A 59,579-nucleotide genomic window follows, 5' to 3' on the forward strand; every position below is an offset into this window, starting at 1 on the left:
CACCTGAGTGCCTGAATAGAAGAAAAAGAGAGGAAGGTTGAATTTTCTCTCTCTGCTTGACTGTTTGAGTTGGAACATCAATCATCTCCTGCCCTCAGCATTTGGGACAAGTATTTGGGAATGCTGTCATGAATCATAATGGGCTGCAAGAGATTCTCCAGGCCATAAAATCCAAACACCTCATTTATGAAAAAAAAAAATTCATTTCATGTATTAATATTTTTTACTTCCTTATTTTGGAGATGAGAGCGAGAGAAGGGAGACAACTTCCCAACACCATGTAGCAAGTCAGTAACAGAGTCAGGACTGGAACCCAGGGCCCTTACACTTTTGAGTCAATCATTCCTGAGGGGGTCTCTTGTTCCTGGCTGCATGCTAAACTCTAGTACAAAATTGTTGAGAATCACAACTAAACTACAGAACAACCATCATTCAGAACTGCCTGACATCGAGCTGAATGGAAGTCCTACAACTACAAAATTAAAGAAGCCACATCGAGACTGTATTTGAAATGATATGTGCTATGATGAGCCTTCAGGAATAGACAGGAACTACTACACTAAAAAATAGAAAAGATTTGCTTATGAGTGGAGTCTATTTTGTGCCAGTTTTCCTCACTAGAGAGGCAAACAAAGACATGCTGACCAAGTATTGAGTGCTGAAGAAGATTAAAAAACTGTGGAGATCAATGTCTACATGCCACACGAAGGGAAGTCTTCAGACACTAGCACCAGTGAGCTGCTCCACGCTGGTCCTGAGGGGACAGTTTTCTCCTCAGCATGTTCACCCTTCAGCTGTTGTCAATTGGGAGAATTTTCTCCCAATTAAAGCTACAACCTCACAACTGTGCTGCCTTTTTGGTTTTTATGTAAAGCAAAGTTCTTTTTTCTGGGTCCTAATTGGTGTCAAACCCACTATTACTTCATTTGAGTCACCTTACAAGTCATCCCATTCCAGGACTTCTCAAACCGGGTCCGATAGGGGAACATCTAGAAATCTTTCTTTTCTTTGCTGACCTTGATATCCTGCGATTTAAAAATATAAGTGTAATAATAACATAAAGAATCTGCGACCAAATAATAAATTATCGTAGAGACAAACAGCAGTGGTTGCAGAATTTTCAATAAAAGTTTTAGATTGAAAAAAGAAAGTGTTGAGGATTATTTGAATAAACTTTAAAGGAGGTGCTGGAGTTGAACCTCTACTAGAAGATGAGTAGTCGTTTGCCAGACATCCGCTGGGAGAGGAGACAGTGGGCAAAGTAGGGAGGCCTGAAAACAGCACCGGGTTTCAAAAACTACCAGTAGAACCACCTGAGGGGGGAGGTGAGGCTGGGGGATGATGCACTGAGACGGCAGGGGTTCGCTGCTGGCTTTTGGATAGCCAATGACAATAGTAAGAGCCACATGCTATCTCCCAGGGGCTGCTAGCTCGCGGGGGCAGGTACAGCTGCAACTAGGTGAGAAATGACGAGGGACAGTGGCAAAGGGAGTGTAACAGGACAGGGGAGAGCACTACACTGGAGTAGCGCAGAGAGGGCCCCCCCTACGTTTTACCCCTGCTGATTGCTAAGAAGTGAAGAGCCTTGCAAAAAACAAAAACAAAAACAAATGCAGGCGCCCGCCGGAGCAGATGCTCAGCAAGCGTGCATTGTAGGGAAGGAAAGTGAGCGCAGGCGGCCTGAGGGAGCTCCGACTAAGGTCGCGCCCTAGCCGGCAGGGCCAGGCCCGGTCCCCACCGCCGGCTCATTCAGGTGCCGCGGTAACCGGCTCCGCCCAGTCCTCCACCACCCTGAGCCCTCGGCTCACCCCAGCGCCTCTGCCTTCAGCCAGTAGTAAACGTGGTCGCAGGCTCTTCCGCCGGGACGTCGGGTCAAGGGTCGGGCAAGATGGCGGCGCCCAGGAGCGCGGAGGCGTGAAACAGGATGGCGCTGGCGGCGCTGGCGGCGCGGGCTCGGCTGGAGCGCCAGCTGAGCGGGCCGGGGCCCGGGCGAGGGCACTGGACGGCGGCTGGGCGATCGCGGAGCCGGCGCGAGGCGGCAGAGACCGAGGCGGACGCGTCCGTGTTCCAGTATGTGGGCGAGCGCGCGACTCGCGTCGACCGCATCTTCGTGTGGGGCTTCAGCTTCTCCGGGGCGCTGGGCGTGCCCACCTTCGTGCTGCCCGCCTCGGGGCCCCAGTCCCGCGCCGGCTCGCGGCCGCGCCGCAGGATCCAGCCTGTGCCCTACCGCCTGGAGTTGGATCAAAAGGTGCGGGCCGCAGCGCCCCCACCCCGCACTTGGCCCCCTCCGAGAAGTTAGCGACACTGAGTGCTCACACTTCCGGGAGGGCGACCCCCGCGCGGCAGCCGACCCAGGAGGGGGAGGCGTTAGGTGCGAGTGGCCGGGATGTGCAGGTGTTGTGGCCCGCGTGTGTCATTTGCACCTCACCCCGGGAGTCGGGGTTATCACCGCAGTTACACGGAAGGAAAGGGAGGCTCAGAGAGGTTACGGGACAGGTTTCAGGTCCCACAGCTGGTAGGTGTACGCACAGTGGGATTCGCACTCGGGCCAGTGAGACTCCAGAAGTTAGGTGTGAGGAAGGACGACTTGAAAAGGTCCGAGAAGCCTGCAGGTGTGGGTCAGTGGTTGAGCATGGACCCATGCACCAAGAGGACGCCAGTTCGATTCCGGTCAGGGCACATGCCCGATGTGGGCCTGATCCCCAGTCCCGGGCATGCAGGAGGCGGCTAGACAATGTTCTTTCTCATCTATGTTTCTGCCTCTCCCTCTCCCTTCCTCTCTCTCTCTCTCTCTCTCTCTCTCTCTCTCTCTCTCTCTCGTCAATAAAGGAAAAAAACAGATAAATCAAAGGTCAGAGAAAATGTGGGCCTGCTGGAGTGGGTGAACAGTTCCGAAAGGAAATGTTAGCTGGAGCAGTAAAAGGAATGAGAGAGGAAAGGTGAGCGGTCTAAACACTAAATGGTTTGCACAGGAGGCCTTGACTTGAGTCCAGTTGAAAAGATCACAGCAAAGGACAACTTCAGCTGGGCGGTTATCTTGGAAGCCAGCACTCACAGAGCAAAAATGGATGCTTAGGGATGAATGGTTGGGGAAGTCTTGGTGAAGGATGAAAAAGATGCAGATTTGACCAGTTTGGTTCCTGACTTCTGTCAAGGATAACAAACGATCTTTTTTTTTATCCTCACCCGAGGACATTTTTTACCATTTTTTGTTCAGATAGAGTGGGAGGGAGAGAGAGAAGAGAGAGAAACATTGATGTGAAAGGGACACATCAAGTGGCTGCCGCTTGAACGACCAACCAGGGCCGGGGACAAACTGTAACCGAGGTACATGCCCTTAGCGCGAACCGAACCTGGGTCTCTCCGGACCGCAGGCCAATGCTCTAACCGCTGAGCCAAACGGGCCAGGGCACAAACGATCTTTTTATTTATTTATTTTTTAAATTTTTTGTTACAGATGTTTCTCCTTTTTTACCCCATTGACATCCTCCTCCCCATTCCCCCCTGCCCCGTCCCTGGCTTTGTTGTCCATGTCCATTGGTTATGTATACATGCATATAAGTTCTGTGGTTTATCTCTTTCCACGCCCCCCACCCCCTCTTCTGAGGGATGTCAGTCTGTACCCTACTTCCGTGTTTCTGGGTCTACCCTATTCCTCAGACTGTTATATTCATTATATTCCGTATATAAGTGAGATCATGTGGTATTTGTCTTTTTCTGCTTGGCTTGTTTCACTTAGGATAATACTTTCTAGGTCCCTCCATGTCGTCTCAAAGGATAAGAGATCTTTCTTTCCTACAGCTGCATAGTACTCCATTGTGTATATGTACCACAGCTTTTTTATCCATTCGTCTACGGATGGACACTTGGGCTGTTTCCAGATCTTAGCTATTGTAAATAGTGCTGCTATGAACATAGGGGTACATATATTCTTTCTGATTGGTGTTTCAGGCTTCTTAGGGTGTATTCCTAGAAGTGGGATCACTGGGTCAAATGGCAGTTCAATTTTTAATTTTTTGAGGTAACACCATATTGTTTTCCATAGTGGCTGCACCAGTCTGCATTCCCTCCAGCAGGGCGCTAGAGTCCCCTTTTCTCCACACCCTCGCCAACACTTGTTGTTTGATGATTTGTTGATGGTGGCCATTCTGACAGGTGTGAGGTGATACCTCATTGTTGTTTTTATTTGCATCTCTCTGATAATTAGTGATGTTGAGCATTTCTTCATATGTCTCTTGGCCATTTGTCCTGACAAACGATCTTTTTAAAAAAATTTTTTTAATTGTTAAGAAATACTTTTATTGAGTTTTACAGAGGGGGGGGAGGGGGAGCGGGAGAAACATCATCCATCAGCTGCCTCCTGCGCGCCCCCTGTTGGGTATTGAGCCCGCAACCCTGGCAGGTGCCCTGACCAGAGTCAAACCAGCATCTTTTGGTGCATAGGACAGTCAGTGCTCAATCCACTGAGCCACATAGGCTGGGCATAACAAACGACTTTTTAACTGAAAAAGGTAGATGAAGAGAAAGAGGAAATTTAAGCTCAAGGTGAATGTAAAGTTGGGTTGTTTACTTCTTAACATTGAGTTGTAAGAGTTATTAATGTATTCTGGCTGTAGGTCCTTAATCACATAAATGATGTGTGCAGATATTTTCTGCCAGTTTGTGGCTTTTCTTTTTTTTATTAATAGTGATCTTTGAAGAGCTAAAGTTTTTAATTTTGATGAAATTGAGTTGATTAGTTTTTCCCCTGTGAGTCATGTGTTTTTGGTATCTTATCTAAGAAATCTTTGTCTAATCCAAGCTCACAAAGGTAATTTTCCTGTTTTCTTCTAGGAGCTTTTTAGTTTTAGTTTTTATATTTAATCTGTGAGTCAGCCATTTGAGTTGAGTTTTTGTGTATGGTGTGGGATAAGGTTTTTTTGCATGTGGATGCCCAATTGTTTTAGCATTGTTAGTTGGACAGATTAACCCCTTCCTTATTGAATTGTCTTGGCACCTTTGTTAAAAATCAGTTGACTGTAAATGTAAGGGTTTATTTCTGGACTCTCAATTGTTTTTCATTGATCTGTGTGTCTGTCTTTATGCCAAAATTACACTCTTTTTATTACTGTAGCTTTTAAATAAGTTTTGAAATTGGGAAATGTAAGTGCTCCAACTTTGTTGTTGTTTTTATAAAATTGTTTTGGCTATTCTGGGTCTTTTGCTTTTCCATATGAATTTTAGGATTAACTCACCAATTTCTGAAAAAATACTTGTAGGATATTGATAGGAATTATGTTGAATCTATAAATTGATTTGGATCAAAATGCCATATAATAATTTTGTGTCTTCCAGTCTATGAACATGGAATGGCTTCCCATTTATTTAGATCTGTAATTTCTTCCAACTCTGTTTTGTAGTTTCCAGTGTACAGCTCTTGCCCACAAATGCATAGCCTCCCCTATTATCAAAACTCCCCTCCCCTACTGGTGCATTGTTACAATTGTGAACCTGCAGTGACACATCACAATCACCCAAAGTCCATAGTTTACACTGGGATTCATTTGGTGTATATTCTGTGGGTTTGGACAAATGTGTAATGACATTTATCCATCATTACAGTACTATACAGATTCTGTTCACTGCCCTAAAAATCCTCTGTGCTCCTATTCATTTTTTTATGTATGTTTTATATATGTTTACTGGTTTTAGAGAGCAAGGAAGAGAGAGAGAGAAAGAGAAACATCGATTGGTTGCCTCCCATACATATCCCGACCAGGGATCGAACCCGAAACCTAAGTATGTGCCCTGACTGGGAATCGAACCCGAAACCTTTTGGTGTATGATGACGCTTCAACCACCTGACCAGGGTGCTCCTATTCATTTTATCCTCCATACCTTATTATTTCTTCAAATACTTGTGCCCCTTTCTCTCCTTTTCTTCTGGGACTTCCATTATGTGTATGATTATATACTTGATGTGTCCCATGGTAGCTGAAGCTCTGTTTATTTTTCTTTATTCTTTTTCTGTTTCTCAGACTGGATAATCTCAATTGACCTAGCTTCAAATTTGGCTGCTCAGATCTTGTGAGAGCTCATCCAGTGAATTTTAAATTTAAGTTACTATACTTTTCATCCTCAGAATTTCTATTTAGTTCTTTTTTATAATTTCTATCTCTTTGTTGATATTCTCTGTTTGGTGGGACATTGCTCTCATACTTTCCTTTAGTTTTTGTGTTTTTTTAAAAAATAATTTTATTTATTTATTTTTTATCCGCACCCAAGAACATTTTTCTGTTTTTTGTTCAGATAGAGCGGGAGGGAGAGAGAGAGAGAAATGACGTGAAAGGGACACATCGAGTGGTTGCCACCCACATGACCCAACCAGGGCCAGGGACAAACTGCAACCGAGGTACGTGCCCTTAGCGGGAACTGAACCTGAGTCTCTCTGGACCGCAGGCCAACGCTCTAACCGCTGAGCCAAACCGGCCAGGGCACTTTCCTTTAGTTTTCACATGTGATTTCTTTTAGTTCTTTGAATGTATTTAAAATAGTTGACTTTAAAGCCTTTGTCTTAAGTCTAACATCTGGGCTTCCTCAGGAACTGTTTTTGTTGACTGCTTTTTTCCCCCCTCCTGTGTATGGGCTATAATTTATTGTTTCTTTCCATTGCTTGTGTTTTTTGTTGTTGAAAACTGGACATTAAAAATGATACAGGGTGGCAACTCTGAAAATAAAATATTCCCACCTCCCAAGGGTTTGTTGTTGTTGCTGTTTGTTGTTGTTTAGTGACTTCTTTGAACTAATTTGGTAACGTTTATATTCTTTGTCATATGTTACCACTGATGTTTCTATTCATTTAGCTTAGTGGACAGACGGTATTTGGACAGAGATTTCCTTAACAGCCTGTAAACAATACACCTCTCCATCTTTGGTAAAGAGTCAGGCCAAATTAAAGACAGCCTTGCAAGTGGGGCCTTCCAGGGAACCACCAGACAGTTCAAATGAGAATTCTCTGGGACTGGGGCTTTGATGTTTCAATACTATTCTGTATTCTGCCATTTTCAGTGGCTGCCAGATTGCTGATTTTCACCGTGATTATAAAATGTTGGTTTTCAAGGCTACTGCAGAGCTGCAGAGAGGTGAATGAGAGTAGAGCAAGTTAAAACACCTCAAATCATGCTGTTCTTGCTGAGATTAGGTAGCTTTTCTTGAGTAAACACTCTCCAGATTGCTGTAGGCCTTTGGTAAATTTCCAGAGTTCTGAAAAGTTGATTCTGACAGTATTTACCAGTTCTTATTGCTCCACCATTTTCACTGATGTTACTCAATTCATGTCCTTTTAATGTAATTTTTGATATGGTGGATTACATCTGCCATCTTGCTATCTGTTTCTGTATGTCCTTTTTCTTCCTCCATTCTTCCTTGACTGCCTTCTTTTGTGTTAAATGGGTATTTTTCTAGTGGACCTTTTTATTTCCTTTATTGGGTGTTTTACTATATATTTTTAGTTCTCTTTTTAGTGGTTGCTCTTGGGATTACAATATGTGTCTTAATTTATCACGATCTACTTTAGGTTAGTAGTGACCTAATTCTGAAAACTATAACAACTTTGTTCTAACATAGCTTCCTTTCCTCTTCTCTCCTTTTTGTGGTTACTCTGATATACATCATATCTTTATATATTTTAAGTTTACAGTATAATTCTGTAATTATTTTTTTATGCAGTTGTCTTAAATCATTTAAGAGAAGATAATTATACAATGTTTTATAATTCTTATGTTATTACTGTCACTGGTGCTATTTATTTCTTCTTGTGATTGTTAGTTAACATCTGTTGTCATTTCCTGAATGACTTCAGCCTGAAATATTTCTTTTTTTAAAAAATTGAAATATCGACATACAACATTGTGTAATTTTAAAGTATACAATGCGTTGACCTGATACATTTATTTATTACAACATGATTGCCACCATAGCACTAGCTTACATGTTCTACCATGTCACATAATTATTATTTCTTTTTTGTGGTGGGAACATTTAAGATTTAGTGTCTTAGGAACTTTGAAGTACATTACACAGTATTGTTGACTGAAGGACTTCTTTAGTACATGTTAAGGCAGGTCCACTAGCAGTGGATTTTCTCAGTCTTTGGGAATGTATTTTATTTTCTTTTTTTAAACATTAAAAAATATTTTTTTCTTTATTGATTTTTTTTTTTTGGAGAGGGAGAGAGAGATAGAAACATTGATGAGAGAGAACATTGATTGGCCGCCTGCTATGTGCCCCCCCACAAGGGATTTGGGCCACAACCTGGGCATGTGCCCTGACTGGGAATCCAACCAGGAACCTCTTGGTGTATGGGTTGACGCTCAACCACTGAGCACACCGGCCGGGTTGTATTTCATTTTTATTTTCTAAGGATAGTTTTGTTGGATATGGAATTCTTAGTTGGCAGTTTTTGTCCTTCAGTGCTTTGAATATGTCATTCTGCTGATTTCTGGTCCCTATCATTTTTGATGAGAAATTAGCTGTTAATATTGTTCCCTTGTACTTGATGAATTCATTTTCTTTTGATGCTTTTATATTTTCTCTTTCAAGAGTTCAACTGCGATTTATTGAGCAAGTTTGATCTGTAGATTTATGTTTTGCATAAAATTTGCTAAATTTTCTGCCATTAATTTTTTTCTTTGTTTTCAAATGCTAATGTTTATTCTTTTTTTTATTCTCACCCGAGAATATATTTCCATTTTTTGTTCAGATAGAGTGGGAGGGAGAGAGAGGAAGAGAGAGAGAGGAACATCTTTGTATATATGTACCACATCTTAATTCAGTCTTCTGCAGAGAACACTTAGGTTATTTTCATGTCTTTGCTATTGTGAATAATGCTTCAGTGAACATAGGGGTACATATAGCTTTACAAATAGTAGATATTTCAAAGTTTTAGGTAGATATACAGAACAGGATTGCTATGGCATATGGAAGCTTTATTCTTAACTTTTTGAGGAACCTCCATACTGTTTTTCATAGTGCCTGCACCAGTTTACATTCCTACTAGCTATGTGTGATGGTTCCCTTTTCTCCACATCCTTTCCAACAGTTGTTATTTCTTGTTCTATTGATAATTGCCATTCTAACAGGTGTAAAAGTAGTCTCTCATTGTGATTTTGATTTCCCTTATTTATAATTAATGATGTTGGACATCTTCATATATTTGTTTTCCGTATGTATATGCTATTTGGGAAAGTGTCTCTTCAGGTCCTCTGCCCATTTTTTTTTTTTTTTTTTTTATCCTCACCTGAGGACATTTTTCGATATTTTGTTCAGATAGAGTGAGAGGGGGAGAGAGAGAGAGAAACATCAACGTGAAAGTGACACATCGAGTGGTTGCCACCCACACGACCCAACCAGGGCTGGGGACAAACTGCAACCAAGGTACGTGCCCTTAGCGGGAACCGAACCCGGGTCTCTCCGGACCGCAGGCTGATGCTCTAACCGCTGAGCCAAACCGGCCAGGGCCCTCTGCCCATTTTTTAATTGGATTGTTTGTTTTTGAATAATATGAGTTATTTTATATATTTTGGATATTAGCCCCTTATTAAATGTATCATTTGCAAATATCTTTTCCCATTCAGTTGGTTGCCTTTTAGTTTTGCTGATGGTTTCTTTTACTTCCTATGCCTTTGGGGTCAAGTTCACAGAAAAACCCCTGAGACCAAGGTCCATAAATATAGTAACTGTGTTTTCTTCTATGTATTTTATTGTTTTGGATTTTATATTCATGACTTTAATCCATTTTGAGTTAATTTTGTACATGGTGTCAGGTAGCAGTCTAATTTCATTATTTTGCATGTGGTTTTCTAGTTTTCCCAGCACCATTTATTTTTTTATTATTTGTTTTTTTAATCCTTGCTCAAGGATGTGGTTTTTAAAAAAATTGTTTTTGAGAGAGAGAGAGAGAAAAACATTGATTGGTTGCCTCCTGTATATGCCCTGACCAGGGATTGAACTGCAATCTCAGTATGTGCCCTGATTGGGAATTGAACATGCAACCTTTTGCTGTACAGGGCGGTGTTCCAACCAGTAAGCAACCTGGCCAGGGCCCAGCACCATTTATTAAATAGATTTTCCTTTCTCCATTGTATGTTTTTGGCTCTGCCATTAATTCTTTAAATATGTATTTTTCCTGCCTTTTTCTTTCTCTCTTGCTCCTCTGGGACTCCAGTTATATAAATGTTGTTACGTTTGTTTTGTTATAGGTCTTTGAGGCGCTGTTCTTTTTCTTTTTAAATCTTTTTTTTCTTTAGAATGAATCATTTCTGTTGCTATTTCTTCAAGTTAACTTACTCTTCTGCCTTTTTTTTTTTTTTTAAAGTCTTTATTTATTTATTTATTTAATCCTCACCCAAGGACATTTTTCCATTTTTTGTTCACATAGACAGGGAGGGAGGGAGGGAGGGAGAGAGAGAGAGAGAGAGACATCGATGTGAAAGGGACACATTGAGTGGCTCCCACCCGCACGACCCAACCAGGGCCGGGGACAAACTGCAACCGAGGTACATGCCCTTAGCGGGAACTGAACCCGGGTCTCTCCGGACCACAGGCCATCGCTCTAACTGCTGAGCCAAACCGGCCAGGGCTCTTCTGCCATTTAAAAATATATATATTTTTATTGATTTTTAGAGGTAGAGGAAGAGAGAGGGAAAGAGAGATAGAAACATGGATAAGAGAGACGCTTCCATCAGTTGCCTCCTGTATGCCCTCCCTCCCCCCCGGGGATCGAGCCTGCAACCCAGGCATATGGCCTGACCAGGAATTGAACTAGTGACCTCTTGGTCCATGGGTCGATGCTCAACCACTGAGCCACACTGGCTGGACTTTCTTCTGCCATTTTAAATCTGCTGTTGAACCTATATAGTGAATTTTTTCTTTTGGTTATTCTACTTTACTACTCTAGAATTTTCTGTTAGGTGGTTAATTCTCTACTCAGCTTCCATATTTATTGAGTCACTGTCATCATATTTTCCTTTAATTCTTTAAACACAGTTTAAAAATTTTTTTTTTTTTTTATCCTCACCCGAGGACATTTTTCGATATTTTGTTCAGATAGAGTGAGAGGGAGAGAAAGAGAGAGAAACATCGACGTGAAAGAGACACATTGAGTGGTTGCCACCCACACGACCCAACCAGGGCTGGGGACAAACTGCAACCAAGGTATGTGCCCTTAGCGGGAACCGAACCCGGGTCTCTCCGGACCGCAGGCCGACGCTCTAACCGCTGAGCCAAACCGGCCAGGGCCAGTTTAAAAAATTTTATTGAATGATAGTTCATTAATGTCTTTGACAAATTTGACATCTGGGTTCACTTAGTGTGAGTTATGCCCCCCCAGTATAAGTCACACTTTTTTGTTTCTTTGCATGTCTTATACTGTTTCATTGAAACTGGACTTTTTGATGGTATATTATTTGCATTCTGGAATCAGCTTCCGCTTATTAGTTCTGTGACTATATTTAGGCAAGTTACTTAACCTTTAATTGGTGCTAAAAGGAACCTTGTGTCAACTGATTATTGTTGGTGCCAATTCAATACCAACTTGAGTCCTCAGTTTGGGGTGCAGTGAGGATCCCTTATTCACTGCAAACAGTGATACTGCATGACTGTGAGGCTGCCCTGGGGCCAGGCTGCCCTAAGGCCAGGGCCTTTTTCAGCTAAGCAGCTCTGCTGTGCATTGTTCTGCAATGGTGTACTTTGTTCAGCTCCACTGTGCACTGGTCTGCTCTGCTCTGCTGTGGGAGGACATCTTCAGTGTTTCAGCTCAGTCTTCAGTGGAAAATGTGCTCTCTGAGCCAGAAGGGAGTTGACTTATATGGAAAGGCAGGAGTCCCTGCCCCTGATCTTGGATTGGTCTATCCTCATACAAATTAGGGTTCCAAACCCTCCCAGTTTGGCCCAAAAGGCACTATCCTGATTGATCAGAATAGAGCTGTTCTGATTGGTCAGAGCTGTGCAGCTTTGATTGGATAGGGGAAGCCTCGTTTTTATTGGTTGAAATAGGATTACAGGAAATATTTTTTTCACACTATTTATTTATTTATTTTTGTTACAGATGTTTCTCCTTTTTTCCCCCATTGACACCCTCCTCCCAGCCCCACCCCCCCCTCTGACATTGTTGTCCATGGTTATGCATGTATGCATATAAGTTCTTTGGTTATTCCCCCTCCTTACTTCCCCCTCTTCTGAGTTTTGTCAGTCTGTACCCTACTTCTTTTTCTCTGGGTCTATTTTGTTCATCAGCTTGTTTTGTTCATTATATACAGGAAATTTTTTTTTTTTTTATCCTCACCCGAGGATATTTTTCCATTTTTTGTACAGATAGAGTGGGAGGGAGAGAGAGGAAGGGAGAGAGAGAGAGAACATCGAGTGAAGGGACACATCGAGTGGCTGCCACCCGCACGACCAACCAGGGCCGGGGACAAACTGTAGCCGAAGTACGTGCCCTTAGCGGGAACCGAACCCGGGTCTCTCCGGACCGCAAGCCGACGCTCTAACCGCTGAGCCAAACTGGCCAGGGCTATACAGGAAATTTTTATAAGGGCTAGTTCAGTTAGTAGAAACACAGTGCAGGCCCGAAGGTCAGTGCAGAGGCAGGCAGTTCAGTTCAGGCTTCTCTGTGAAGTTCAGTTTGTGTGAGAGCCCTCTGTGCAGAAATGGCTGCTGGGCTCTGTGTTTTAATATTTGAGTCCGGTTAGCATCCAGGACCCCTTCTTAGTAGGTGTCTCCCCCCACTCAGGGTTCACACTTGATTTTCTCATCTATCAAATATTACTACTAGTAGTACCAATAATAATAATAACTACATTAAATCAGATCCTATTTACTGTAAGGGATTTAGCTGTACTAACTAATTTAGTCCTCACAACAACCCAATGAGAGAGATACTTATTGTCTCTTTTACAGAGAGGGAAACAGATATAGAAGGGTTAAGTAATCTTTCTCAGGTCACACAGCTAGTAAAGGGTAGAGCCAAGATTTAAACTGAGGCAGTCTTCAACTTAACTACTATGGGCGAGTGGGAATAATGATTATAACTAGTTCATAGGGTGATTGTAAAGATTAAATGAGAGTTAATACATATCAAACACTTAACACATAGTAAATGGTGAATAAATGTTAGTTGCTATATTAATAGGATGTGTTCTTAGGTTGGATAAATAACCTGTCATAAACTGCCGAAAATAGCTTGATATCATAATTCAGTTAATGTCTTATGGAAACTCTTTTTCAGATTTCATCAGCTGCTTGTGGCTATGGGTTCACATTGCTGTCCTCTAAAACCAAGGATGTTACAAAAGTCTGGGGTATGGGACTCAACAAAGATTCTCAGCTTGGATTTCACAGGAGCCGGAAAGATAAAAGTAAGTATTCTCACCTTGGCTTTTTCTGCTGTGATTGGTCTGAGAACTCCCTTTGGATTGTCATGAGTATCATTACATAAACCAAAGTATAACAGCAAAATAGATGCAGTCTTAAAGGGATGTTGTTTGAAACCATCTGGACTGGATTGTTTTTCAGCCTCTTTGGTAATAATATTGAACCTTTCCGTGGCCAGTCTGGCTCAGTGGTTAGAGTGTTGGCCTGTGGACTGAAGGGTCACTGGTTCAATTCCAGGTCAAGGGCACATACCTGGATTGTAGATTTGATCCCTGGCGCTGGTGGGGGTCATGTGGGAGGCAACCAATCAATGTGTTTCTCTCTCACATCTATGTTTCTCTCTCTCTTGCTTCCTTTCTTCCTTCCACTCTATCTAGAAAGCAATGGAAAAATATCCTCGGGGGAGGATTAAAAATAAATAAATAAAAATAATATTGAACCTTTAGTCAAAAAGGCAAGTTGTTAAGTAAAGATGTTCCTGTTTGGTCCCAAAGAGATGACCTATTTTTCCTAGCTTGGAGATAGCCTGCAGTACTCTACAGTACCTAAGATATGGTCTGGGGGAAAAAGTCAGTGCAGTTCTTAAGATAGAGGTTTTATTCCAGTTACTTGAAAGTTGGCTTATAAAAATGTTAGAAATTAGGTATGATGACATTTTTATTTTTTTAATATATATATTTTTAAGTGTCTTTTTATTGATTTAATCCTCACCCGAGGATATTCTTACATTTATTTTCAGACAGAGTGGAAGGGAGAGAGACAGAGAAACATCAATTGGTTGTCACCTACATGACCCCAACCGGTGCTGGGGATGAACTGTAACCTGGGACTCTTTGGTCTGCAGGATGACGCTCCAACTGCTAAGCTAGCCCAGAGCCAAACTAGCCAGGGTTGATTTTTTTTTTTTTTTTTTTTTTTTAGAGAAAGAGGAAGGGAGAGAGAGAGAGAGAGAGAGAGAGAGAGAGAGAGAGAAACATTGATGTGAGAGAGATACATCAATCAGCCACCTCATGCATGCCCCCCATTGGGGATCGAGCCCACAATCCGGGCATGTGCCCTGACCGGGAATTGAACCGGGGCCTCCCAGTTCATGGGACGATGTTCAGTCCTCTGAGCCACACCAGCCAGGCTATAATGACATTTTAAAAAGTACACATTAGCCAAACAGTATTTTAAGAACAAAGGAAACATTTTTTTCTTTTAAATCCTCACCCAAGGATATTTTTCTATTTATTTTCAGATAGAGTGGGAGGGAGGGAAAGAAAAACATTGATGTGAGAGAGACACATCAACTAGTTGCTTCCCACATGACTCAGACGAGGTAGGGGATTGAACTGAAATTGAGGTACGTGCCCTTGACCCAAATCGAACCTGAGCCATATTGGCCAGGACAAGAAACATTTTTTAAACTAAAGGAGAGATTATCTAGATATACATACTAAGAGACTTTTCATTTTTTCCTGTTTTCTCATTCATATACATATATATTTTATTTTCATCACAACATATGTTTATTTTCTGCCTTTTTTCACTTAATTTTATGTCAGAATTCTTTTATAAGTTAGTATTGAATTCTTATTAGTTATAAAATGCCACATCACATTTTTTATACCATTTATTAGGAACAATTTTAGATATATGCAGAAATGGACAGAATAGTGTAAGGCGTCATGTGCTGTCACCAGCTTCAATAGTCATCAACTCATGCCAGTCTTGTTTTATTCATTTCCCCCACCTTCTCAGTACATTTGAAGCAAATCCTAACAGTATTGATTTCATTCATAAATATTTCCGTACATATCTAAAAAAGTAAGGACTCTTTATTTTATTTTATGTTTTATCCTCACCTGAGGACATTTTTTCGATATTTTGTTCAGATAGAGTGGGAGGGAGAGAGAGAGAGAGAAACATCGACGTAAAAGGGACACATCGAGTGGTTGCCACCCACACGACCCAACCAGGGCCAGGGACAAACTGCAACCGAGGTACGTGCCCTTAGTGGGAACTGAACCCAAGTCTCTCCGGACCACAAGCTGACTCTATAACCGCTGAGCCAAACCGGGCAGGGCAGTAAGGACTCTTTAAAAGAAAGTAAATATAACATTATCACACCTAAAAATAATAACAATAGCTTTGGCCAGTGTGGCTCACCAATAGGTTGTGGGTTCGATTCCTGGTCAGGGCATATACCTAAGTTGTAGGTTCGATCCCCAGTCTGGAGGCAACTGATTGATGTTTCTCACATTGCTATTTCTCTCCCTCTCTCTCTCTCTACCTCTCCCTCCCTCCCTCCCTTCCTTTCTCTAAAACATCCTCAGGTGAGGATTAAAAAAAAAGGAGTATATTAAAAAAAATAATTAACAATATAATCTCTTAATATCATCAAATATCTGGTCAGTGTTAAAATTGCTGGTTGTCTCACAGATATCATTAAATTTTTATTTTATTTTTAAAAATTTTTTTGAATCAAGATCCAGATAATATCCTGACATTGCTATTGTTGATAAGGCTTTTAGAAGTCTTTAAAGTCTGTTTTAATCTTTTTCTTTTTTATTACTCACCCGAGGATATTTTTCTATTTATCATCAGATAGAGGGGGAGGGGGAGGGGGGGGAGAGAGAGAGAGAGAGAGACAGAGAGACAGACATCGATGTGGTAGAGCCATATCTACTGGTTGCCTCCTGCATGACCCGACCAGGGCTGGAGATGAACCACAACTGAGGTACACGCCCTTGACTGGAATCAAATCCGTGACTCTTTGGTCTGCGGGCTGATGCTCTAACTGCTGAGCCAAACTGGCCAGGGCTAACATGATTCTTTATATTTCCTGTCAATTGGTAGTTGGATCTAGAGCCAGATTCTCTTTATTTTTTTATAATTTTTTTCTTTATTGATTTTTAGAGAGAATGGAAGGGAGAGGGACAGAGAGATGAGAGAGAACATCAAATGGCCGCTCTTGCATGCCCCCCACTGGGGATTTGGCCCACAACCTGGGCATGTTCCCTGACTAGGAATCAAACCAGCAACCTCTTGGTGCATGGGCTGGCGCTCAACCACTGAGCCACACCAGCTGGGAAGCCAAATTCCCTTTAAATGTTATGTTATATACAGCTTCCAGGCCCTTAGGGGTCTATGCAGATAGTGGTGGATGTGAGTCACTTTTAAGTATTGTCATCCTTCGCCACGAGGGATGACTGTATATAAATTAAGAATCCTACTTCATGGAAATTCATTTATCGTGGTAGAGTCTGGAACTATCGTGATAAATGAGGTCTGACTATATTCTAAAGTACTGTATCTTTTCAGCTAATAGGGTTGTATAAGCTAACAACATTGTCTAGATTCTTTGATTTTTGCCTAGAATCATATAATCTTATTGTGATAAGGCAGTTATTCCATGCTGATCAAAAGTTCTGTCTGAAATTTAGTCACTAAAGAAACAAATGGCCCTGGCCAGTTTGGCTCAGCAGTTAGAACGTCGGCCCGCGGTCCAGAGGTACCCAGGTTCAGTTCCTGATAGGGTCACGTACCTTGGCTGCAGTTTGTCCCTGGTCTGGTTGGGGTTGTGTGGGAATGGCCACTCGATGTGTCCCTTTCACGTCGGTGTTTCTCTCTCTCTCTCTCTTCCCCTCTTTCTCCTTCCCACTCTATCTGAACAAAAATAGAAAAATGTCCTCGGATGAGGATTAAAAAAACCACAAATGGGCAAGTGTATTATTACAGTAGTAATAATGCCATTTAAATAAATGGTAATCAAAATCTTTTTAAACATGATTCAAAGGAGAAAATAGAGGGGTTATTTAGTGGGGTGTAGGTTGAAGACTGGTACATTTGCAGATTTTCTCCTAAACTTCAGCCTACATTATAAATATTCAGAAGCTCACCATTTAAAACCTATAAGAGGAATTCTTTTTTTTAAATCCTCACCCGAGGACATTTCTCCATTTTTTATTCAGACAGAGCGGGAGGGAGAGAGAGAAAGAGAGGGAGAGAGAAACATCGACATGAAAGGGACACATTGACTGGCTGCCACCCACACGACCCAACCAGGGCCGGGGACAAACTGCAGCCAATGTACATGCCCTTAGTGGGAACTGAACCCAGGACTCTCTGGTCCATGGGCTGACACTCTACTGCTGAGCCAAACTGGCCAGGGCTGATGAAAGTCTTTTTGCTTCATTTTAATATAATAATATTTGTTGTTGTTCACTTTACTGAGAAGTTTTAGTGGGTATTCCAGGAAAAATGTTTTTACTTTCCTTAAAAATTCAAATGGTATTAAATGACATGTGAAGAGATTTTAAAATAAGACTAGTATGGTTTTCAGTAACCCAGTGTGTAACGGAGGCAATGTGGTACAGTGGTTGGACCCGGGAGCTGGGGACCCGGGCTCTAGTCCTGGCTTTGCTGCTAGCCTATGTGCCTTGAGCAGTCATTCCTGTATCTGAGTAAAAATGTGGCAGTTCGACAGTATGCTTTCTAATGTTAGAAGCGCTATGACTCTCAATCAGTGTGATGAACCCAATTGTTTTTGTTTCAGTGAGGGGATACGAGTATGTGTTGGAGCCCTCGCCGGTTCCACTGCCTCTGGACAGACCTCAGGAGACACGGGTGCTACAGGTCTCTTGCGGCAGAGCCCACTCTCTTGTTCTCACAGATGGCGAAGGAGGTGAAGACTGAGGGGGGAGTTGGGGAACTGCTTTCTTGCTGTTGGGCCTAAAGTGGCTCATTTGATGGAACCACATCTATTTAGTGAAGCTGATAGCATTTCCTGAGCAAATCAGTAGGATGCTCAAGAGAGCTGTATTGGGCAGACCTTGTTAAATCTTTTCTGCTCTCTGTTCTCTTTGGTTCTTGGAAAATCTCAGGTTGTCTGTAAGTGTGACAGCACACACCAGGCAGCCTTAGCAAGGCTCCTGCGCTCTTTGCATAGAGTCACTGAGCCGGGCTGCATGTGCAGATGGCTTTATCCATTGTTCCTAAAGAAGCCTGTCTGCTAACACTTCTTCCCAGTGGTGGGGGCTTTCAGAGTCCGGGCTTCTGGGTAACCCCCACCCCCCAATCCGCTCCAGAAGAGTGGTTTCTAGGGAAAGGTCAGCTTGACTGAATTTTTCAAATTTCATTTTCTGGCTATGGCTAAGTGTGCTTTGTAGGACAATGTGAAGGTAGTGTTAGGAACTTATTCCAGCGGGATTATTGCTTCAAGGACAATTTAGTGATAGGTTCAGGAAATGGGCTGCTGAGGCCTTTCCTAGGAGGTGCTTACTTTGTGTGAGGTGGGATTTCTGAGAGGTGGAACTAGGGCCCGGAGGGAGAGTGGAAGAATCAGTGAAGGTGGCACTCACTGATGTGGCAGGTCTGGGCCCCACATGCCCATGGCTCTGCCTGCACAGGTTGTGGTGGGTGTTGGAGAAGGAAACCAAATGGCAGCTAGGGTGAGTGGTTGGACTAGGACCACTTTTGAGACCCCCTTCCAGTCCTGACATTATAGGATTCCAGGAACCTGAAGAACTGATTTAATTGGGGGTGTTATTTTTTAGTCTTCAGCATGGGAAACAATTCTTATGGGCAATGTGGAAGAAAAGTGGTCGAAAATGAAATTTACAGGTAAGTTACTGAAAGAACTGCCCCTCCCTGCAATTGTGTTAAGCATTAAATGTTTCTTGAGTGATAGACCCACAGAGCAGTAAGCAGGGTTCCCACTGTGTGAGAGGAGCATGAGAACTCACCGGAAGTTGTAGAGAGGATCGTTCCATTGCAGGCTGAGCCCCATGCATTAGTCTGGTGGGAGGGGAGGGCGCATGAGCATTGATTGTGATGTGTGCAGTTCTTTGAATTAGTTGTGTATTTTTAACCAAATTGACTAATTCATTTATTCTTTAAAAGAAGTTTTCCCCCTAGTTCATTGCATTGTGCTGGTGGTTCTAAATACTGCTAGTCTCAACTCTGGCAGCATATGAAACTCACCAAAGGATTGTGTTTGTTTTGTTTTACTTACAAATACTGCTAGTCTCAACTCTGGCAGCATATGAAACTCACCAAAGGATTGTGTTTGTTTTGTTTTACTTTCACACCTTGGCCTAATTCTGCCTTATATTTGACCTTGAGAGTTTCCCTAACAGTTACTATGTATGTGGGGGCCACAGTTAAGGGTGACAGGGGAGGGGCCAGAACCCCACAGTGCTTACCATGGCTATATCTCTTGCTTCTTCCCAAATTGCTCCTGGTGTAGTGAAAGTCACAAAGTCCATAGAATGCAGGACTTCGATGGACAGGTAGTCCAGGTAAGAGGCATGGGCTGAAAGCCACTCATCTGCTCCCTGGGGCACTCTTGAAAGGGGGAATTTTCTGAATTAATAAATGATTTTAGTGACAATTATTGCCTGCTTACTATAGGCCAGAATTTGCAGTAGATCTCCAGGGTACAAAGCTTAAAACAGTTTGGGGGATAACACTGTAGTGGGAGATATAGGTTAAAAAAACTAGCTGTTATCAGAGCACTGTTTATGTTCTAGCCCGGCTTTATCTTGCTTATTATTTTATTCCCATTTCTGGTGCAGTGCCTGGCACATTGTTGGTACTTATAATAAATACCTAAATAAGTGAATGTATATAAAACTTGCTATACAAATACCAGAAGGGGAATGGTTAAGTCTAGCAGGGGTGGGATGGAAGGGAGAAAAGGCATTGTGGGGGAGACGGCAGAGGAATTGACCAGGTAGACTGGGGAAGGGTGGGAGGAAAAGTTTCCTGGCAGAGGAGAGGGAGCAGCTGGAGGCTGTGCCTGCTGAGGACGTGCAGTGTGGCTGGAGTTTGATATGCTTATGGGGCAGTGGTGTGGGGTAGCCTAGAAGATAGGTTCAGAGTGGTCAAGGCATGGTCTTACATGCCTTGCTAAGGAGTTTAGACTTCCTCGTCTTGACAGTTGGAGCCTATCAAAGGTTCTAAGCAGGGTGAGTGACAGCCAAATCATGATCTATTTAGAAAGATAACTTTGGCCATGGTATGGAGTAGGAAGTTGGGGAAGGAAGGGATGAAGGCCACTTGGGAAGCCATGGGGAGAAAGGACAGGTGGGGATACATGTAAGGAGAATTGACTGGATTTGGGGCTTGATTAGCTGGGCAGGAAGTGAGCTAGAGGGAGTCAAACATGACTCCATAGGCAAATGACTTGGCTGCTGATGTTCTCAACCCAGATAGGGACGTACTGGAGGAGGAGCAGGCTTGGGTTGGCTGGGAGAGGGAAGTGAGGAGGAGTGGAAGAGTGAATTTGCAGTAGAATGTAGTGCTTCTTGCATAGGCTTCAAAGTCACATGGATGCAAGTTTAACTCCCCGCTTCTCCACATATTAACTGGGTGACTTTGGGCGAGTTACCAAACTTCTCTGAGAGTCAGTTTCTTTCTTTTTTTAAAATATGTTTTTATTGACTTTTTAGAGAGAGAGGAAAGGAGAGAGAGATAGAAACACCAGTGTGAGATGGAAACATCCATTAGCCACCTCCTGCACGCCCCCTACCAGGGATCGAGCCCACAACCCAGGCATGTGCCTTGACTGGGAATCGAACTGGGACCTCTCAGTCCATGGGATGATGCTCAGTCCACTTAGCCACACTGGCCTGACTGATTCACTTTCTTACTAGGTGGTCTTGTTTATTGACTTAGCACAATGCCTGACATAATAAGTGTTCATTAGGCAGTTAGGAAAATAGATTCGAACACAGTAGATTTGTTGGGACTAGAGATAACAGTGTGGAGGTGACAGTGAAAGCCTTGGGAATGGATGTAGTCTCCCATGGAAGTGTGAAGACTGAAGACAGAAGAGGGCAGAGGATAGAACCTTGGAGGATTCCAACACTGAAGGGTAGGAAGTAGAGGCTGAGAGAGGCAGAAGAGGAATAATGAAGAGAAAGACTTGGAGGAGGGAATGGTTCCTCAGGTGTGGAGGTGATGGAGGAGCCTTTAGGTTTGTTCCTTAAAACACCTAGCACTTTACTCTAGCAAGATCAGTTTCAATGGAGTGGGAGACTGCTAGGCTGCAGAGCGTTGAGAATGAAGAAGAGGTGGAGGCATTGTGGGCAGCCTGCCTGGCTGGACCTAGCCTGCTTGGTGCTCAGGAACAGTAGGGGATGCTACTGGGTTTTGGGTCCATTAACTAGGACCCTCGGTTTCTAAGGATATCTTCTCATCAACCTCACCTCTGTCTATCTGATAGGTCGCCTGTGGTCAGGACCATAGTCTGTTCCTAACGGATAAAGGAGAAGTCTATTCTTGTGGATGGGGTGCGGACGGGCAAACAGGTATTGTACCTTTCACCTCTGGGATAGCGCAGTAGGGCATTGTGAGCTGCAGAGTTCTCATAGGCTAGAACCCATCTTTCTTAATTTGACTCTTACCTCTCTCATTGCTTCCTGGGGAACACTGTCCTGTTTCTCTTGTCCTGTTCCCTTTTCCCCTGGCTCCCATAGAAGTGAATCATATAGGACTGGAGCCACTCTTCAACAAAGGAGTTCCGAGTCTTGTAAAGAAGAAACAAATGCCACCTAAAAGGAGCTTGGTTTTAACTGATTTCAGAAGAATATCATTAGGGGAGGAAGGAATGAGGGATAAGTTTATCACCTTGTATATTTAATCTTTTTGTTTTTGATAGTTGTCTGAAAGGAGGGCCTTTAAATTTAAGATTTAAAACTTGTTTAAATCCTCAGTAATTCTTTTTGTTGTTGTTGTTGTTCATCCTTACCTGAGGATATTTTTCCATTATTTTTTAGTTAAACTGAAGGGGAAAGAGGGAGAGAGAGAGAGAAACATGGATGTGAGAGAGACACATCAGTTGGTTGCTTCTCACATGACCCTGGCTGGGGCCAGGGAAACCTGCAACCCAGGTACATGCCCCTTGATTGGGAATTGAACCAGTGACCCTTTGGTCTTTGCTCTAACCACTAAGCCAGACTGGCCAGAGCATAAATCCTCAGTTATCTTATCATCACCAAATCCTCCTCGTTCATTCTTTCATGTTTTCTTCTACTCTTTGTTTATATGAGTACATTTTTTATATTGTAATGATAGCACAGGTGTGAATTTATGTACTTGTTTTATTATTTAAATTTATATAAAACATTTTTTCAACTTTCTCATTTACGTTTATTTTTTTAATCCTCACCTGAGGATATGTTTTTGTTTTTGTTTTTATCCTCACCCGAGGACATTTTTCCATTTTTTGTTCAGATAGAGTGGAAGGGAGAGAGAGAGAGAGAAACATCGATATGAAAGGGGCACATCGAGTGGTTGCCACCTACACGACCCAACCAGGGCTGGGGACAAACTGCAACTGAGGTATGTGCCCTTAGCAGGAACCAAACCCGGGTTTCTCTGGACTGTAGGCCGACGCTCTAACTGCTGAGCCAAACTGGCCAGGGCAGGATATGTTTTTTTTAATTGATTTTAGAGAGAGAGTGAAAGTGGGGGAAGAGAGAGAAAGAAACATCGATGTGAGAGAGAAACATCGATCCGTTGCCTCCTGTACACACCCCTCACTAGGACTGAATCCACTACCTACGTATGTGCCCTGATTGGGAATTGAACCCACATCCTTTTTGGTGTGTGGGACAATACTCCATCTGAGCCACCCAGCCAGGGCCACAGTTATGGTTTTAATATTTATATGATAATAGCATCAAACTAAATTACCATAAGATAAATTAACCATTTAGTTGCTTTATTAAGTAACTACTTAATCCTGTTGTCAAGAGGCATGTTTTCGTTTGTTTGTTAATCCTCACCCAAGGATATTTTTCCTTTGGTTTTTTTAGAGAGAGTGGAAGGGAGGAAGGGAGAGAGAGAAACATCAATGTGAGAGAGATATATTGATTGGTTGCCTCCCACATGACCCCAATCAGGGTCAGGGATGAAACGTGCAACCCAAATACTTGCCCTTGACCGGGAATTGAACCCGAGACCCTTTGGTCCTTGGGCTGATGCTCTAACCGCTAAGCCACACTGGCCAGGGCAAGAGCCATGATTTTTTGTGTGTGGGGGGGGATGTGCAGCAGCCATGGGAGGTATTGTGACATCATGTATAGAGATAGGGCTTTTTATTTCATTTGGACTTTTGTCCTAGGATAAATTCTCAGGAGTGGGACAAAGGTTTACAATATTTTTATTATTTTAAAAATGTTTTATGAAATTGCTTCCCAAAAGTTTTACCAGTTTATACCACTGTCAACAATGTACAGAGGTACCACTTTAATCCTAACCTCTTTAAGAATGAGAATTGTCTATTTAAGTGAGCTAATTTAATTATTGTGCCAGTTTTCTAAATGTGCTTTTTTTTGGTAATGATAAAGGTGCAGCTTCTCTCTATTTTTAAAATCTTGTGTGGGTAATTTTTTTTTCTTTTCACTTGTGTGGGTAATTTTGAAAAAGTAGGCTTGAATAAAATTAATGAGGTTGTTGATACATTTTAACAGTATAGGCAGGAATAAGGTGAAGAGTAAAAGTCCCACTCGCTGGAGATAACCACCGCTAACAGTTTCCTGATGCCATTACAGAAATTTACTGTCGTGTGCTACAGCGCCTCCAGCCTCACTGCCTTGCTCTCCAGGCTCTGAGTCCAGCCACACGGGCCCCCGCAGCCAGTTCCTGGAGCATGCCCTCTTTTGTTGCCATAGGGTCTTTTATTTATTTATTTATTTATTTGATTTGATTTGATTTATTAATTTATTTTTGTTATAGATGTTTCTCCTTTTTCCCCCACTGATTCCCCCCTCCCCACCCTGTCCCCAGCTTTGTTGTCCATGTCCATGGTTCATGCATGCATGCATATAAGTTCTGTGGTTTATCTCCCCCCCCACCCCCTCTCCTGGGGATTGTCAGTCTGTACCCCACTTCCACGTCTCTGGGACTACCCCATTCCTCAGACTGTTATGTTCATTATATTCCACAAATAGTGAGATCATATGCTACTTGTCTTTCTCTGTTTGGCTTGTTTCGCTTAGGATGACACTTTCCAGGTCCCTCCATGTCGTCTCAAAGGATAAGAGATCTTTCTTTCTTACAGCTGTATAATACTCCATTGAGTATATGTACCACAGCTTTTTTATCCATTCATCTACTGATGGACATTTGGGCTGTTTCCAGATCTTAGATATTGTAAATAGTGCTGCTATGAACATGGGGGTACATATATTCTTTCTGACTGGTGTTTCAGGCTTCTTGGGGTATATTCCTAAGAAGTGGGATTACTGGGTCAAATGGCAGTTCAATTTTTAATTTTTTGAGGTAACACCATATTGTTTTCCATAGTGGCTACACCAGTCTGCATTCCCACCAGCAGTGTACTAGAGTCCCCTTTTCTCCACACACTTGTCAACGCTTGTTTGATGATTTGTTGATGGCGGCCATTCTGACAAGTGTGAGGTGATACCTCATTGTTGTTGTTTTTTGTTTTTGTTGTTCAGATAGAGTGGGAGGGAGAGAGAGAGAGAGACATTGATGTGAAAGGGACACATCAAGTGGTTGCCACCCACACGACCCAACCAGGGCCAGGGACAAACTGCAACTGAGGTACATGCCCTTAGCAGGAACCGAACCCGGGTCTCTCTGGACCGCAGGTTGATGCTCTAACCACTGAGCCAAACTGGCCAGGGCACCTCATTGTTGTTTTAATTTGCATCTCTCTGATGATTAATGATGCTGAGCATTTCTTTATATGTCTCTTAGCCATTTGTATGTCCTGTTTGGAGAGGTGTCTATTTAGTTACTCTGCCCATTTTTTAATTGGGTTCTTTGTCTTCCTTTTGTTGAGTTGTATGAGCACTCTATATATATTGGAAATTAACCCCTTATCTGATATATATATCATTGGCAATTTGCTCTCCCATACAGTGGGTTGCCTTTCCATTTTGATGATTGTATCTTTTGCTGTGCAGAAGCTTTTGAGTTTGATGTAGTCCCATGTGTTCATTTTCTTTGTTTCTGTTGCCCTAGGGGATGTATCAGTGAAAATTCTGCTGCGTATGATGTCTGAAATTTTGTTGCCTACAGTTTCTTCTAGGATTTTTATGGATTCATGAGTCACATTTAAGTCTTTTATCCATTTTGAGTTTATTTTGTGTATGGTGTAAGTTGATGGTCTAGTTTCATTTTTTTGCATGTGGCTGTCCAATTTTCCCAGCACCATTTATTAAAGAGGCTGTCTTTACTCCATTGTATGCTCTTGCCCCCTTTGTCAAATATTAATTGAGCATATTGCCTTGGGTTTGTTTCTGGGTTCTCTATTCTGTTCCACTGGTCTATATGCCTATTCTTGTGCCAGTACGAGGCTGGTTTGATTAAAGTCACTTTGTAGTATAACCTGATATCTGGTATTGTGATCCCACCTGCTTTGTCCTTCTTTTTCAAGATTGCTGTTGCTATTCAGGGTCTTTTTTGGTTCCATATGAACTTTTGAAGTATTTGTTCTAGTTCTGTGAAATATGTCGTTGGTATCTTGATGGGGATTGCATTGAATCTATAGATTGCTTTGGGTAATATGGACATTTTAATGATGTTAATTCTTCCAATCCATGAACAAGGTATGTGCTTCCACTTTTTTATATCTTCCTCTATTTCTTTTTTCAATGTCCTGTAGTTTTCTGCAAATAGGTCCTTTACTTCTTTGGTTAAGTTTATTCCTAGGTATTTTAATTTTTTTGCTGCAATGGTAAATGCGAATGTTTTTTCAGTTTCTTTTTCTGTGAGTTCATCATTGGTGTATAAGAACGCCGTCGATTTCTTGACGTTAATTTTGTATCCTGCTACTTTGCCAGATTCATGTATTAAGTCTACTAGATTTTTGATGGAGTCTTTAGGGTTTCCTATGTATAATATCATGTCATCTGCAGATAATGACAGTTTCACTTCCTCCTTTCCAATTTGGATTCCTTTTATTTTTTCTTCATGTGTGATTGCTGTGGCTAAGACTTCCAGTACTGTGTTAAACAAGAGTGGCGAAAGTGGACATGCCTGTCTTGTTCTTGTTCTTAAGGGAAATGTTTTTAGTTTCTGCCCATTGAGCGTGATGTTAGCTGTAGGTCTTTCATATATAGCCTTTATTATGTCGAGATATGATCCCTCTATTCCCAGATTGCTGAGCGTTTTTATCAGAAATGGATACTGGATTTTGTCGAAGGCTTTTTCGGCATCTATTGATATGATCATGTGGTTTTTATTCTTCATTTTGTTTATGTGGTGTATCACATTTATTGATTTGCGAATATTGTACCAGGCTTGCATCCCTGGGATGAATCCCATTTGGTCATGGTGAATAATTTTTTTGATATATTGCTGGATCCGATTTGCTAGTATTTTGTTCAGGATTTTGGAATCTATGTTCATCAGGGATATTGGCCTGTAGTTTTCTTTCTTTGTAATGTCTTTTCCTGGTTTTGGAATTAGAATTATGCTGGCCTCATAAAACGAGTTTGGGAGTCTTCCTTCTTGAATTTTTTGAAATAGTTTGAGGAGAATGAGTGTTAGTTCTTCTTTGAATGTTCGGTAAAACTCCCCCGTGAAGCCATCCGGGCCTGGGCTTTTGTTTGCTGGGAGAGTCTTGATTACATCTTCAATTTCCTTAGTTGTTATTCGTTTGTTCAAGTTTTCTATCTCTTCTCCGTCCAGTTTTGGGAGACTATGTGTTTCTAGAAGTTCGTCCATTTGGCTTACATTGTGGAATTTGTTGCCTACTATAATTGTTCATAGTAGTTGTTAACGATCTTTTGTATTTCTGTGGTGTCAATTGTTACTTCTCCTCTTTCATTTCTGATTTTGTGTATTTGGGTTCTCTCTCTTTGTTTCTTGGTGAGTCTAGCTAAGGGTCCATCAATCTTGTTTATCTTTTCAAAGAACCAGCTCTTTGTTTCATTGATCCTTTGAATTGTTTTTTTGGTCTCTATGTCATTTATTTCTGCTCTGATCTTTACTATTTCCTTCCTTCTACTTGCTCTGGGGTTTTCTTTTTGTTTGCTTTCTAGTTCTTTAAGTTGTGAGGTTAGATAGTCTATTAGAGATTTTTCTTGTTTCTTGAGGTAGGCCTGTAGTGCTATGAACTTCCCTCTCAGAACTGCTTTTGCTGCATCCCATAGATTTTGTGTTGTTGTGTGTTCATTTTCATTGGTTTCCAGGAAGTTTTTAATTCTTCCTTGATCTCCTTGGTAACCCATTCGTTGTTTAATAACATGCTGTTTAGCTTTTATGTGTTCAAATGTCTTTGCATGTTCTTGTTGCAATTGATCTCTAGTTTCATGCCATTGTGATCTGAGAAGATGCTTGATATTATTTCAATCTTCTTGAACTTGTAGAGACTTAGTTTGTGTCCTAACATATGGTCTATCTTTGAGAATGTCCCATGTGCACTTGAGAAGAATGTGAATTCTGTAGTTTTGGGGTGTAATTCTCTGTAGATATCTATTAAATCCATTTGGTCTAGTGCTTCATTTAGAGTCTCTGTTTCCTTGCTAAGTTTTTGTCTAGAGGATCTATCCAGTGATGTCAGCGGGGTGTTGAAATCCCCTGCTATGATTGTATTGCTATCGATTTCTCCTTTGAAGTTCTCCAGAAGATTTTTAATATATTTTAGTGCTCCTATATTGGGTGCATATATGTTAATCAAGGTTATAGCTTCCTGTTGGATAGATCCTTTCATTATTATGTAGTGGCCTTCTTTGTCTCTAGTTATGGCCTTCATTTTGAAATCTATTTTATCAGATATGAGTATTGCTACCCCAGCTTTTTTTCCCTTTCCGTTTGCTTGAAAGATTTTTTTCCATCCCTTCACTTTCAACCTATGTGAGTCTTTTGTTGTAAGGTGGGTCTCTTGTAAACAACATATAGATGAGTCATGCTTTCTTATCCAATCAGCTACTCTGTCTTTTTATCGGAGTATTTAATCCATTTATGTTTAAAGTGATTATTGATATGTACTTATTTATTGCCATTTTTGTTTAGTATGGTTACATTTTTCTTCCTATTTCTCCTGCTAATTACAGCAGTCCTTTTAGCATTTCTTGCAGTGCTGGTTTGGTGCTAATGTATTCCCTTAGCCTTTTTTTGTCTGGGAAGCTCTTTATTTGACCTTCTATTTTGAATGATAGCCTTGCTGGATAGAGTAGTCTTGGATTCAGATCCTTGTTTTTCATGACCTTGATTACCTCATGCCATTCCCTTCTGACTTGTAGTGTTTCTGTTGAGAAGTCAGTTGAGATCATTATGGGGTTTCCTTTGTAGGTAACCTATTGCTTACCTCTTGCTGCTTTTAGGATTCTCTGTTTGTCTTTAATTTTTGGCATGTTAATTACTATGTGTCTTGGTGTGGGCCTGTTTGGGTTCTTCTTACTTGGGGCTCTCTGTGCTTCTTGAACTTGAATGCCTTCTTCCTTCACCAAATTAGGGAAGTTTTCTGTCAATATTTCTTCAAATATATTCTCTAACCCTTGCTCATTTTCTTCTTTGGGGACTCCTGTGATGCAAATGTTATTACGTTTCCAGTTGTCCCACAGTTCTCTTAAGCTATCTTCCTGTTTTTAAATTATTTTTTCCTTTTGGTTTTCTGATTGGTTGATTTTTTCTACCCTGTCTTCTAATTCACTGATCCAGTCCTCAGCTTCCTCTACTCTGCTATTTAGACTTTCCAATGTGTTTTTTATTTCTGATATATCATTCTTCATTTCTTCTTGGTGGTTTTTAATTTCCAACTGGTTGATTTTCAACATTTCTATGTCTTTACTTATGGTGTTCATGTCCTTACACATGCTATTGAGCTTCCTGAAGAGCATGGCTCTGAATTCTAGTTCTGTTAACTTGCCTAACTGCACCTCACTTATCTCATCTTCAGTAGAGGGCTCTTGTTCTTTCATTTGGCTTTTGTTTCTGTGTTTCACCATTTTGGCTATCACAGTGGGCTTTTGAGCCTGCTAAATTTTCCCTGTGGGTGTTGGTGTTCTGCTGTTTGTGGCTCCCTCTCCTGGGTTTGTATGAGCCAGGAGGACCCACATTAAACACCACTGTCAAGTCTTACTTTTCTGGTTAGATTTGCTAGCCCAGGGATGGTACAGTTATTCTCTAACTTTTTGCCTGGAGGCTATCATTGCGGTTTCCTGAAGAACTTTGGCTTCTCAGTTTAATGAAAAACTCCCTCAGGTGCTCTGCTCTGCATAAGGGGATTTCCCGAGGGTGGGGCAGATGCTGGTTGTTAATGGGCCTCAGTTTGCATTTCAACGGCCACCTGGGTGGGGTTGAATCTCCGAGGGAGGGGCCACCGCCTCTCCTCAGGACCCTGGGAAGGAGTAAGATGACCACAGTCCTGCGTGGCTGCAACTCATCAAAAGCTCTGAGCGCCCTCCAATTCCCGAGTGTCCCCACACAGTTCCTGTCCAGTCCGCCCTCCCTCTGCCGGAGCTCAAGGTGAGTGGCTGTGGCTGTTTTAGTCTCTGTCCCGGCTCTGCACTGTGGAGCCGCTTGGGAGTTTAACCTGAGGGCACTGCTCACAGCTAAGGCTACTGCCCACCGACCATGGGCTCCCAGCCCACCTCTTGCGTCTCCACAAGCCTACCAGGATTGAGTCAGTGTCCATGGTTATGTGGTCCTCCAAGCTGCTTTTCTGTTGCTTTTTCCTGACGATTTGTCTTTATTTTTGTTGTAATTCCAGTTTGGTCTTGGGAGATGGTCTGTGTAGCTTCCATTCACTCTGTTGCCATTTCCGAATCCATGCCATAGGGTCTTTGCCCATGATATTTCCTTAGCCTGGAATGCTCTTTGCTCTCCTTTTTGTTCTGTAGGACTCAGCATGGCTGTCACCTCCTCAGTGAAGGCTTCCCTTCTTTCTAAATCAGTTATTCTCCTTTTCCTTTTCACTTGCTATCTGAGCATCCTATTCCATTCTTTCATAAACCTTCAACATTTTGAATTACTTTTTAAAAATATTTTTATTTATATGTATTATATACAAAAGAATGTGTGTAGGCAATACTCTCTAAATCTACAGATTCAATGCAATTTCTATCAAAATTCCATTTGCCTTAGTTGTAGAAATGGATAAACTAATGCTAAAATTCATATGGAATTGCAAGGGACCACAAATAGCCCCCCAAAATTTGAAGGACAAAGTTGGAGGAATCACACTTTCTGATTTCAAGATTTACTAAAAGATATAGTAGTAATCAAAACAGGGTGGTACTGGCATAAGCATAGGCATAGCTCAATAGAATAGAATTGAGAGTCTAGAAGGAAACCCATACATCTGTGATCTATTATTTTTTATTTATTTATTTTTTTATTCTCACCTGAGGACATTTTTCCATTTTTGTTCAGGTAGAGTGGGAGGAAGAGAGAGAGAGAAACATCGATGCGAACGGGACACATCGAGCGGCTGCCTCCCGCACGACCCCAACTGGGGCAGGGGACAAACTACAACCAAGGTACGTGCCCTTAGCGGGAACCGAACCCGGGTCTCTCTGGACCGCAGGCCAAAGCTGTAACCGCTGAGCCAAACCGGCCAGGGCTGTGATGTATTATTTTTGACAAGAGTGCTAAGACCATTTAATTGAGAAAAGAATAGTCTTTTCAACAAATGGTGCTGGGACAACTGGATATCTACATGCAAAAGAATGAATTTGAACCTCTATTTACACCATCTATAAAAATGAACTCAAAATGGATTAACGTCATAAATGTAAGAACTTAAATTTAGAAGAAAGCATAGGTATAATCTTTGTGACTTTGGATTAGGCAGCATTTTCTTAAATATGACATCCAAATCACAAGTAAAAGAAGAAAAAAATAGATAAATTGATCTTCATGAGAATTTAAAAACTTGTGCATCAAAAGACATTATTGCCGTGGCCAATATGGCTCAGTGGTTAGAGCATCAGCCCATGCACTAAAGGGTCTCGGGTCTGATTCCTGGTCAAGGGCATGTACCTGGGTTGCAGGTTTGATCACTGGCCCTGATCAGGGCCTTTGGGGGAGGCAACCTCTCTCACATTGATGTCCCCCTCCTCCGCCTACACTCTATCTAAAAATAAAAAAATATCCTCAGTGAGGATAAAAGAAAAAAAATCGACATTTATGAAACCATTACCCAATTTAAGACCTAGAACATTGTCAGTACTGCAGATTCTATGAGTGTGCACCTCTCTTGATTCTTATGCTTGCCTTCCCCCCAAAATTTGCCTACCCTCCTAAATTTATACACAGACACACATACATTCCCACATAATGTATTGACTAACTTTGCTTATTTTAGGGGTCATACTATATGTATCTTCTGTAACTTGGTTTAAGCTCAACATTATGTTTCTTAAGAATCAGCTGTATTATAGATATCTGCAGTTTGTTCATTCCTCCCTCCACCCCCTGCCCTGATAGCTGGGGAGGCCAGTTTTGCCAGTTTTAGCCTCAACTTGTTTTTTAAAATTTTTTTTTTATCCTCATTCGAGGACACTTTTGCATTTATCTTCAGATAGAGTGGGGTGGGGGGAAGAGAAACACCGATGTGAGAGAGACACATCAACTGGTTGCCACCCACACAACCCCAACTGGGGCCGGGGACAAACTGCAACCGAGGTACGAGTCCTTTGCGGGAACTGAACCCCGGACTCTCTGGTCCACAGGCCGACGCTCTAACTGCTGAGCCAAACCAGCCAGGGCTTTCTTCAATTCTTAAAAATTGTGGTTAAATACACATAACATTCACCACCTGAACCATTTTTAAATGTACAGTTCATTGGTATTAAGTAAATCCATATTGTTGTGCAACCATCACCACCATCCATTTCCAGAACTCTCTCATCTTGTAAAACCGAAACTTTATACCCATTAAACAGTAACTCCCCATTCTGTCCTCCTCCCAGCCTGGCAACTGCTGTTCTGCTTTCTGCCTCTATGAGTTTGACTCTAGGTGCCTTATATGAGTGAATCATACAGTATTTGTGTTTTTGTGTGTGACTAACTTATTTTACTTAGCATGATGTTCTCAGAGTTTATCCATTGTTTAGCATCTGTCCGAATTACTTCCTTTTTAAGGCTGGATAATATTCCCTTGTATGTATATAACACATTGTGCTTATCCATTCTTCCGTTTCTGCCTTTTAGCTATTGGAATAATGCTGCTGTAAACATGGGTGTACAAATATCTCTTTGGGACTGTGCTCTCAGCTCTCTTGGATATATATCCAGAAATGGAATGGATCATAAGGTTATTCTATTTAAAAATTTTTGAGGAACTACCATACTGTTTTCCATAGCAACTGCACAATTTTACATTCCCACCAGCAACATTATATTGCTATATTATGAAATTCTAATTTCTCCACATCTTCCATAACACTTGTTATTTATTTATTTTTCTAATAGTGGCCATCCTAATAGATGTGAAGTGTTATCTCGTTTGTGATTTGTATTTTCTTAATGATTAGTGATGTTGAACATCTTTTCATGTGCTTATTGGACCTTTGTATATCTTCTTTGAAGATCATTTTTCAATTGGGTCGTTTGTTTTTTGTTGTAGTTAAATTTGCTATACTGAATATTAATCTCTTATCAGATATTTGATTTGCAAATATTTTCTCCCATTCTGTGGGTTGCTTTTTTACTCTGTTGGTAGTGTCTTTTGATGCACAAAAGATTTTAATTTTCATTAGTGTATTTTTTCTTTAAAATTTTTTTACAGTTTTATTAAGAAATAATTGATATACATCACTGTGTAAGTTTAAGGTGTACCACATGATGGTTTGAATTCTATATATTGTGAAATGATTACAATAGGTTTAGTTAACATCCATCATCTCACACAGACACAATAAAAAGAATAGAAAAAAAATTTCTGCTTATGATAAAAGCTCTTACGATCTGCTCTCTTAACAACTTATTTTTTCTTTTGTTGCCTGTGCTTTTCGGGTCATATATTGAGAGTTCATTGCCAAATCCAGTGTTGTGAAACTTTTACTCTGGGTTTTCTTCTAAGAATTTTATAGTTTTAGTCCTTACGTTTAGGTTTTTGATCCATTTTGAGTTGATTTTTGTATATGGTGTTAACTAAAGGTCCCGCTTAAATTTTTTGCATGTGGATACCTAGTTCTCCCAGCACCTTTTGTTGAAAAGACTATCCTTTTCCTATTGAATGGTCTTGGGATTCTTTCAAAGAATCTTATGACCATATAAGCGAGGCTTCATTTCTGGACAGTGTTCTGTGCCATTGGTCTCTGTTTCTTCGTGTCAGTATCACTGTTTTGATAACTGAAGCTTCATAGTAAGTTGAAATCACAAAGTGTATGTTCTCCAACTTTGTTCCTCTTTATGATCATTTAGCTATTTGGGGTCCTTTGAAATTCCATGTGAACTTTAGGATGGATTTTTCTATTTCTGCAAAAAATATTGTTGGGATTTTAATAGGGATTATATTGAATCTGTAGATCACTTTGGATAGTATTGACATCTTCACATATTGTCTTCCAGTTCATGAAGAGTGACATTACCCTTCAGGCAAGCCCTGTTTTTTCTGTTTACTGTTTACCATACTGCTTTGCCTATTTCCATTTACTTTTTAGGGTGGGGTGGGGTAGAGGGTTTGTGTGAATTTTCCTTTATTTTCCAGCAAACTCAGCAGCGCATTCGAAATTGCTTGTTGTAATATATGCAAGGTCTGATATGTTCATTGTATAGTGGGATTTCACTTGAGAAGCTTTCTAACTTGAATCAGACCTAGAAAATTCCATCTGTTTATATTTTCTTTAATTTCTTTTAGCAGTGTTTTGTAGTTTTCATTATACAAGTTTTTCACCTCTTTGATTAAGTTAATTCCCAAATATTATACTCCTCTCGATGCTACTGTAACCAGAATTGTTTTGTTAATTTTCTTTGTTGGATTATTCACTGCTAGTATATAGAAATGCAGTTGAGGTTTGTGTGTTGATTTTGTATCCTGCTGCGGTTTATTTTTATAGCTCTATGATATTCTACTATGGAATACACCTCAATTTATTCACCTTTTGTTGATAGATATTTGTATGGTTTACAACTTTTTGTTACATAACAAGCAGTGTTTCTGTGATCATCGGTGTGTCTCCTTGTACATATGCTCAAGAATTCTGGGAGCGGTAGTGAAGATTCTGTGAGTGGAAGTGCTGGTTATAGGTTATGCATATGTATTCCGATTATTGTTTTCCAAAATAGTTGTAACAAGTGACCTCCACAGCAGGAGGGTGTTGTTCCACAGCCTAGGCCAAGTTGGTATTATCTCCTGAAAGTTTCCTCTTGTCTGTGGATGTGAAATCGTATTGCATTAAGGTTTGAATTTGCATTTTCCTAATTACTACTGAGAGTGAGCATCTTCTCATGTGTTAATTGACCAGTCTTGCTTTTCCTTCTCTGAAATGTATGTGGTGTCTTTACCCATTTTTTTTACTTCTTTTTTTTTTACTGATTTTTAAGAATTCTTTATATATTCTATACCTGTAGTCTTTATTAGTTATAGTGTTGCATTAACTGATTGTTAATGATTGTTGTTTGTCTTTTTGTCCATCCATTTGAGTTTTTAACTATACTTTTTCATTTCTAATAGTTTCCTTTTTATTTTTATTTTTTTTATTTTTATTTTTTGTGGTACGTGCGCCTAGCAGGAACCGAACCTGGGACTCTCTGGTCTGCAGGCCGATGCTCAACCACTGAGCCAAACTGGCCAGGGCATCCTTTTTATTTTTAAACATTTTAAAAATGTTTTTATTGATTTTTTTAGAGAGAGAGGAAGGAAGAGAGGGAGAGAGAGAAATATCTGTGTGAGAGAGATACATCAATCAGTTGCCTCCTGCATGCCCCTTACTGGGGATCAAACCTGCAACCTGGGCGTGTGCCCTGACCCGGAATTGAACCAGGACTTCTCCGTCCATGGGACGACGCTCAAGTTACTGAGCCACACCAGCTGGGCTAGTTATTTCCTTTTTAAATTTATCGGGCCTTTTCTGTAGTCTCTTATTCCTGTTTTTATTTCTTTGAACATTGCACTGAGTTATTTATTTATTTATTTATTTTTAATCCTCACCCGAGGACATTTTTCCATTTATCTTCAGATAGAGTGGGAGGGAGGGAGAGAGGAAGAAAGAGAGAGAAACATCGATGTGAGAGAGACACATTGATTGGTTGCCTCCTGCATGACCCTAACCGGGGCCAGGGATGAAGCGCAACTGAGGTATATGTCCTGGAATTGAACCTGGGACTCTTTGATCTGGGGGCTGACACTCTAACCGCTGAGCCAAACTGGCCAGGGCTACTTTTTATTTTGTATATCATAATTCTAGTGTCTGGAGTCTGGAGGGTATAAATAGGTCGTGTGTTGGTTCTGTTTGCTCTTACTCATAGTGACATTTTTCCTTAAGAGTTTAGTAATTTTTTTTTCCTTTATTGATTTTAAGAGAGAGGAAGGGAGAGAGAGAGAGAGAAACATCGGCGAGAGAGAACATCAATTGGCTGCCTCCTGCACGCCCCCCACTGGGGATTTGGCCCACAGCCTGGGCATGTGCCCTGACTGGGAATCGAACCGGCAACCTCTTGGTGCATGGGTTGATACTCAACCACTGAGCTATACCAGCTGGGCAAGAGTTTAGTAATTTTTTATTGTGATATCATATTTTATTGAATTTACTTAGTGGAAACTCTAAGGGCCTAAGTTGGAAATGCTTTCCCCTAGAGAGGATTTGGATTTACTTTTGGTTGTTGTCAACGGCCCTGCCAGTCTGACTCAGTGAGGAAGCCCCTGGAAGCCAGAATCTGTGCTGTAGTGTTTTGCCTCGGTATGCTGCCCAGGGATTACCCTCCATCACAGTGCTCAGAGTGACATTGCCCTTCAGGCAAGCCCTGTCTTTTCTGTTTACTGTTTACCGTGCTGCTTTGCCTATTTCCATTTACTTTTTAGGGTGAGGTGGGGTAGAGGGTTTGTGTGAGATTTTCTTTATTTTCCAGCAAGCTCAGCAACGCATTCGAAATTGCTTGTTGTAATATATGCAAGGTCTGATATGTTCATTGTATAGTGGGATTTCACTTGAGAAGCTTTCTATTTTGAATCAGATCTAGAAAATTCCAAGGGTTTTTAAATGATCCAATTACAATTACGTCCTTTTCCTCCTCTGAAAGAACATGGAGGTGGAAGTTGGTGGCATACAGAGGAACAGATTAGGGTTTTTGATGTTTGTCAAGTACTTAAAGTGTGTTTGGCGTATAATAAGTCTGTGTAGGTGGTAAGAGAATAAATAACTAAAAGTAAGTTTTTTCCATTGTGTTAGGTCTGGGTCACTACAATATCACCAGCACGCCTACCAAACTGGGTGGAGACCTTGCGGGAGTGAACATTGTCCAGACTGCCACCTACGGTGATTGTTGCCTGGCTGTGTCTGCTGATGGAGACCTCTTCGGTTGGGGCAACTCAGAGTACCTGCAGCTGGCCTCTGTCACGGACTCCACACAGGTAGGAGGTCACAGCACAGTGCTAGGAGGTGTGTAAATATGACATGCTCAGGACATTTATAAGAGGTTCTTCCCCAAAGTGTGATGTATAAAGTGGTAGAATGTTAAGGCCTAACCTATTGTAAGACTGCCTCTTCAAGGTTCCACGTTCTTGACAGTCTCATTGGAGCCCAGAAAGAAAGCTTAGGTTCAAAAGCCATTATTATCAATACTTTGATAAGACAGTCCTGGTTTAGAGCAGCATTTTTGGTATGCCTGGGTACCCTGTCTTGTTCTAAAGGGGATACGAGGCTCTTTGCGTCAGTTCCTATGATGTCACAGTGTGTTTTTTGTTGCAATGGAACATACGTGTCCTAAAAGCACACAGATCATAAGTGAGCAGCTCGATGAAGACTCCTGTGTGACCCCACCCAGATCAAGCAGTAGAAACCAGCAGCCCTCCAGAAGCCCTGCCTCTCCTCACCACTAGCCCATCCTTGTCACTGAAGCAAGACACCATTAATACAAACTACAGTAGAATTTTAAACATTTTATTAAAGAAAACTTCAAATATAAACAAAAAGGAGAGCTCATTGCATAATTCATCTCTATATACCCATGACCCATGTTCAACAATTACCAATTAATGGCCCATTTAAAAATAGAGATATAATTCACAATTTTTAAGTATATAAAATAGTGGTGTTTAGTAAGTCACAAGGATGTGCAACTATCACCACTGTCTAATGCCAGACATTTTCATTAACCTCCCGCCACCCCCAAAAAACCCATATTCCCTAATGGCCAGTTTTGTCCCATCTTTAATTCCATCTACTCTGCCTAGGATTATTTTGATATCATACTTCATCTATAGAAGTTTCAGTATGTATCTCTAAAAGATAAGGACTATTTAAAAAACATTCTTTAGCCCTGGCCGGTTTGGCTCAGTGGTTAGAGCGTCGGCCTGTGGTCCAGAGAGACCCAGGTTCGGTTCCCGCTAAGGGCATATACCTCGGTTGCAGTTTGTCCCCGGCCCTGGTTGGTCGAGCGGGTGGCAGCCACTCGATGTGTCCCTTTCACATCGATGTTTCTCTCTCTCTCTCTTCCTCTCTCTCCCTCCCACTCTATCTGAACAAAAAAATGGAAAAATGTCCTTGGGTGAGGATAAAAAAAAAACACACACACACACAAAAAACATTCTTTATTCTTTAATATCATTAAACTTCTGGCAAATACAGAATATATGTTAATGATAAAGAAACTTGCACAAAAGGAAACTAAAGATCAGCTAAAAAGATGAAAAAATGCGTTCTCTGTGATCTGGCTCAGTGGCTAGAAGTGGTTGCAGATTTGGCTTTGAGCTTCCTAGTGGCCAAAGCAAAGAAGAAAACATGGTCATTTAAATGATTCATTGTTTCTGTAAGATTAGGTTCTTCCTAATGCCAAGGTCTGAGAAAAATGTTTCCCATGGCCTTCCCATGGGGGACAGGTCCAGTATCATGTCATTGTTATATATTGCCGCATAACAAATGACCCCAAAACTTAGTGGCTTAAAACAACACTCATTACCTCACAGTTTCTGTGGGTCAGGAATTTTGGGGTGGCTTAGCTGTGTCTTCTGGCTCTGACTCTCAAAGGCTACAGTTATCTTAGGATTCAACTGGGGAAGGTTCTGCTTTCAGGGCCACACCGATGGTGGTTGGCAGGATGCAGGTCCTTGTAGACTGTTGGACTGGGGCCCCAGTTCCTCGCTGTAGTTGGCCAGCTAGTAGTCGTTGGCCAAGCCTGCCATGGTTCCTTGCCATGTAGGCTTCTCCATGTGGTAGCTCGTGACATGGCATCGGGCTGCATCAGAGTGAGCAAATGAGAAGGCAAGAGAGTGCCAGTGAGACAGCAGCCAAGGTTTCATCACTGAACCTTGGCTCTGGCTTCCCCTCACTTTTGCTGGTATTCTGCTCATTAGAAGCAAGTCACTAGGTCCAGCCCTTACTCAGGGTGGGGATGACACAAGGTGAATAGGAGGGGACCAGGATTATTGGGCGTCATCGCTGAAGTAGCCCATCATAACCATGATTCTTTACTGTGAGCCTCATCCTGTCAGTGACAACAGTGGTATGTTTCCAGTGGCTTTGCTAGAGTGTTTCTCAGTGCTTGCTGCGGGCCTCCTGCCAGAGCACAGTGAGGGGAGGAGGCTCTGGGAGCCAGGCAGCAGAGGCCCAGGCCCAGCCCCAGCCCCGACGGCCCGACTTTATCTAGGCGTACACTTTCTGCATTGGTAAGCCCCTTCACTCCTTTCGAGTCAACTGTTCTCTTTCTGCTGTCTCCATTTGAAAGTGAATCTATGAAGATTCATGGCTGTCACTGAAACACTCATAAGCTATCTTTCCAAAGTTATTCCTCAGTAGAAGCGCCAAGACCAAATCCTGCTGGAAAGCTAAGTTGGCCACATTTCACTCTCCAAACCCGGACCCTCCCATCTCTCACTCTCAGCAGATCTTGCCTCCTGTTTAATAGAGAAAACGGATGCTGTCAGATGAGAATGCCCTCAGTTTCCTACTATGGCTCCCAAACACGTACCTGTGTCTGTACCCACCCTGGACCCATTCCTTTTTCTAGCAGTGGAGGAGGTGTATCTTCTGCTAAAGCTGATTCTTCTCTCTGTCCTGGATCCCATCCTTCCACCTTCTCAGAAGCCATACTCCATCTGCTGGGCCTTCTTTCCCATAACTTCAGCCTGTCCTTTCCTGGTCCCTCTGTCAGTCTTTACCCCTGTCTTATGGGTCTTCCATCTTAAAAAACCCTGTGTGGACTCCTCCATCTCCTCCATTCTCCCTACCCCTAGCCCTTTGCTTCACCCCCTGCTTCCTCCTAGGACAGGCGTCTCAGGGGCTGCATTTACTTACTGTTTCCTCATCTCCCATTCACTTTGTAGTCTGTCTCACTTAGTTTCCACCTTATTAGTTTGCTGGGTGGCTCTTGATAGAATTACCAATGGCATCCATGTTGCTAAAAATAATAAGAGTCTGGAGAACATTTTTCACTCTTTATCTTTCTTGACCTCTCAGCAGCATTTGACATTGACCATGACCACTTCGTGAAAACCATGCTTTCTTTTGCCCCCGTTACTAGACTCTTCTAGTGCTCTCTTGTCTTTTTTGTCGTGTCTTCTTGGTCTCATTTACTTGGTTCCCTCTTGTGCCAGGCCTTTAAATGTTGAGGATCCTCATGGTGTGGATTTTGCTCTTTTTTTCTCCATATTCCCCCTTTAGAAGATCTTATCCATACCCCTGGCTGCATTTGCCGTCTATATACTGATGACTTTCCAGCTTACATACCCGAGTTCCAGACATCACTAAGGAGCACTTGCCATTTCAGTTGATCGTCTGCAGGCACTGCGAGTTCAGTAGGTCTGAAAGTGAGCTCATGCTCATCCCCCCACTCTGGTCCTTCTCCATAACGTCCTGCATGGTCTGGCCCCCTCTCCCCACCAGCATCTTGCACTGTATTCCACCCCGTCCCCTGCTTTAGCCCCTCTGACCTGGTTTAACCTCCTCGAATGTGCCATGCTCACCTCATTCCCTTTGCACATCCATCTCCCCTGCTTGTCATATCCTGCTCTTCTCCCCTTGCCTCTTACTTCTTCTCATCTTTCAGGTCGCAGGAGACCATGCAGCCTTCCCTGACTACTCCTCCCCCCAAACTAGATTGGTCTCCCTGACATTCATTCTCAGAGACCCTGTACGCCTTCACTGCATTCGGCACAAATTATGTTAATTTGGGCTGGCAGCTACCTCCCACTAGACTAAGAGAGGGACTGGCTTCTTATTCCCCTCGTCTTTCCAACACCCAGTTAGACGGTTAGCATATGTTCAGTGTTTTGGAAATACCTGTGGTGTGAATGAATGAATGGTACTTGTGTATTCTGTACACAAGACCAGATTATTTCCAAGTTCTTGCTGGTTTGTCTTCCTAACAGTGTGGACCCTTCCTTTGATTCAGGTGAACGTCCCCCGGTGCTTACCCTTCTCGGGAGTGGGCAAGGTGAAGCAGGCTGCCTGCGGTGGCACAGGCTGTGCTGTGTTAAATGGTGAGACCCTCTTGCAGACTCTCTGGGCATCTCTAGGTGGGCTGGAGAGGGAAGGGTCAGTGCCCACTGGACTCATAGGCAGCAGACCTCATCCCAAGGAAGGGAATGTGGCTGGGGAAGATCCAGGCAGGTTGAGTTCAGCTAATAGAGGGTGAGGTGACATTCTGACAGAGATGACAGCGTGATCTTTATGTAGACAGCTCAGAGCTTAGTAATTCTGTAGCAGACCTCTGAAAGGGGGAGTGCATTTTCTCCCTGTCCCTTAGCTGGGCCAGAGACTCCCGCTCTGCCTTCTCCAGAGAGCTGTGCCAAGAAACAAGATAGGAGAAGAGCCTTAGGGTTTAGATACTGAGAGCCATGCCTCTGGGATTAAACATCTGGTACTGCTGATGAGTATTAAACTTTTTATAACCAAAAAATCATTTCTAAGAGTTTTAGGAATCTGGCCAAATGTTGTTTAGTACTTGGCTTGGTCTTCCGACCAATGTGGAACATAGAGCAGTTAGGAAAAACTGTCCTTCGAAGGTTCTCCTGTGTTCACATGGGGTTTCTGGGTGATTTATGGATTGGTCCTGTCCAGGTTACCCTCAAGATGTGGGAAGTTTGTATTCTGAGATTGGTGAGTTGGCTAGACATACTCCACAAGCAAGAATTTGGAAGAGGAGAAAAGAAACATTATTTTAAATATCTGTCAGCATGTTCTTGCCAAGCAAGGAGAAAAAAATGCATGTGGATGTACTGCATCTTGGTGCCGTTCGCGTTTCCAGTGAGTGAGGGCTGCTCTTGGTTGGACTTACTGACCGTTGTTTTTCCTGTAATGTAGGAGAAGGACATGTTTTTGTCTGGGGCTATGGAATTCTTGGGAAAGGACCAAACCTACTGGAAACTGCTCTTCCAGAAATGATTCCACCCACTCTCTTTGGCTTGATGGAGTTCAACCCAGAAGTCCAGGTTTCCCGCATTCGATGTGGACTCAGCCACTTTGCTGCCCTTACCAGTAAGTGACCAAGCCATGCGGCCCAGAGACGGACAGAGCTTCACTCTCTCAGGTGCAGCCCCAGACTGGGCAGCTCTCAGTTTCCATCCACCGGTGGAGTGGTGCCCTTGTGTGGATAATTAAAGAGAGCAGCTAATCCAGAAGTTGTTTGGCTTGAGGTTATATAATGTGTATCTTTTTTTCATCCTGTAGTTTTGTTTTGGTTCATTTGGTTTGTGGTTAGTCTAATGTGAAAGTGAGTTTTCTCAAGAGGATACCAATCGGTGGTAGGAGAGGGGACCCTTGAGTATGTTGGGGTGCTGGGGGAAACCAGCAGAGGTTTGGCAAATCCATGGTAGGTAATTAGGAAATGAATATGTGGGGCTTAATCCCACTGCCTGGCCAAGCCCAAACCCAGATCTGACCCAGGAACGTGGGATGGCAAGGGGCACACTTGTAAGACCATCCTGTGGTTTTGTGGAAGTAAATCTGCCCGATTTCTCCAGAGTGCTGGGGGAGAGGATGCCAGAGGGGATGGAGACTTTCTCAGGTCCACCGGACGACGCACCACAGCACCCAGCCACTGCGGGCCTCTAGCACGTGTGCTTCCCTTGACCGCATCTCCTGTTCCACAGTGACGGCGGTTCGGTCTGTTCCTCTGCAGTTGACTTGAATCCTCAGACTGTATTAATTTCATTTCATTTTGTGATTCTCATGCAAATTCACTATTTCCTTGCAATTAAAAAACCTTTTTGTCTCATGGTAAGTAATTGTTTTCTTTTAAACATCTGGCTGGGACAGTCAGTTCGGGTCATCCTTGTTTGTGTTCTCTGGCCCAGTGCCGTGTGAGCCCTGTTCCAGATGATCACCATTCAGTGCTGCCTGTGCACCAGGCTCGGGCCAGGAGGCGCTCGGCGGTTGGGATGCTGTGCTGCTGGGCGGGGGTCTCACCTGGCTGGCGTTACAGCCAGCGCCCACTGGTGGCCGTGCTGGCGGGTGGAGGCTCCCTTACCCGCACAGGCAGAGGCAGCCACGTCCATCGCAGATGAGCCTAGTTCACGTGAGTTTTCAAAGCTACTTAGGCTTAGTAAATAAGAGTCGTTGTGGACTAATTCTGGAGGCACTGATGATCTGATTTCCAGGGTGTTCTAAGGCACCCACTGTGTGCAGAGTCACGCACCTGGACGCCCACAGGAAGTGTCCTACCAGAGCAGACTATTTTCTGCTTGCCATCATGCCATGTGGCCGGTTGGGTCACACGGAAATGAAATCCCTGTGTAGCTTCTCCCCTAGACGCAGCAGCCAGCCTCTAAGTGCCAGTTCCTGTCCCTCAGTGGAGGGAGCACCAGACCTCAGGCTTCCCTGTCTGTGCCTGGAGTTTGCATATAGCCAGCGGGAGCTGGGGTTGCTTGGTTGACCCTGAAGTCTGCTAACATTTGAGGCCGGATGGAATTGTTCTGTTAAACAAGTGAAATCTGAGGGTAGAGGACCAAGGGTGATGGTCAGACCAGAGGGGCTCTGACAGCTTGTAACAAGAGGATTCCTATTTAATCAGCCCATATTACTTTAGTCCTGGCTTTTCCATGTCTTTTCTACCTCTGCTTGCCAGATGTGGGGTGGCTAATTGGGGTCACTGCTCCCAAGGAGTGGCCAAAGCTGATGTGGATGGAAGTCAGAACTGAAGGCTGGCTGGGTGGTGGGAGGCTGCCCCACCAGGCCTGGGCCCCTTCGTGGAGGCTGGCATCCTCAGGGCCCTGAGCTACATGCAGCCTCCTGAGACATCCTCTGCAGCAGCCTCTTGGTCCTTTTCCTTCTTGGGACTTTTTACAGTTTGTAAGCATGTGTGTACTAGTTTGGTCTTTTATTTCTAGTTATTCAACTAGTCCCATGAGGACAGGAACCAAGCATGTTTAGTTACTGTCCTGTTCTACCTGCCAACACATAGACCAAGACCTGGCCCACAGAGGTACCCAGGCACCACGTGTCACTTGACTGAGTACTCCTGAGATGCGGAAACCCAGACAAGGAATGACAGTCATCCTACTTTGAGGATGCTCAGATTTTGGGATTTGTGGAGGGCAGGGTTTGGTTGGACATAGCTATGGGCGAAGGGCATATGCAGGGGGTATAAGCAGAGTGGGCCGTGTGGGAGCCGCCTTGGCCCTTGCTCTGCGCACATACTCATCTCCCATGTGAGGGACAAGGTGCAAATCTGGGCTTGGACATGTTTTCGGTATGAGGGCAGTATACTTTTCCCTTCAAAGAAAGCATTACTGTCTGGTAGAAGTTGAAGTTTAACACTGGGCTCTGTTTGTACCAGGTTCTGGAAAGCCTGTTCTCATGACCCTTCCTCTTCTTGGAGACTTGCCCTTGGCCTCATCCCAACCAAGCCACCGTTTTTCTTTCTTTGCAGACAAAGGAGAGCTGTTTGTATGGGGCAAGAACATCCGAGGGTGCCTGGGAATTGGCCGCCTGGAAGACCAGTATTTCCCGTGGAGGGTAAGACTGGACTGGGTGGGCTTCCACCTGATGGGCAGCACCGGGTCCCTGGGACTGCCCCCCTTCCGGGTCCCGGCTGCCCTCCTCCTGCTCCCGGCATCAGGTGAGGCTGCTCAGGTGAGGAACCAGAGCCAGAGTCTAGCACCAGCTCTTCTGGCTGCAGGTTCACTGCCCTTTGCTCATTGCTGGGGCCTACCGAGTGAGCGCTGGGCGGGGATGGCCTGTGCGGGGTTCCTTTTGTGGTGCCCTGTCAGAAGCCTCCTCAGAGGCTGCCCTTGGGGATGCCGAGCAGGGAAACAGAGCGCGCTTCAGAGAGGAGCACGCTGCAGGCCGGGTGCCGCCAGGCCCTGGGCGCCGACAGGGAGGTTTGAAATGAAGAAGTTGGCACGCCAGGAGCTGGTTTGCAGAGGCCCCTGCACAGGAATGTTTACAGTGAATTTAAAAGAAAGCAGGATGTTTAATATTTAGAATGCCTTACCACAGCCACCAAAGTGAAGAAATAAAGGCTTTTCTTAGGGGAGGATGCCATTAGACAAAAAGGCTCATTTCAAAATGAAAGGGGAAAAGTTCTTTCTTCAATTGCAGTTTATCTTAGTGTTGTTTACTAAGTTTTTTAAGTTCTAAAAAAGAGCTATTTTTTTTTGAATTCAGAACATATGTCCTTGGTTCAGAGTGTAGTATGAAAAACCCGTTTCCTGTGTCCTGTCGCAGAGGCCGCCACCAGGACTGGGGTCTGGCGTTCCCTCCGGGGCAGCCTCTGCCTAAGGAACGCACGTGCGTGGGCCTGAGCGCTTTAACAAGTTTGACTTTAATAATGTGCTTTGAAATTGTGTCAAGTATCTTTTAAAAATACATGCCAAAAATGCAAAATAAATGTATACTTTAAATAAGGGTTTGTCTGTTCAGAGCCCACGGCAGAGTGTTTTGAGGTTCTTCGGTATTTTAGGGGCTTGTTTCCACTGCTGCTCCTTTGGTTGCTGACTCCCCTGGGTCCCGGTGAACTTGGCAGGCCCTAACTCCTTTATAACAACAGTAGGTGCAGTTTCTAAGAGAACAGGTCAAAATGGAGACTTTAGACTTGTCAGGAAAAAACGGGTGTGCATCAGAGTTGTTCCCAAGTGGCTGCGCTTGCCTGTTCCTGCGCCTGGAAATACCATTGCGGGTGAGGGTGGGGAGGCAGTCGGCAGGCAGTGGATGGCAGCTCAAGTGATGTGACTGTCTTAATGTGGATTTAGACATCCTGCTTGTTTTCTGGGTAGGTCCTTACTGCCCTTCCTTGAACCCCACCCAAAAGGCCTTTCTGAGGAGAAGCTCAAGAGACAGTGAAGCAGCTGGGTTTTGGGTGAATGACAGCTGTGACGGGGGGCTGCCCTGCCTTCCTCCAGATCAGAGCGAAGACGAAGGACAGCCACGCACTGAGACTGGGAATGCCCGTCGAGGTGGCTGAGCCACGCTTGAGCCCTGCTGTTGAGCTGGAAGCAACAGGCTGCTGGGGGCTGACACCAGTTGCTGGTCAGACCAGACCCCTTCACCTACTCCTCCCTCTGGGGTGTCGGCTTCAGCACCTGTGCCATCAGGGGAAGGATGCTCGGCTGCTTTCTTGCCAAACCATCGTCCCTCTTGTACATCCGTCGAGCCCTCACTAACTGTGGGGCTGCTTTGTTCCCTTGTCACCTTCTGGTTGGGGAAGCATGAAGGATAGAGCTTGAAAGGATGGGGCTGAGATCTGATGGCCTGCCAGCTCGAAGACGCAAGGCCGAGGCTCAGAGGTCGGGACAGAGGTGGTGGCAGGAACCAGGGTTGGATCAACCAGGCTGGATTCCTTACAGATTCGATCCATCTGTTGTTGGGTCGCTGGACCTTGCTTCTGTCTATTCTGCTGTACTCACTTAAAATTTATAGGAGATTTTTATAATCTCTAAGAAACTGTTTTGTTATTAATCTTCGGCGGGGACTGTGTTACATGATTTAAAAAGTATTCCAAGAATAGATGACTTCCGGTCAAGATGGCGGCGTAGGTGATCGCATCCTCCCACAACCACATCAAAGTTATAACTAAACTACAGAACAACCATCATTCAAAGTCACCTGAAATCAAGCTGAATGGAAGTCCTACAACTATGGTAGGAGGGGTGGAGGCGGATGGGCTGGTCCCACACCCACGTGTGGCAGATAAAAATCAGGAGGACATCTCGGCTGGGAAGGTCCTCCCTGAGGACTGAGGGGTCCCCGTCCCACACCAGGCACCCTGCTTAGGGTTCCAGTGCCAGGAAGAGAATCCCTATAACTTCCTGCTGGAAAAACCAGCGGGAACTGAGGCTGTGAGGGAGGCTGAGGTGGCTGGAGCCCCAGGCAGCTCCTCTTAAAGGGCCCACGCACAAACTTTTCTGACTCACTCCCTCTAAGCTTGGAGGGGAGGCAGCTCGAGGGGTGCCAGAGACATACAGGGAAGAACTGAGCTGTTTGGCACTGGATCGAGGGCTGGAGAGGGGGCTTTCTTTGGGACAAACGTGCTGTCAGAGGCCTTTGATCCTTTGGTGAGCCCTTCCCTGGGGCAGCAGACAGCCGCCATATCTGGGACTCCAGCAACCTGGCTCACACTGGTAGCCCCGCCCTGCTGACTCCCTGAGGCCATGCCCCACCCAACTTTCAGACCCACCCAAGCTGTTGCCAGTTGCTTTACCATAGGATTGGCCTGTCTTGGATCCTGCTTCAGGTTTTTCTAAATTCTTTCAAAGCAGCATCTGGTCTCAGCAAGCCCCATAACTCTCATTAAGTAACACACAGAAACAAACACAGGGAGGCAGCCAAAATGAGGAGACAAAGAAACAGGTCCCAAATGAAAGAACAGATCAAAACTCCAGGAAAAGAACTAAGTGAAATGGAGATAAGCAACCTAACAGATGCTGAGTTCAAAACACTGCTTATAAGGATGCTCAATGAACTTAGTGAGAACCTCAGTGAACTTAGTGAGGGCCTCAAGAGCATAAAAAAGGACCAGTCAGAAATGATGGATGCACAGTCAGAAATGAAGGAGGCACTAACTGAAATAAAGAATAATTTACACAGATTCAGTAGTAGAGTAGGTAAAGCCAAGAAGCAAACCATCGATTTGGAATATAAGGAAGCAAAAAACACCCAATCAGAACAGCAAAAAGAAAAAAGAATCCAAAAAAAATGAGGATAGTGTAAGGAACCTCTGGGACAACTTCAAGCGTGCCAACATTCGCATCTTGGGGGTGCCAGAAGGAGAAGAGAGAGAACAAGAAATCGAAAACCTATCTGAAACAATAATGGCAGAAAACTTTCCTAACTTGGTGAAGGAAACAGACATACAAGTCCAGGAAGCACAGAGAGTCCCAAACAAGATGAACTCCAAGAGGCCTACACCAAGACACATCATCATCAAAATTCAAAAGGTTCAAGACAAAGAGAATCTTAAAAGCAGCAAGAGAAAAGCAGTTAGTTGCCTACAAGGGAGTTCCCATTAGACTGTCAGCTGATTTCTCAAAAGAAACTCTGCAGGCCAGAAGGGAGTGGCAAGAAGTATTCAGAGTGATGAAAAGCAAGAACCTACAACCAAGATTTCTCTATCCTGCAAAGCTGTCATTTAGAATCTATGGACATATAAAGAGTTTCCCAGATAAGGAAAAGCTAAAGGAGTTCATCACCACCAAACCGTTATTATATGAAATGTTGAAGGGTCTTCTTGAAGAAAAAGATAAAAAATATGAACAAACAAAATGGCAATGAATACATATCTATCAACAATTGAATCTACAAACAAAATGAACAAGCAGAAACAGAAACATTCTCATAGATACAGAGAACATTTTGTTGGTTGCCAGGTGGGAGGGGAGTTGGGGGAATAAGTGAAAAAGGTGAAGGGATTAAGAAGTACAAATTGGTTGCTAGACTGACAAACCTCAAAGGAAAGGGGGGTTGGAGGGTGGGAAGAAGTAAACCAAAGAACTTATATGTATATATGCATAACCAAGGGACACAGACAACAGTGTGGGGAAAGGCAGGAGCTGGGTGGGAGTGGGGAGGAGGGGGTCAATGGGGGAAAAATGAGAAACATCTGTAATACATTCAACAATAAAGATAAGCTTAAAAAAAAAAAGTATTCCAAGAAGAAAAGAAAGAGTCAAGTCTTATATGTAGCTCCTACAAGCATAGTGACTAGTTCTTGTTGGACTCAGAACCTGGGCTTCTCTCAGTATGTAAGCCCAGGCAGCGACATTGGAGCCGACTGATGTAACTCTTTCTGTCTGAAGCTTTTCAGGATGTTTTCCTGCTACACATGGATACTCAGAGCTCAGAAAGGTCCAGTGATTTCTTCAAGGTCACACGTCTCATAAGCAGAGCCAAGGTTCAGACTCAGCTGTGTCTGACTGAGATGCCAATCTCCTCCCTGTAGTCCCTCTCCTCTGCGAGGGCCAGAGCTGGACATCCAGGGTCCCTAGCGGGGGAGAGGAGGACGTGTGTAGAGGTGGAAACACTGCAGGTGTCATGCGGTCTTCACAGGACCCTCTGACCTAAATGGCAGCACTGTAGGCTTGGGAATGGGCTACTGGGAAGTTTTGAATGGCCTTCACCTTGCAGCGCCAGGAAGAGCACTCGCCTTTAGCAGACAGATAGTCCGCCTTTCGGAGGGGGCGGCAGAGCTGCCGTGTGAAGGTTGGGGCTTGTCCCCCACTGTGCGCCTGTGGGCACTGACTCAGGAGTCAGAGGGCTGGCCCAGCTCAGGCTCTGCTGGGGCTGTGATGTGAATCTGGGACTGTCTGCAGGCTGTGCTGCCCCTCACTCTGGGCCCTCTGGTCAGTACCAGTTTAGGTTTGGGAGCACACACTGGGAGCACCCTCTGACTTCCAGGCATCTTTCTTACACGGCCACCTCAGTAGCCACAGGCCCTAGTGGTTCCGAGGCCCAGGAGAGGTGCTGTGGACGCTCTGGGGCAGGGCCTCCTTGCCGGCTGAGCTCTCTTCCTTCCTCAGCCTGCTCGCCTGGTGCCAGGAAGGAAATTTCAGATGCAGCCAAGTTGAAGAAGCAGCAAGTCTCCTGGTGGGGGAGGGGGTGGGGGGGGCGCTTGTTTTAAGAACATGTAATTGTGGAGAGAGATGTTCCTAAACTGAGTCTGCTTAAACTTTTAAGTCACTCAGGCTAAATGTGCTTTTGGTTTTTAGAACTGTTTCCTTTTGCAATAATGTTGTGAGTGTAAATTGGTTTAGAATAGAAACTCCTTTTAACCTTGACGAGGACAAAAATAAAACATGGCTACGGGCATTCTTCTTCTGGACTGGGTTCAGAGGCTGGGGGAGCCTCCCACCTCTGCACGGAGAGGCAGGGCCTCAGGCCGGCCCGCGCTTCCCTTCTCGGCCAAGACTGCCGTCCTGGCCCGCGTACCACGGCCAAGTGGCTCACTCTGCTTGGGCGCCTATGGCCAGCGGACTGGCGGAATTAGGACATAGGTGCGTCAGTGCAGCAGCTTGGCTGCAGGGCAGTGTGGAGAGGGGCACTTTCCCCAGCACTGGTCACCAAGATGTGCCCTAAGGGCCTGGGGCAGGTTGCGATGAGTTCACCTGGGCCCGGTCCACAGAGGCCAGCCTGTAATGCCTTTGCGATGCACTGGGCACTGCTTCTTGTTTGTGTAGTGATTTCTCTGATAGCCCTTGCTGAAGACATTTGTTTAGGGAGGAGAGGGTGGGAAGCACAACTTGGTTACCAGTGTCCATTTGTTCGTGGCCAGGAGTCCTTAATGGACTTGTCTCCCCACGCCACCAAGGAACCACACTGGGGTCAGCGTGGCTGCCTCTGGGCTTTTAGGCCAGGCCGTCTGGACTAGGTCTTTCCTCTCAAGCTCAGTGAGCTCCACAGGCTGTTACACATCCCTTTCCAGCTGTCACACTGCCTGGCTGAGTGCCGCCAACAGGGCAGGAGGCAGGTTTGGGTCTGGTCAGAAGAGCAGCATTGCGTCCCGCTGAGGGCTGAGGGGTAAGTGGTGCAGGTGTGCTGTCTTAGAACGTGCACGGTGTTTGCTTCCCTGCACCAAGGACCTCTGGAAGGACGAGAGCCAGTCAGAGTACTTTCCGTAGCAGAGGGGAGATAGGGAATGAGGAGATGACAGTGGTAGTGAAAGGTATTTAATGCCTTTTTATTCTTTTACATTGAATGTTATTTTATATTGTGGGCGTGTGAATGCATTCCCTATTCAAAATAAAATAATAGTAATAAATAAGAGAAAGAAAAGTGCCCCTTTTCTGGAGCACTGTGTGGCCATGTGGGTATGGAAGTCCTTGAGTCGTGGGCACACCCATTTCCAAGGCCAGGCTGTAGAACAGTGAGTCATTTTAAAGGCAAACAGGCCGGAGCTTCCGTATCCCAGGGGACTCTCTGCTGTTACCTTGAGAGTTGGGCCTTCCTGTGATGAATGGGCAGTGTCGGCTGGACTGCTGGCCAGGCCTTTGGCACCTTTTGAGACCCAGTAAACACCCCTCCTCGAGGGCGCACAGGACTCGTGTGGGGCTGGAGCTGGTGGGCAGAGTGGGTAAGACACTGGCCGGGGGAACGTGTTCCCAAAGTGGGCCTGAGAGCAGGAGAAAGGTTTCTCAAGCCGCTCTGTGAGCCATGGCGGTGACCACGAGGAAGGGCCAGTGAGCACCCGACTTGAGAACAGGTGTTGCCCTCTGGCGGGGTCATGCTCAGAGGGGACTGACCTCTGTGGGATGTCCACTCAGGCTTCGTGCTTGTGCCCAGGGTGGCCTCTTGGAAGGGTGGACAGTAATGCCTGCTGTTGACTAGGTGGGGAGTTGGGGTGGCCGTTTCCACGGAGACTCTAAGTATCCCCATTTCCAGAGGAGGGAGCCAAGGCTCAGAGAGGCTAAGTCTCCCACCAAGAGGCAGAGTGTGGATCAGGCCCAAGTGGGGCCACCTCCAAGCCTGTCTGCCTCCCAGGTGGCCATTTCCCTTCACCGTGTGCTGGGTCTTGTTTTTCAGGTGACGATGCCTGGGGAGCCCCTGGATGTGGCGTGTGGTGTGGATCACATGGTGACTCTGGCCAAGTCATTCATCTGATTCTCCAGCCTGACCCGCTTAGCCCAGCCCTGGCCTCAGAACCACTTGGACAGCTTAGCAGAGGCAGCCAGTGGGTTCTGATGGGGCTCAGAGAGGACCAGGGCCCTTCGTGAAGTGTGACACCCTCCTAAAGCCCTTAGGAGGTACACACTGAAGTCCTGGGACATGGTCCCTGCTCCTGATGAGACCTGCCGAATTCAGCACATAACAGCTGCTTTTACCAGGCTGAGCTGCAGGAAGCTGTGTGGCCCTGGCAGGGTGAGGATAATTAGGATGTCTCAGCTCTTTCCAGGAAACACTGACGGCTTCTGGTGTCACATCTGGCCCAAGAAACTGGTCTTAGGAAATCTTCGCTCTCACAGCATGCATTTTGTTTGATCTTGAAAGGAGGCCCTGCAGAACGAAGTGCTCAGGGGGGCTTTTACAGCCCCTTGGAGCACAGCAGAGCTGTTGATAGGCATTTGGGTGAGCCCACTGGACTGAGGGACCGGGCCTGGGGTGGTCATTCGGGTCCCTCTCCCACCCAGCCATTTCCCGTCAGCTGTCCACAGCCAGCTTGCTGCTGGGACACGTGCCGAGATGCTTTGCTTGTACTTCTCCCTGGAAATACCGGTGGGCGCCAGCTCGTCCCCCACGGGCTCTCGGCTGTCACCAGCCGTGGAACCATTCTCATTGCCCGACTTGGGAAGTGGAGAAGTCCCCACAGGAAGCAGGTCGGGGCCAGATTCTTGTGGGCCCAGGGCTCCAAACATCCCGCAAAAGCTTGGCTGGAGTGCCAGCCTCGGGGAGGAAAGATCCAGAAATTGTGAAAAACATTTGTTAGTAATGTTAACTCGTCTTATTCTTGACAAGAAATACTTTAAAAACCTCTTTTGGAGTAAAGTCTATTTTCTGTCATTTTCTTTTTAAGAACTTAGGAGGCCTTTTTCTTTTACCTGATCATTTATATAGATTAACTTTCAAAAACTAACTTTCAAAAAATTAACTTTATCAAAAGCCTACTACAAGCCAGTGAAAAAGCCGGTAGAAGACAGTGCTACTTGGAAACTCTTCTGAACAGTACTCCCACAGTTCAATGGGAAGAAAATCATGAAGTATAAAAGTAGCTGGTGATACGTCACAAACGGCTCAGTCGCCAGCGGCCTGCGCCCCCTCCTTTCCCTCATTCGACAAGTGCTCACGGCCCCGATGTGCAGGGCTGCACCCACTGGTCACGTGGCAGCAGAACTTCTTGTGCGTCTCACGAGACTCACATTTTAGGGGGCGATGTGGACAATAAACAAGCAAAGTGCAGAGTGTGTTCGATAGTTGTGTGGGCCATGGAAAAATAGAGCAGAAGGAGATGGGTGATGTGACGAGGTCACCGGGCAGGTTGCTGTGACCTGAGGCAGCAAGGACCAGCCACATGGTGTCTGGGGGTGCGGCCCCAGGCCCCCTTATCTGGGCTCATGGTCCACTGTTTGTGGTGGACCAGTTCCTGTGTTACTACAACAACGCTTTTCTATAAACTTGAAACAAAATGGAAAACAATTTGTCATTTTCCTGAACTGGATGGGCCTCGTACCAGGGTGAAGAACACTAATCAGTCCTCAGTGAATACGTGCCTTAAAGCACATAGTGATGCAGAGGGCGAGCTCCCCAGGGGTTGGGGACAGATGAGGATGGAGATGGGGGGCCTCTGTTGACATAGGAATGGTCACTAAGCTTCCCACCAGATTCCGATCTAGTACCTGCCTCCACGTGGACACTGTCGCCAGGGTATAAGGGGCATCTCTGAATCTGAGTTAAGACTCAGTGTCTTCCGAGCGCACCTGCCACCACCAGGCTCTTCCTGTAGCTGTCCCCATGCTCAGCCCCTCCCAGCGCTCAACACAACGATGCCTGTGCCACCAGCTCGGTTCCTGTGGTTTGTCATTTTCCTCTGTCAGGTCAAAGTTTGCAGTTCCAGGCTCCTTTCACTTTAGGGAGCACGTGAATGACACCCTAAATGACATGACCATGGGCCAACTCCAACTTGTCCTCTGATTGTTCTTACACTCAGGTTCATTCACGTATTTGCAGTCAGTAGCCGAGGCCAGTGTGGAGCCCAAGTGAAAGGTGCTGCGTGAGAGGTGTGGGGACTCATTACCGGGTGGCCACCAGTGTTCCTCCATGGACAGTTCCCCAGGTGCCTGGGTCCCCGTCTTCTGTCCCGAGCCCCCACCAGGTGTGCAGGCTGCCACCCCATAAGTAGGACTGGGGGATGCCCGTCTGGTATGCAAAACCTCCTCTTAGCAAATAAATGTCACTCGCCCAGCCACGTCACCTGACACTCAGAATTCTGTCGTGACCATTCTTGTTTTTTGAATATAGTTGGCCCTACTTTCATGTATTCAGGAAACTCTTGTGCACGTACTGTGTTCAAGTGACAAGCCAGATGGATGCCGAGAGCCTCGCTGTCGACATGGCGCTGACTCGGACGGCGGGTCGTGGTCTGGTCTGGCTGAGCGCCCACACCGCCCGCACACAGTAAAAGCCCGGGCGCGCGTTTGGGAACATCCACCCTGTTCTCACGTTTCACTCTGGCCCCAGAACCTGACGGCCTGGCCTCCTGACCAGCAACAGGAGCTGCTCAAACCATTCTGAGGGCCATTCCCGCAGTTGCTGCATCAGGACGGATGAGTGCCTTGGTCTAAGCGTGCTGCCTGCTGGAGCTGCAGACCCTCTCAGGCCTTGAGGGCAGCACCCGGCACAGGCCCCACGAGGCAGCCCTCACTCGAGGACCTGCCCCGCCTGTGATGGGGCCCCAGGAGCTTGCCTCTCCCCCAGAACCCCACACTTGCCTTTCTCAGGTGCATTACCCAGCTGCCCTCAGACTCAAGCTGCCCTAATCAAGGAAGCAACCAATGAATGCATAAATAAGTGGAACAAGAAATAGACGTTCTCGAATCAATAAATAATAAAAACTTTTTTAAAAAAGGAAGCAATCCCAGCATTTCTTTCATACAAATCTTGCCACGGAACATGGAGCAGCAGCAGCTGAGGTTCAGCTTGAGCTGGAGACAATGTTTAGAGTCCTAGCTGTGCTCTTCTCAGACCTGGGGCCACACTGAGGTGCGTGCTCAGCAGTCATGTTTAAAAGGGTAAAGCCAGTCCTAGCCGGTTTGGCTCAGCTGTTAAAGCGTCGGCCCGCAGACCAGAGAGTCCCGGGTTTGGTTCCCGCTAAGGGCACGTACCTCGGATGCAGTTTGTCCCCGGCCCTGGTTGGGGTCGTGTGCGTGGCAGCCACTCGATGGGTCTCTCTCACATCGATGTTTCTCTCCCTCTCTCCCTCTCGCTCTATCTGAAGATAAGTGCAAAAAAAATGTCCTTGGGTGAGGATAAAAAAAAAAAAGTAAATTGAGACACTTGTCATCCTCACACCAGGAGTCGGCTGTGGTGGTGGGGAGGCTGCCCGTGGGGGAGCACAGGAACGTCTTGCTGTCAGGACGCAGCAGAATGGCAGCTGAAGTGCCATGCCCGTCAGAACAGTGCCCCGCTGGAGTCCACCCTGGGAGCTGGAAACTGAACGGGCTCAGGTTCGTGGCCGAAGCGATTCTACCGCTGCGGGAGAATATTGATGAAGCAGGGGCTTGAAGGGGTATGTGTTCACACTCCTGAGCACCACATGCTCCAGGCCCTGCCAGGTGCTGGGATGAGAGGGTGAGAAGGATGCATCTCTTCCAGCTTGTGCGTCTGGGGGCCGGCTGCCTCTGGCCCAGCCTCTGAGTGAGGCCACCTGCCACGGCAGCCACGGAGGTGGAGTTCTGCCCTTAACCCTGGGCTTCTCAGCCCTGGCTGCACCGTGGGATCACCTGGGGAGGTTCTTTCCTTCCTTATTTTCGACGTATCACATTTTGGTTACTCATTCATCAGTTGATCGTCATTTCAGTTGGTTCCACTTTTGGGCTATTGTGAACAATGCCAACACATTCATGTACAAGTTTTACATTGGCCCAGCTTTATATTTTTGGAACACTCCCAAATGAGCATGTGTGTGAATAGTGTCCGTTTTCTTGGGTATATACCTAGGAATGGTATTGTTGAGGCTGTTAATTAAAATTAACTGTTTTTAACCTTGATACTTGTATCACGGAGTGCACAACACACTGTAATTCAGAGTTCCAAGACGCCGAGTATTTTCCCGAATACAACGTGGGCTGTATCCACCGGCTCGGTCGAGGCCCTGCCTGCTTGTCCACACCTCTCCCTCCACAGCAGGACCCCCTCGTGCCTGGCTCTGCAGAGTGGGGATGGCTGCGGGTCTGGCTGCCGGCTGCCAGAGCTGCTGCTGGTTCAGCTCGGGTAGAACTCTTAGAAAACACCTCAAAGGAGATGCTCCCCTACAACCGTCGTTCTTCTCGCCATCTCGCCCTCCTCCTCCGGGCGCCCTTCACTGTGCCCCGGGAACTTCGAGCTGTCAGATGGCATTTCTTCCTGGGGGTCCTTCACGCTGCGCGTCCCCTTTTCCAAACAGTGAGATGTAAGTCGCATACATAAACCATTTTAAAGTGTACAGTCCAGTGGTTTTTGAGCATGTGTTGTCTCTGGGGTGCCAGCATCCCCACGATCCCATCCCACACATTCCCTTTGGAGAGCTTGTTTTTCCCAGCTTTTCCCACCCTGACGCCCCCGCCCCACCCAGCTGAACATCACATAATAAAACCAGGAGGCAAAGCGACCACAGGTGATGCTCTTTCCTTCGGTGGCCCTGTGTTTTTTGTTACCTTTCGAGAGCAAGTAGAGGAGCTTTTAAAACTATGTTGAGCCAAACCCGGTGGAATCAGACCTTCGGGTGGAGTCCTGGCATGGGTCCCCCTCCCCCGGGGGTTCCAATTGCTCTGGGGTGGGAACCCTGCCAAGCAGCAGCCAAAGCCGCTCCCAGCAGGAATAATGCTCTGGTGGGGGGCGGGGCACATTCAGTTGTGAGGATTGGCTGGATGTCAGCCAGTCCTCTACACCCACAACTGCCCCACCACCTGCCTGCACCGGGAAGGCCCGAGCCAGCCAGTCATCTCTCCGGGAACCGAGACCACCGGTTTCCTCTTTCTGTCACCACAGTTGATAACCCAGACCCACCATCCAGAGGCTAAGTGGTCTCCTGCATAGATGTCCTCAACAGCTCCCCACTGGCCTGTAGAAAACCCGAGGCTCCTGGCCAGCATGAGCACCCGCCTTGCATTTCTGCCTCACCCTCCACCAGCCTTGTCCATTTCCTCACCCCTACCCCCAGTTCCAGCTACAGTGCCCTCCAGGGCCCCTGCGCCTTGGCTGTTCCTTCTGCTTAGGTTCTCCCACCCCCAACCCCTGCCTCATCAAGCTCAACTCTGATCCTGGCTTCCTGGTCTTCCCCTACTGCCACAGAGGTCATTCCCCAGTCCCAGGGCACAGCACCTCCTTGTGGCCCAGCCTGGCACTGCACTCCCTGGAGCAGCTGTCTCTGCCTCCTAGAGCAGCTCCGTCTGGACATCACAGGTTCATCTGGGACCCAGTCCTGGCACAAGGCCCAGCACTGCCTGGGTGATAGTGAGTGAGTGAGCGCTGGGAAACCTTTGCAACTGGTTTGCAAGCATTAGGGTAATCAAGAGTCTCCACGGCCCGGCCTGCCGGTGTGGCTCAGTGGATTGTCGTCCCATGGACTGAGAGGTCCCAGTTTTTTTTTTTTCTCTTTTTATTTATTTTTTTAATCCTCACCCGAGGACATTTTTCCACTTTTTGCACAGATAGAGTGGGAGGGAGAGAGAGGAAGAGAGAGAGAGAGGGAAACATCGATGTGAAAGGGACACATCGAGTGGCTGCCACCCGCACGACCAACCAGGGCCGGGGACAAACTGCAACCGAGGTACATGCCCTTAGCGGGAACCGAACCCGGGTCTCTCCGGACCGCAGGCGGATACTCTAACCGCTGAGCCAAACCGGCCAGGGCGAGAGGTCCCAGTTTGATTCCTGGTCAGGGCTCCATCCCCAGTAGGGGCGTGCAGGAGGCAGCCGATTGATGCTTCTCTGTCACATTGATGTTTCTCTCTCTAAAAAGTCAATGAAAACATATTAAAAATTAAGTGACCATATCAATGAGTAAAAGATATGAAACAGAAATAAAAAAAGTCTCCATAGATGTCATGGCACCTGCAGGTATCTGAAGGACTGAGGGGCATTAGCCTTCAGAGCAGCCAGGATTGTCCTGGGCTCGGGGCGGTGAGAGCTCCAGCACCCCCCTCACTCCCGTCTCCAGCGCCCTGCTCCTGCGGGGCAGGGGGAGGTGCGCGGCCGGGGTGTGTGGGCGCGGCCTGCCCTGCTCACCCCTGCCCCCACGGAGAACATCGGAGAGGGGCAGGTGAAGGGTGTCCAAGTTCCAGGACCTGCTGGTCTCAGGCCTCTTACCTGGGCAGCCCAGTGCCCACCTGCCGAGAGGGCAAGAGCCAGAGGGCAGGGCAGTCGTGGGGGACGTGGCCCCTCCCCCCACCAGCAGGCCCTGTCTGCCAGAGGCCGGCAGCGTTGAAGCCCGTCTCCAGGATGGCCCAGGGGTCTTGGCCCTGGGTTTTCACTCTGGTGTGGTCTCCTGCTGCGTCAGGTCAGCTGGGTATGGTGGTGCTGGCGCATGGAGTCTGAGTCTGGGGGGACATTTTTGGCTTTGACCTTGGCCCTTGAATCTTGAGCTCTGAGGGAGGCCCGCACCGCACTGTGAGGACCTGGAGCAGTCCTGCGGGGAGACCTGCGTGGAGAGGAGCCGAGGCCTCCTGCCAACAGCAGGCGCTGAGTGACCCACCCTGGAAGGGGCCCCTCCAGTCCCGGCCAAGACTGCAGATGGTGGCAGCCTGGTGAGGGGCTCCGAGCCAGCACTGCCCCAACCGCCCCCGCACCCCCCACAGAAACCGGGGCACACGGACAGTTATTTCAAGCTGTTAAGTTTTGGGGCAACTTATTCTGCAGCATCCGGTAATGAACACACCCCTCTGTGCTGGGGCTGTTTCCTCTCTGGTCCTGGGTGTTGGGCCGGGAGGCTTTTCTGCCCCTCCGACTATGCTCCCCCCCAATATGGAGAACAGGGTGGGGGATGAGCGGTGGCCCTGCATCCGAACAAGTCAGACAGCTGTCAGCCAACATCGTTTTCTCCATTTTAATTAACACTTTACAAAGTACAAAATATACTGTCTTTTTGGGGAACATTAGGTACTTTTTCTCTCTCCGTCATACAGTACATGAATCTTGAGGGTTTTGTTTCTTCAACAAAGAAAGTAAGCGTGAGGGGCCCGGGTGTAGGGTTCCCAGTTCTCCGTCGCCCAGGGCCAGGGCCAGACGCAGGAGCCACTGCTGGTGACCTGGGGCATGCCAGGTGGGGGCTGGACCCCGAGTGTGGCCCTGGGCGGGCGGAGGCCCGAGCCCCCCGTGCCTCCAACTCCCACTCACCCATCTCAGGGTAACGGAAATGACCTCGGCGGAGTAAGAAGAGGGCTTGGGGCTTTGTTAGGTGGCCCCCACCCCAGTTCTGGAGCCAACCCTGCTCCGCTTCTCCTGGACCATTTTCGGAGTAGGTAAACTGAGGCAGTGGACAGCAAACACACTGAGCTGTCTTGGGACTTGAATTTGGCCTGTTTTTCATCTTTCCGCGCCCCTGACCCCTGGTCTCCAACTTGCCTGGACACTCGTCCTGGAGGCCAGTGGGCGAGGCCTGGCACCCACCGCTCCCTGTGAATACTGACTCGGACCCATGCCCTGGAGAGTCGGCTCGGCAGGCCCTGCCTCGCAGGCTGGCCGTGTGGACAGTCCCTGAGGGACACTTCTGCCCAACCACAGAGCAGCTTTAGCAGTCAAGGGGCCGGGCCAGTCCTTCCGGGCCAGCCCCCCCCACCCCCACGGGGCCCAAGGGTTTGAGGCTACCAAGGCCTCAAAATACTGAATGAGCCAGTCCCTTAGCTCAGACGTGGACCGCACACATGTGCTGTCACACACGAATGTGCGTGGCACAGCACGTTCCCACACATCGTGGGTCAGTACAGACACGCGTGGCCACGCAGAGCAGTGTCCCGACTCCCAGGGCAGAGGCCGCCCTGT

The 59,579-nt window shown here is 45.4% G+C and overlaps 1 protein-coding gene across 5 annotated transcripts; it reads left to right on the forward strand.

Annotated features, from left to right (window-relative positions):
* Nucleotides 1–1,801: 1,801 nt before the first annotated feature.
* RCC1L (RCC1 like) lies at nucleotides 1,802–53,046 on the forward strand. 5 transcript variants are annotated; one of them, XM_036280542.1, is made up of 11 exons: nucleotides 1,802–2,248; nucleotides 13,265–13,394; nucleotides 17,951–18,079; nucleotides 18,951–19,017; nucleotides 19,643–19,694; nucleotides 21,623–21,707; nucleotides 36,714–36,895; nucleotides 40,873–40,960; nucleotides 41,784–41,957; nucleotides 44,350–44,435; nucleotides 51,432–53,031. In XM_036280542.1, the coding sequence occupies exons 1-11, from the start codon at nucleotides 1,925–1,927 to the stop codon at nucleotides 51,507–51,509; spliced, it is 1,395 nt and encodes a 464-aa protein (XP_036136435.1). In that variant the 5' UTR covers nucleotides 1,802–1,924; the 3' UTR covers nucleotides 51,510–53,031. The 5 variants fall into 5 exon arrangements, with proteins under 5 accessions (XP_036136435.1, XP_036136434.1, XP_036136436.1 ...); XM_036280541.1 differs by having other exon boundaries at nucleotides 1,925–2,248; nucleotides 19,631–19,694; nucleotides 51,432–53,036; XM_036280543.1 differs by lacking the exon at nucleotides 51,432–53,031 and adding an exon at nucleotides 45,087–45,146 and having other exon boundaries at nucleotides 1,925–2,248; nucleotides 19,631–19,694.
* Nucleotides 53,047–59,579: the final 6,533 nt, after the last annotated feature.

This window comes from Molossus molossus, unplaced genomic scaffold (assembly GCF_014108415.1).
Source record: "Molossus molossus isolate mMolMol1 unplaced genomic scaffold, mMolMol1.p scaffold_m16_p_3, whole genome shotgun sequence".
Taxonomy (NCBI): Eukaryota; Metazoa; Chordata; class Mammalia; order Chiroptera; family Molossidae; genus Molossus; species Molossus molossus.

Bases quoted from the DNA above. Each gene is read 5' to 3' on its own strand.
- RCC1L (XM_036280541.1), top strand. From the start codon at position 1,925: ATGGCGCTGGCGGCGCTGGCGGCGCGGGCTCGGCTGGAGCGCCAGCTG. The intron at 13,395-17,950 runs GTAAGTATTCTC...TTTTTGTTTCAG, and splicing joins CAGGAGCCGGAAAGATAAAA to TGAGGGGATACGAGTATGTG. The intron at 41,958-44,349 runs GTAAGTGACCAA...CTTTCTTTGCAG, and splicing joins CCACTTTGCTGCCCTTACCA to ACAAAGGAGAGCTGTTTGTA.